The sequence below is a fragment of the Vanacampus margaritifer genome, chromosome 6 (assembly GCF_051991255.1).
Source record: "Vanacampus margaritifer isolate UIUO_Vmar chromosome 6, RoL_Vmar_1.0, whole genome shotgun sequence".
NCBI classification, from domain to species: Eukaryota; Metazoa; Chordata; class Actinopteri; order Syngnathiformes; family Syngnathidae; genus Vanacampus; species Vanacampus margaritifer.
In genome coordinates this window covers 2,099,471-2,171,559 of record NC_135437.1, presented here as the reverse complement: position 1 = coordinate 2,171,559, position 72,089 = coordinate 2,099,471, and the positions used below count along the sequence as shown (strand labels likewise).

Below are 72,089 nucleotides of genomic sequence, written 5' to 3'. Positions count from 1 at the left end.
CCAATGGCCACATCTCCTAAAAACACAAGCAATCACATCCATCTTTCAGTTCATGGGTTTTCTGGCCTTCTAATTTGTATTTTTCATGTTTTCATATGTTCATGTGGGATTGCTGTTTTTACAGCATTGTACTCCCACAATAAAAATATTCATGCATGATTGCGAGTGTGCATAGTTGGAAAAAGTTTATACCGCGATATGAATTTTGGGACAGACAAATCTAGACAAAGTGTTAATTTTAGGCTTCTTTTATGGCCTTTTTCAGATTATGCAACACCCACACTTGTAGTGGGAAAAAAAACGTATACTCTGTCAGAAGGTGAGACCATTTCACCATTGTACATGAGCCTACCTTCACTTTGTCTGCTTTATTATGAGATCAGTGCTGTAAATTGCTTGATTACATAGTTTATCAACCAGCTGTTAATTATGCTTCGTCATCCTTTACCCAGAGAAGTCACTGTTTTATACAGAAGTCTGCTTGGGGGATGGGAGGGGTAAGATGGCAGACTTGTGGCTTCAACGGCTTGCTTGGGCGTGTAGCTACCGGCTATCCAGTAATATATACAGGTCAGTGGATTTAACCTAATTTAGTGGCACTGCAAGTCAAATAAAAGGTGGCACATTTGTTGGCTTACTAGTTATCCACTCCTTTGTGCAACATGGACCACTTTCGTGTCATTACATATTTTGAATGACTGCCGTAGCCACAGTACAGTGATGCGAGGATAACTGTCCTTCTGGCAGCACTTGTACGACGCCTTCAGCCACATCTCCATGTAAATGCTTCCGTTTCCAGGGAGGTAGACAACTCAAGCTAGCTGTCTTAGCGGTTGTTCATAGAAAGCTATGCAAGTGTGAACTTAAAAAAAAAGGAAAAAAAAGTACGTTGGCTATCGGAAGCCATCGTTGTGGCAGTTGACTTGACTTTTTATTAAAGCTGGCTTGATACGTTCCTAGTGTGGAAAAGTTTAATGACAGATTTCACATGGACTACATTATTGTAATTTTGTTGCTCATGCGCTACTTATGCTACTTATCTGCACCCCTGCAAATATATAAAAAGCAAATCATGTTACGAATACAATACTCAAAAACAACATGTTTGAGTTGAGGTTTGTTTACAGCACCTTTTAGTTTAGCTTGAAATGGTTTGGCCCAATCTATATTGGGAGTCTTGTAAAAAGTGAGGATTCTGGCTTCCTGGTCCATCACGTCTTCTCCAATGTCTATTATTATTTTTTAGGTATGGCTCATCCTCTTTGGTTTGCAGACACTGCCTTCTGTACTGGTCAGCTGCTAATTCTGGATCCACTACGTTTTGCCATGCAGTAGTAACACACAAAAAATAGAAGAAAAAAACCTGTTTATTATAATTGAAGTTGTAATTTAAAAAGTAATTAATTGCACAACATTCACTACTCTACAAATTGTGCCTATAACCAATCTGTAGAATAAACAAAGACATATGCAAGTCTATGACAAACTCAATAATTGTAATTAGATTTTTGGTGGGATGGAATAAAAATTACAGCACTGTAATGAATATTGAAATTTAACATCTTTCAATGTGATTGTTTTTCTTAACTTTCACCAAACATGTCATTATTTATTCAATAAAAAAACTTTGGACAAATACTAACGCATTTCATCAGGTCTGGACTGTAAAAGGGTATTGTCTGTTGAGAGGGTCGCTGTTGATGTTGCTATATCAGGTGATGAGCAGACAACTGATGCACCAGTGCTGTTTTGAGTCATGTGGTCACTAGGCAAATATGATGCAGAAGTGGAGCTACCACATGGAAATCTTGACAAAGCTTGAATGAACACATGTTTTAGCACACATATTTAAAAAAAAAAACAAAAAAAAAACATTTTATACAGTTTGATTATCACACTTGCATCATCCAAAAAAGAAAACTCATACACAGTGGTCATGTGCCAAATTATGTACAATTTTATATCTTGAAAATGTACCTGACGATTTACATGAAGAAATTTATGCTTTAAATTTCAAACACCATTAAAAGTAATAAATTAATTTTAGTATTTTGTGCATATTCTCATGCAGTTTTGATATCTCTAAAATTATGTCTGTCATACCTGTCACCACATGAACTTGCATGGTATGCAACAATTTCCACAGGAAATATATTTCCACAAATTGGACAGTCCTAAAAGTACCAAGCATATAGAGACATGGTTTCATAAAGTAGAAGTAACATAACTGTTGAATACAGTATAGAACAAAGTATAGCAGATCATGACATTTGAATAAACACACTACTGTTACACAAATACACGGATTGCTTACCTCACCAATTACCTCTAAATCATGTTCTGCTGTCGGGACCGTTTCGTCTTCACAATCATCCTTCGTCTATGGAATCAAATGAATAGAATTTTCATAAGACAAACTTGACAGTTCCACCGAAAAAGCCAAATTTTCATAGACAGGCGCCTGTGACAGGAGTTTAAAAAAAGAAGTCATTTGACTAAAAAATTGCTACGCTTCAAATGACTTTGATCTGTTAACCCTGTGATTTCTAACAAGTGTGCGGTGAGAAATCATCAGGTTTTCTAGTGGAAAATAATCAAATGTCATTTACTAGTTAATTAAATAAAAAAAAGGTATATTTTTTTATTGATTTATATCAACCACCGCGTAGTAGCAGATATGGGCTACATGCCACGGACTTCCAACTTCTGTAACTCAGACACCGACGCTGTTTACGGTTACTGTTGCGACATATAGGTTGCGCCCCAATAATTGCACTTTCCACCCTTGTGCTCCTCAATTGAACGTTGTTGATAGGTGTGACTGTGTAGGCCAGGGTGTCTCAGTTCTCCAAAGCGCTTCGGAGAACTGAGACACCCTATACACGAAAACAGCATAGGTGTCTGACTTACTCAATGCTGACTGAAAAAGAAGTGGGTATACTCAGTATACACGCGTATACCCTGGACTACACCACTGGGTGTTATCAAGGGCTTAAAGTTAAAAAAAAAAATCCTGAGCCTGAACTTTTCCAGGGAGCGGTACCGGGTGGTGCAGTGTCCAACATGCCGATTCGTTGTTCGACCGGCATCAAGCCATTACTATTTGATTTGTCGCCGTGGATGGACTGGGCATTTGGGAAACTCATTAAATTCCCAATTGGCCAGTCCTCCCCAAGCGTCAGGTCATCTCTTTCATTATCCATTTATATTATGTATGGTACAGTATAGCATCCCCTCTAGTGCTGCAGCTATCAAATATTTAGGTATTCAAATATCCTATGGAAAATTCTATTGAATAATCAGGTATTTGGATTAAAAAGAAATATTTTCGCATGGTGAAAGAACAATTATGAATAAAGAAGACAATAAAAATATATTCCCACTTACTAATGATCGACCAACTTTCATTTCTAGATAATCAGCTTTTTTGTTTTACTTAAATTTAAATTGTGCTTAACAGCACATTATTTTCCTCTCTAGAAAGTTTGGGAGATTTTACAAAAATCTCTCCCCATGAATTGAACTTCCGTTAGATATTAGGACACTTTCCTCTCTACCCACTCTTAAAACACACTTACTTACCTACTTGTGTTATTTAATTGACTTATTCATTTACCCGCTTAAGATAATTATAGATTTTTTTGGTGTTATTTTTGTTTTACCTCTCTTTACACACTTTTATATCCGCTGTCGCACACACTTGTTTTTCCCACGGACTCTTAGAAACAACCCCCAAACACTTCCACCTTGCCAGCGCTTCTGCGAGCGTGAGAGCGTGCAAACGGCTGACGTCACGCTCAAGGAGAAACCTTATGTTTCCGTCCCGAAACCGTCAGCATTATTTGACAAAACAGGAAAATAGGGGCAACAGCCATTGTGCCACAGTAGTGCCTCCTGTCCTTTAACATTTTTCTTAAGCATGTGTGGGTGAAAAATATGGTTGTTTTAACACTCCAAAATTTGACATGCACCTTTAAGTTACGTGAACTTCCTGCCACGCATATTCAGCCAACATTCAGCCAGTCACGAATGTACGCATGTATGTAGGCCGTGTGCCTCACAATGAACTGAAATAATAAGTAGAGCCATTATCATTGGCCAGTAAAGGAGTAGTCAAATACAACAAAAATCAAACCAAGTGCAGAGTAGACTGCACTATATTAGAGCTGGGTACGAAAAGATAGCCCTTAGACTACAAAGATAAAGGGAAAAAATGCTACCACAGCTGAGCAAATGAAATAATTTGATTTTATCTATTAGGGAAACATTTGTCAAGACAACTTACATGAGCTCTACAGGACTCAATGTGTACCTGGATCAGGGGCAATGGAACCATCTGGCCACAGGTCATGCATCTATTTTTGGGCATTTTATTGCACTCAGCAGCATCATACGGCAGTGGGGTAGTATCTATTTCTTCTTGAAGAGGGACAATGTACAGCACATTTTTCCCATTGTTCGAAGCAGATTTGAGAGATTTGGCAGTGTATCCTTGTGAACCTTGAGTCACAGGATTTAATCTTCTTTGTCTACCGCCTCCTTAAAAAGTAAGAAAAACAAACAAAGAAACTATACAAATTTGAAGGGCTTTCATCAACAAACGAAATATACCACCATAACCTTTTCAGATATTCACAAAAAATATTTATATACTTCTGATATGCCGCAAAAAATGGGTAGTTTGCAATTCCACTGATCACAAACAGTAGTGTTGATTACTTGACTACTTGGATCATGTTCATCGCAGAATAATAACGCATCACCAACTTGCTGCAGTTAAATAACCATCATTACCTTACAGCTTCAATTCGTTAGTGTATGCACATATTAATAAAGACAATTACTATGATGGTTAAAGTTGCAGCTTGTAACAGCATTCCAGACATTAATAAATAAAATTTTACTACGCAAAGTTGCAATAATACTAGGAAACCATTCTGTGGCATTAGTAGGCATAATTTAGAAGTATTAAATTGATCAACAAAATAAAAAAAATGAGGTATGTACCTGAAAGGGGGGGATCCTTAAAGATTATGATAAAAATAATTGTTAGCACTGTTGCTTAGTTTTTTATAATGAATTTGGTTGTGCTTTAGTGTTATGTGTTTCCGCTGAGGCCTTGTGACAAATATGTCATGTTTTGTAACGTTCAGTGTTTTCATTGACAATTGTGATGCTACGTCAAAATGGCAGTCATATACTGCATATGGTTTGGAGTCAGATTTATCCCACTGGGAGTGACCCAGTTCTGGCCTAAAAGCGTTAGAGGCAAATGTAAACAGCAAAGATTGCTGATTACAGTAATTTATTTGTTCTGGTTAACACAGTCATTCCAAATCACGTTGTGTCACGTGAACATATTATATCATGTATTTACTGTGCATTTTCCTTGAACGCTTTGAGGTCAGAACTGACACAATCTAAGTGGGATAAATCCGATTTTCCACTTTCCTCGAGTGCAGAAATTATTTGTTGGTGAAATGAAGCTTTTCACTCGTTGAAAAGTATTAGACTTTGGATCGTCGTAATTTGATTTGTGAGGATTGTTTTGTTTTGAGAACATGAAAAACTATAACTATAACAATATGCCTGCTTTGTATGCTTGTCATGTTGTTGTCACGGTGTTGCATTGTGGAAATATAAGAGATGCCAGAACTTCGGAATTGTCAATTTGAGTTCGTAAACGGAGAAAGTTGTGAGCGAGCATGTGTGCTGTTCCTGTTTTGATGTTAACTACGGGCGTACAGTAGCTTTGTTTTAGCTGTTAAAAAACATGAGTTAACTGACTAATGTTTATATAACACGTGGCAGTGTGTTAGCGCACCAAACAGGACATCGTGTACCATTACATCAAACACACATGACAACCCTGTGTGCGCTCAGGCTATCTTACTGACACGAATGTACCAATGGATTCAGGCATCATCCGCAACGTGCTTTTCTTTTTATATATCACATTTGATAATGCAATTGTCCATGTAGTCATGATTAACCAATTTATCTTAATTTGCAACAACTGGCAGTGTTGAACCTGAACAAGTTAAACTAACAAAAGCCCATTAACACATGTGTACTGCTGCCCGATGCACACTTAAGTTAGTGTGGTTAATTTTGGCATCTGAGAATGGCAGTTCATTTTCATTATACACTGCCAGGTTTCACTAGACTTCAATGAGAAAAGCTGGCTAACCATACTGTAAACAAGGCTTCAGATGAAGGGGACCAAATGCCTTATTTGGCAACCACATCCTCTAAGTGTCACACTGTCGGATAATTTAGAGCTTGGTATAAAAAACAAAATTAAATCAAAGAAAAATTGAAGTATGTATCCAATGAAGAACCATACCTGTAGCTTTTTTAAGAAACCAGCCACACCTCTCATCTTGGGATATTCTTCTAGGAGCAGTCTGCTTATCTGAAAATAGTAAGCAAGTGCTGCTGACATAGTGTATTGTTATATGTATAAATTTTCATACAACCTAGTTAGCTGCAAATGAAAATTAACAGTTTTGCGATATGGTGGAAAATTCACATGACGGTATTGGGAGGGTAACCAAACAGACCGACACGTTGTCCATTTGACAGAGGGAGTTAATGCACACAAGGATCCGAATTAATTCATTTATTTGCAGTAATTGCAGAGCAGTTTTGTGTATCAGGACTTCATTTGAGGAGCAAATTTATTTTTTCCTCTCCTTTTTTTCTTTCTTTCTTTAAGGAGCGAATTAATAATTTTGTGGAGCAATTTCTTTTTTGTTTTTGTACCCGGTTAATTCCAGGGACCCTTAGCCTGGTGGAGGGTCAAGAAAAGCCTGGCGGCTCGCCGCTCTGTTAAAACGCTTTGGAAAACACTGGTTTCCATTTAGTCTTTTCACGATACCGAAATTTTGACTTTGATACTAAAACCTGCATAAAATACCTCGATGCCATTACTGAAACGCTAGACAAAATTCTAAAACATCAGCAAAAGCAGCAAAATTAAAACTGACAAAAGAACTTCAAATTATTTTTATTTATTATTAATTTGAAATATTGGGATGTATACATGTTAAATTTATGTACATACGGTATGTATTTATGTTTATACTGTATGTGCTTTCACATTGCATGCTGTATTCTTGAAGTGCTGTATTTGACTGCATTTGATGTCATCCGTTTTAAAAATTGGCAATAGTGGCACTCCAATAACTCAATGTAACGTTGCTTGATTGTTCGTGCATGTCTCTGCTGTTCTCCATTTCGCTCCCAATTAGTCGAATGAGTCATCAAATACTACAAACTGGGAACAAAATAATTCACATTCCACATATTTTTAAGGGAAGTGTCAAAAATTCGTCACAACCTGTGTCTGTTGCTGTCAGTCGTCTGAGCTTTTACTATGCATACTTGTGATTTCCTACTGTGTGCCTGTTCATTGAACGCACCCTAAGTCCACTGCAGGAATGATTGCTGCTTTTTCTTCTGCTTCTTCACGAAAAACATTTGCTCTTGTCACAAAACGTTTCTAAAACAGAAAATTGAAAACCACACGTGTTCTTCATGTGCTTATTGAAAACATGCGTAGGCAATGCCAATGCTGTTGCATAGCTTACGTGGACGTCCAGCGAGCACTACACTTAATAAGCTTAATTAGCGCTTCATGCTTCTCCACGAGGAGTGCACGTCCAGCGAGCGCTTCAGTGCGTGAAGCTATCTTCCTGCACCCTCTCGCACACACGCTGAAAGAGGTGTGTCACTTACTTAAGGCGTTTTCCACATATCGGTAGATATAAAACAGAGTTGGCTCGTATTTATTTTTTTTAAGTACCGGTACTAAGAAAAAATTATACTGAGGCGTTTTTGACACCAAAACATCAAGGTACGGTACTGGCACCGGTATCCCATGCAACACTATTTTCATTACACTTTTGCGAAATACTTGTATTTAGACGTAAATTTTTGGGGGCGATATTTGCATTTTTTGAAATTACAGTGTTTCCATTAACAGTTTGCTTTTGCGCAACTTGCATTTTGCGTAAATCTGAGGGTAATGGAAACACACATATACAGAAGGAAACAAAACATTAAAAAACAATACATTGGCAAGACTCAAGTGTAGAATTGTCTTTTAGGCTTACCTCTGCGTGATCGGCATTGTCACCCATATTTATGGTCCTCCTCCCAAGACCCGCTTCCAAGAGAAAAGTTTCCTCTTTTGGCGTTTTTTCCATGTTTGTTGATAGCAGACAGAACTGCAGTTCTATCTACTTACACACAGAAACATTAAGAGGATTTGCCAAACTTCTTTTGCGCTTCTGACCTCGAGAAGCAAACACTGGGAAACATCTATGAAGCACAAAAAGTTTTTAATTAGTGAACATTAAATTGTCAAGGATCTAATATCTGTCAGTGACTCAAAGACAAATATATATTCTAAATATATTATATTTAATGCATTTTTTTGATTCAATGGTACAAAGTTGTTTTTTAAAGCTACATACCACATGAGTACTCTCATTCTAAAATCTTAATATCGTTAACCAATGTAATATTGGCTTCCATTTTTCAAAAACAAGCTATCACATTGTAATGGTCACTTACCTCTGCATCTCTTGCTGCACTGTGCCTGGTCTGGCTAAGACACTGCTGGTAGGCCTCATAGCTGCTGGTTGAACAGTGTGCTGGGATGTAGGTTGAGCAACAGGTGTAGAACTTGTGGTGCTTCCAAGCTGATGACTTAAGCAGTCAAGCAGCACACGGACTGCTGATTCCACATTTTGTGTATTCTGAAAATATAGAGATATGTGAAGGCTACATATGTGGTGGACTTTAGGACCATGCCTCTCACCCAGCAGGCATACAGCAGGGGGCGTGTTGATTGAAATGTTTGTTGGCGCGATATTCGCCATTCTGTTGTTGGCAGTGTAAAATAAAGACGTGTTTACCAGTCAGTCGTGTATGCTCCTTACTACTGCCACATTGGTGACCCTGACGTGAGTAGATGTTTCGAGAAGTGAAGGAAGAGGTGTCCTCCTCGGCCATGTCGCCTCAACTCCCGCAATTTGCAGCCGTCGCCGCTACCGCGAGGCTGCCGGAGTTCTGGCAGAATGACCCGGCCTCGTGGTTTCAGCATGTTGAAGCGCTTTTCCACTTGCGAGGAATCATCGCTGATGAGCCAAGGTATTACATGGTCGGGGCGGCCCTCGACCAACTGACTACACGCCGTGCTATGCAGCTATTGCGCGCGCCTCCGCAGAGCGGGAAATACACCGCGCTCAAGCAACTTCTGCTTAGGAGGTTCAGTTTGTCGGACTCGGAGAGAGCAGACGGACTCCTTTCTCTGCCCGGGTTGGGCGATGGCACAGCAGTGGCCCTCATGGACAAGATGCTGTCGTTGTTGGGCTCGGATGAAGGCGGATTCATTTTCCCGCACATTTTCCTCCGACAGCTACCGCTTACGGTACGCGCGGTGTTGGCTAACTCCGCTTGCCTGGCGTCCCGCGATTATCGGGCCTTGGCCGAGGAAGCGGATCGAGTGTTGCTGGCTACGAGACGACTCGTCGTGCAAAGTGTGGCAGCCGATCACCTCCTGGAGGAGACGCCGGACGCGGGCCCGACGGTGGTGGCCGGAGTGGCGACACGGAAGCGGCGCGACAAGCCCCTCTGTTTCTTCCACCAGCGGTTTGGCGTGAAGGCTAGGCGTTGTGTTCCTCCCTGCACCTTCGAGGCTCCGGGAAACTCCAACGCCGGCGTTCCATAGCGGCTGTGGGCGCCGGTAATGAAAGTGAGCTGCTCTTTATCACGGACTCGTCATCAGGGAGACGTTTCCTGGTGGACTGCGGGTCGCAAGTTAGCCTGCTTACACTGACCGCCGCGGACAAGGCGGCCAGTGGCAGCGGACCGTCCCTGTGTGCAGCTAACGGCTCACCCATCATCAGTTTTGGTTCCAGGCTGGTGACTGTGTGCTTCCATGGACGTGAGTTTCAGTGGAACTTTATTGTTGCTTCGATCACGGTTCCAATTATTGGCGCGGATTTTCTGTGTGCGAATGGACTGCTTGTTGATGTTGCTAACCGCCGTTTGATTGACGCTGTTTCTTTCGCCACTTTCCCATGTGAGGCTGGGGGACTCGGACCATTAGCACACGCAAATTTTTTGGCATCGGGCGACGTTTATCAGCGTTTGCTGTCCGATTTTCCGTCGTTGACAACTCCCACCTTTTCCACCGCCGATACTAAGCACGGGGTGGAGCATTTCATCCCCACCGTTGGCCCGCCAGTTTTTGCCCGCGCGCGCCGACTTGACACGGCCAAATTGGCAATTGCGAGGGGGGAGTTTGCTACAATGGAGCGTTTGGGGATTGTCAGGCGTTCTAACAGCCCGTGGGCTTCGCCCTTACACATGGTGCCTAAAAGCGATGGTTCTTGGCGGCCTTGTGGTGATTTTCGTCGGCTAAACAGTAATACTACTCATGACCGTTACCCCATTCCACACATTCAGGATTTTTCTGCGCGTCTGGCTGGCACCACGATTTTTTTCTAAGGTGGATTTGATCCGTGGCTATCACCAAGTGCCTGTGCAGCCGTTAGACGTGCCCAAAACGGCAGTGATAACCCCGTTTGGGCTTTTCGAATTCCTGCGCATGCCTTTTGGCCTTAAAGGGGCAGCACAGACTTTCCAGAGATTGATGGACTGTGTTTTGCGCGAGCTCGACTTCGTGTTCGTCTATCTTGATGACATTTTAGTGGCCAGTCCTTCACCGGAGGTACATCTGTCGCACTTAACGCAAGTTTTCAAGCGCCTCGATTCGCATGGCCTAATCGTCAATCCGGCTAATTGTCAATTCGGTCTTACTGAGATTGATTTTTTGGGACACTGTATATCGGCGCAGGGTGCAGTTACCTTGCCTGCCAAGGTACAGGCAGTGATTGATTTCCCCCGCCCAGCCTCGGTTAAGGCGCTGCAGGAGTTCTTGTGCATGGTTAATTTTTATAACCGCTTTCTTCCGCGTGCAGCCGCGAAAGAGGCTGCAGGAGGTGTCCTGCAGCCTCTTTACAGGGCCTTGGGGAACAAGAAGGCTAAAGACCCCCTCGAGTGGTCTCCGCAACGAGCACAGGCGTTTCAGCAAGCGAAGGACGCCCTCGCGAGCGCGGTCCTCCTCGTCCATCCGATCTCCACTGCGCAGGTGGCCTTGACTACAGATGCGTCCGATATAGCTGTAGGGGGAGTGGTTGAGCAACTCGTGGCGAATGTGTGGCAGCCTCTTGCGTTTTTCAGTCGTAAGTTGCGGGATAACGAACGCAAGTATAGCGTTTTTGACAGGGAGTTGCTGGCGCTGTATCTCGCAACGCGACATTTTCGTTTCCTCCTTGAAGGGCGCCGTTTCACGGCTTATGTGGATCATAGACCGCTTACGTTTGCGATGTCAAAGGTTACTGAACCGTGGTCGGCCCGCCAGCAGCGCCACTTGGCGGCCATTTCCGAATTCACGACAGACGTTCGGCATGTGGCCGGTAAGTGTAACCCTGTGGCTGATTGTTTATCGCGTGCGATTGTGTGTCCGGTCCAGCTCGGGGTTAATTTTTCCGAGATGGCTGCGGAACAGTCCGACGACCCTGACATCCGCAACCTCAGGGAGGCAGGTACGGCTTAGACTGGAAGAGGTGGTGATGCGCGAAGGCGATCCCGCTCTTCTCTGCGATATGTCCACAGGCCACCCTCGGCCTGTGGTTCCTTTGGGATGGCGTCGGAAAATTTTTGACTCTATCCACTCCCTCTCACACCCTGGCGTCCGGGCGTCGGTCAAGCTGGTTGGTGCCAAGTTTGTCTGGCCTGGACTGCGTAGGGATGTCAGGGAGTGGGCGGCGGCGTGCGTGGCTTGTCAGCGTGCCAAAGTTCACCGGCACACCAGGGCGGACCTCGAACCTTTTCCGATTCCTGCTAGGCGTTTCAACCACGTGCACGTTGATCTGGTAGGCCCCCTCCCTCCGTCGCAGGGTTTTACGCATCTGCTCACTATGGTGGATCGGACCACAAGGTGGCCGGAAGCTGTTCCCCTGTCCTCCACAACTTCGGTGGACGTAGCCCGCGCATTCCTGTCGTCGTGGGTCGCGCGTTTTGGCACGCCGTCTGATATCACCTCGGATAGGGGGCCCCAGTTTGTGTCTGGACTTTGGTCTGCCTTAGCGGAGTCCTTGGGTGTGCGGGTACACCGCACTACTGCCTACCACCCACAGGCTAACGGGTTGTGTGAACGTTTTCACCGGTCGCTTAAAGCCGCGCTGCGGGCTGCGCTTTCCGACGGTAACTGGGTCGATCGTTTTCCTTGGGTTTTGCTCGGATTGCGTTCGGCTCCGAAAGAGGATCTTAACGCCGCACCGGCTGAGTTGGTGTTCGGTCAGCCTCTTCGCGTCCCGGGCGAATTTCTGCCCGAAGGTCCCAACGCGTGGCCCTTTCTATCGGGGATGCCCTTGACTCCTGCACCGGTTCACCACTGTGTTCCTAAGGTTTTTGTACCGTCGACACTCATGTCTGCCCGTTTTGTTTTTGTGCGCCACGATGCCCACCGGTCGCCCCTCATGCCACCGTATGACGGCCCGTTTCGGGTGCTTGAGCATGGGGTTAAATATTTTGTGCTTGATATGGGTGGGCGTAGGGAGTCGGTTTCGTTGGATAGGCTCAAACCAGCTCATTTGGTTGTAGGCGAGGTGCCGTTGCCAGCTCGGGTCCCTCGCCGTGGTCGTCCTCCGAAGCCCCCAGCCTCGTTTCCGCACGATGATATTGAGTGTTCTCCTGCTGCCTTTTCGACTGTCCCCCCTGCTCAACAGGTTTCACCTGCTCCGCTGGGAGATGGACTGCGTAGTCGATGTGGTAGGCTGGTGAAGCCCCCTGTGAGGTTTTCTGTTTGAGTGCTCTTCTGGGTGTTCGGGGGGGGGGGGGGGGGGTGGGCTGCATGGTGGACTTTAGGACCATGCCTCTCACCCAGCATGCATACAGCAGGGGGCGTGTTGATTGAAATGTTTGTTGGCGCGATATTCGCCATTCTGTTGTTGGCAGTGTAAAATAAAGACGTGTTTACCAGTCAGTCGTGTATGCTCCTTACTACTGCCACACATACAGCAATTAGAGACAGCTGGAACATGAGATTTTTGAGTGACTAAATGGATGTGTTGTCACATGTGAAGAACAGCTGAAAAATGAAAAGATACATTAATTAAATAATTGTTTAACGGATCAAATACAAGACATTCCCCCCAAAAAGGGGCAAACAACCAACTACAGCACTACAAATCACACAAAAGGGCTCATCTCGATTGTCTTAATTGAAACAGACAACTACGAGCTCCAAGTTGTCCCTCAAATCTTTGGAAGCAACTCAAAAGATGTTCTTATGCAGCCGTTTTAAGGAGGGAGTAAATTATTTTAAAGACACATCTTGGAACAAGGATGGACCACTGAAAAGATTTCATGGGTCAGCTTAAGTAACGGGTCCGCTGATACATTCTCTAAGGAAGTCATATAGCTTCTTGATGTTGAAGTTTGAAAACCAGCTGGACTGTAAATTATCATAAACTAATATTGCATTGTTTATCATATTGGATACTATATCATATTTCAGATTTAATATACAGTAAATATTTTGTTGGAGTATGTCTGTTCTTTTTTGTTAAGTGTTTGATACTAATATGACTTAATTATATGGGTGTTAAAAAAAAAGATTCAGCAATATATAACGAAATTACAGCGCACAGCACAATTCTTGAATTGATTTGATATGCGGCCGAATCAATTTTTAAACCTCAATTTTTTTTATGGAAATATTCAACCAAACGTCTTACTTTAGGGTTAGGGTTCATACGTTAAACATGGAAGAATGTTATATTAATGGGCATTAAGCCTTAATATTTTATTTCAATGCTGTTCAAACATCAAACAGATTTCAACAGATTGTTTGTTAAATACAGTGGCTCACAGTTATGAGCCTGAAGTTTAGTATTAGTAAATAAATAAATGTTCATACAAGTCTTACAGTGTACACGTACAAGTTTACTGATGAGTATTTTCTAAATTTGAGTTAAAAACAAACAAACACACGCAATAAACAACTTATAGATTCGTATCAGGATTAATTGGTATCGAATAGAATCGTGACCTATGAATCGTGATACGGATCAAATCGCCACGTACTAGGCAATTCACACCCCTACTTAATTACACTGGCTCATGATTACCACATCTAAGAAAGTGATACTACCTACGCCTGAGGTGTTTGTCAAATGACACAATCAAGGGATGACGTCTCATTTTCCTGAATTATTTACAAAAGGCCAGTTTTTTTTTTTTTAAAGGTTGGTTGGGTTATTCAAAATGCTCGACCTGTTGAGTGTAACAGTAGTAGTAGTACGGCATCATAACTGATAAATTAATATTAAAAATGGAAACTCCAATTAGTCCATTAGTTGTTATGTAACTATTGTATATATTGAAAGAGGCTAAAATATAATGTCCAAAAATTTGGAGACAGACTTCTTGTAAGAAAAAACACCTTGCAAGGATGATTTAATAAAACAGAGAATTCTCCCGTCACAGGAATACTGAACATCACGTATGAGGTGGAATTTCAGAGTGTCCGTGTGCCCCCTCCCTTGGGAGAGAGGGCTACTAAGAGTATCGAGCTTGGAAAGTGAAACGCCTTTTAAAACACGTTATACAACAGATTTGCAGCTGTGCCGATCTCCAGACAAAATACATTCCCAGGGCACCTTTTCCCAAAACAACATCTCATAAACAAATTGAATTAGATTTAGAGTGGCTGTGAGCGATGATGCCAACAGAGTGTGTGCGTGTGTGTGTGTGTGTGTGTTCGAGGCAGATTCTGTTCTCACGAACAGAATGTGTTTTCGCACACTGAGAAGGAATTTTAGACTAAACAAAGTGTATGGCTTAGGTTAAGGTCAAATTATACTTAGTTCAACACTATTTCACCTACTTTACACATCTATATAACATTTCAACATGGTTAATATATGAAATAAAGAATTAAAATGTTAATAATGTCTAACAGTCCCCCCTTTGGGCTCTTAATAGCCCAATAACTAAACATTTAAACATTTTTACCAAGGGATTCCAGCAGGATCTTCATCATCGCAATGGCAGGTGCAACAATAGAATAAGAGAAAAATAAAAACATATTTTTTTAGCAGGAGAGGAGGTCAGTCATATGTCAAAACAATGTGATTCATTAAAAGTTTTTTTCAGTAAAATAAGCATATCATATATATGAAGACGATGTGTTGTGATTATGTTCAAAAATTGTGGTGGGGGATCCCAGAAATAGAAGATTGGCATGACAGTCAGTATGAGAAAGAGTGTCATTATGTACGTAATTGAAGACGCATTTGAAGACGCGATTGAAGACTTGTTGTCGGAAGTTTTTGTTGAATGTGAAGGACGTTTGTCAGTTCCATTTTTGTTCTTGCGTTTGTTTTAGTTTTTTTTTTAAACAGAGTCCTTCAGCTCTGCGATTGGCTGGCAACCCGTCCAGGTTGCACCCCGCCTACTGCCCGAAGCCAGTTGGGATAGGCTCCAGTACCCTCACAATCCTTGTGAGGACAAGCAGTCAAGGAAATGGATGGATGGATGGGTGGATCCTTCAGCTCTTTTAGAACCCACATCAACTGCCAGAGATGCAGGGATTGATCACCGGGATTTGTTTTCCCAAGGTGTGACTCATTCTTTGTGGAATGCCCGGAAAAGGGACACGTTCCTCCTATCTCCATTGAGGGATGTCCTCATCTCGTCAGGTGGACACTGAAATCAGTTGAATGGTGTTCCATTTGGCTCGTCAGGTGGTTCCTGGAAGCAGCTGACTGGTTTCTCAATTGGTTCGTCAGGTGGCTCCTGTTGGTGGGGGTTGAGTAGAAGGCGGACCCGGCAGGTCTGATAGGCAAGATGTGGAACCAGGTGCCCTCCGTGAACTGGACCAGATTGACCTTTCCATCACCTCATCTGGGTGCAGAACATTTCCATTTAGTCACTAATAAACATACATTTTCACATCCCTTCTTTTTGAAAGAGCATCTGGTAGTTTTTATTAGTTTGGAGTTAGTAAATGTTAGTGAAGTTCTGTAAGCCCGTCCTGTGGGAAAATTCTGTTTGTTGTGACATTCAATTAGAATCCAGCCTTTGGCTGACTTTAATGACCTAAGCACATTCATTAATGCAACAATGAAAATCTTATAGCCAATTCAAATCTGACGAGGCCAATTTTGTTTACAGAATGTAATGATTATTGGAATGTTTTACCATAATATTTACTGTTATAGATATGGCATGAATGTGCTTCCAGCCATTAAATAAATGCAACTTTCGCCAACAAATAAACTCAAAAAATAACATCTGACCCCAGGGCCCCAGGGAGAGATAGAAATGGAACATATTCACCTTATTTTCGCCGTCTCTGCCAAAACTTACTCTTCTCCATGGTCAAAAGTCCAATCACCAATTGTCCTCCTGTAAATTTCATTCATTCTCACGGACTATCTATAATTATCATATTAAGACTAACTTTTAATTTTATATTTATTTAATTCAACATGGACTGTTTGTGTCCTTCGCGACGATATACCCAGACCGACCAATAATTCCCCCATCTGAAAAAGATCGACTTAGAAAATTTTTCAGACTGATAAAAGTAGAACTACAGCAATAAATAAATAAATAATAAATAAATGCTTTAAAAAGAGGGGAAAATTTTTAAATTTAACCAGTAAATTTGACAATGTGTCCCAAGCAAGTGTTAAAATTTCAAAAGAGAATTTGGGAAAATATTAGAAGACCAAATTTAACAGGCGTCAAATAACAGAAAATATAATAAATTTTATCCTATCCTTATTCATATAAATGAATTTTCAATTTCTGCAACCACACGAAATTTACCAGTATTATCTTTTGTACTATAGAAATAGAAATATTGTAGCAATTATTATTAATACATAAAGTTACTCTTAGTTTTAACATGTCATTATTAAGATTGCTAGTCCCCCTTGTTGATGTCGGTCCAAAAAGCTGACTGTTTTAAAATAGACAGAGATAAACAAATCAGTTCAAATCAGAATAAGCATCAAAAGTTTTTAAAATATAATAAATCTGTGTATATAGAGTGTTGCCAATCAGTTCGTTGTATTTACGTAATGTTTTACTGTAAATGTTATCACCTTATGTCTGTCCAAAAAAAATAAGAGTGCAGTGTAAACAGTCAGATATCACATCATATGGTCTGGTATCACTAACTCAAGGAAACATTGTTGGTGAGGGCGGAGTCATCAGCGTAGTGGAGTAGTTTTTTCAGAAGATGTTTTCCTATAGGATTCACAGGACAGTTCGGGACGCAGGAATACTTTAAGGAAGTTTGTGCGGAGCATTGTATGCATTGGAGCAGTTTTTTCATTTATCACATTTGTATAGTAAAGTACAGTCATTGTGGAAACTTTCCACCAGGTGGCGCCAGAAACCTCTGCTGTCCATCAGGGGGTGGCAGGCCCAGCAGGTGGCGGCAGGTAGTGCTGATCAGGGGATTTTTGTGATAATGGCCACATCACGCCCCCTCTGCTGGTGGTAGCAGCTGCGGTTTCTTTGTTGTCCGCAGGTTTTGTTTTGATGACATCTGTGTCCTGCTTGCATCGGTCCAGTTGACCTTATTTTGAAATAATGACCCCGACCAATGAACCTTACTCGACTGAAAAAAAAATCTGCCCCAACAGTATTAGGTAAGAACATGTCAGTAAATAGTCGGAAGAACAAAATCCTCCTTTATTTCAAAAAATTAAAAAAAAAAAAATCTTAAAAAATGTAAGAATAAAAATAAAATAAAAATAATTAATTAATTAAAAATAAAAAGTAATTAAAACAATAAAAGTTTACAATTAAATAATTGCTAATTATAATTCAGTATTGTTATGTTTCACAATATTTAATTTAATATGTTTTGCATACCTTCATAAATAGTCAATTGGCAAGTGTGTAGCTTTCAATTAATATTTCTCAAGAAATGAAGGCCGCAGCCCGCCTAGTCAGCTTTTGGTCAAACATCAAGGCAGAAATTATTTTTTAATTACATAGCACCTCAAATTATGTCAAAAATGTGATTCTCCCAGATGGCTCCCCCATGGAATCGTCTGTCCAGTCTTCCAGGACTCGCATGCAAAATAGCCGACTCCGAATTCTGAAATGGGACTTGAGGCAGAAATTTACAGGTTAAATATATACAGGAATAATAAAAAAATATTTTTCTACTTACAAGCATGGGAAAAGCTCCTCTTCAACTCTTTGACTGCCAGACGTTTTCAAAAACGGGTTGTCGCCAGTGCCAGCCGATTTAAGCATTTTGAGTGATCTTTCAAGGTCCACAGAAAATGTTGTGTTTGGACTATGGAAACACACGTACTACCAAATGAAAGATTGGACTCTCAGCTTTCATCAGAAAAAAAAAGTTTGTTTCTACCTTATTCCATTCTTCAGTAATCAACAATAGAAAATGGTTACTTTCACCGAAATTCTCTCTTTTGAAACAAAAAACGGAGAAAAAGAGCTTTTTGTGAAACGATGTTATTTCATGCACTCTAGTGAATTGTACACTTCTTTTTGTCCATGAATGATGCCACAAACACCTAAATAGTGCTTTACTTCTGTAAAACGCTTTCACCAACAATGAAAAAGTGTTTTTTGATTGCAAAATACGTTTATTTCCATTCAACAGTGTAACAATTTGACAAAACAATTTCGCAAACTATTTACAAATGTGTGCAACTGTGGTACTACTTACAATTATGTGGATGTTTCAAATACAGTTTTTCCTTTTGTAACGCTCTCCTGCGTGCAAGGAGACGCCAGGACTCGCACAACAGTTTACTTTCACTTTCACATTGGTCCGTTTTGCGTGCAAACGTTACACTTTCTTGACGGCCTTTTTTTCCGGGGAATAAAAAGCAAGTAGCAGACTGTACACACTTCCTCCGATGAATATGCATTGGACTCGGGGCACTCTCCGTCGTCCGATCGAACGTCCGCCTGTGCGTGCTCGGTTGCGCTCCGCGTTACGACACCGTCATAGCCGCCGCGTCAGCGGTTCCAATTTCGCTGTCAAGCTCGGATTCACCTTCATCATCATGGATATCAATGTACTATTTTAGCGTTGGTCGATGCCTTTCGTCTTATAAGTGTAGAGCTGCTTGCAAACGCTCGCCATTGCCCGTTCCCTCCTCCATCTAGCTCCATCTAACGTCTTCTACTGCCGCGTCAATGCTTTCCAACCACGGAGTCACCATCATCTTCATCATCGATGATGATGATCGTCATCAACAATGTGCTTTTTTAGCGATGCTTTTGGTCTTTGAAAAAAACGGCTCTGGCGTTAGCTCCTCGCGACCGGCCGCCATTTTTCCTTTGTTTTCCATTCTGATCTCCTGCTCAACGCTCTAGCTCCGCCTCTACTGACGCCCACCCAATCTTGTCAAAAGAGAGTCATCGCTGCTCTCTAGGGGCCAAAAATAGTCATTAGGCTCAAAAAACCTGCTTAAAACTTTCAGGAGAGCTCCGCAAGCCTTCCCAGCACCCGTTTCAAAAAAAAAATTTAAAAAAATGGGAGGACGTCTTTTAACGTCTTTGGCGCTCCTCCGTAGGTTTTTGCAGAACGTCATTTAACGTCTTTGGCAGTAAAAGAGTTAAATTGTAATTATCAAAGGGAGGCAAAGCCTTAAGGCTGCTGGCAATTTAATTTGGAAAAAGGGTGACATCTGGCGGTCAGCTAGAGTCATAGCAACTACAATTTTCAAACTGACTTGCGTCATTAATTTTTAAAAGGGTGACACCTGGCGGTCAGCTAGAGTCACAGCAATACATTCAGTTTTACAGTTATGTATGTTTAATAAGCGTGGGATATGCATCAAAATTTTACAATATTTCAACAGTGTACGTCTCCATGTTATGTGCGTGTTAAATATTCGTTCGTTTTGTATTAAATATAATTCATTTATGACGCATCATGCGCTGTAAAGCCAGATTAAGTATTCAACATTAGTCGTTAGGAGATTTAAATGAAGAGTTTAGCCCAATCAATTTATCTTGTTCAGCGTTTACTAAATGGTTTCATTTATTTTATTACGTAAATTTATATTATACAGCTGTTTTATTTGCAAAGCAACATTTCAGCATTAATCATCATTTAATACACTTTTCTTAAAGTTACGTCCGGGATTTTCCTCTATATAAAAATACATATATTTATAACACTTTTAACGAGCGATTGCCGTCTACGCACATCCAAAGTTAAACTGCCACCTTTAAAACTATCGAACAAATGACATATCTTATTAGAATAAACTAACCTTTTCCACAATAAATTCAAGTCCCGTCATTCAATATTAAATACATATTACTCTATTATTTGACGGTAGATTATCTAACCTGGAAGCTTTAGTTACGTCTAGCGGAAGTACTATCAGGTAAAATCATTTAGTCCTTCAGAATAAAAGCGCACCCGTAATTTATATTAAACATTATTACTTTATTAAAGTTATATAAATGGTTATAACTTCACAGAAATACCTAAGGCTAGCATTATAGCATTATTCATCATTTTATCCACGAATCCACGATTATGTCTCGCTTTTATTGCACTCGAAGAAATTACAGATATATCTTATATTTTCGTCCAACGCCTGACGGAGCAAGTTCAACGCTTTCATCAATAAGATTTAAATATACCGTATATTATAACGGCGCTAAAATACTTTTTCCACAGCAATTGTGCACCCATTTTTTATTAGTTCTTCAATTCACGGGTCTGTTTAGTGGGTAAAACTCCAATAGCAACTGCGCATGCGCTCGCAACTCCATGTCGTGTCATGACGCGGAGGCGCACCCGGCCCAAACAGAGCCTCCACAACCTCTATCAACTACCGACTCCCGCACTCTACAGCGCATTATATTATATTATATTATATTATATTGTAGTTAAGTCGTATTAATATTTATAAATGCAGTGACGTCTCACTTATAACAGAATTAGTCAACAAAATATCTCATCGCGGTCCCTTTAAAAATAATCGTGACGTCAGATTTTTGTACACACAGACATACAGACATGAAATGTCGCTTTTACGACATACAAAAACATATAAAAAATCCGGATAACTATTTTTCTTTCAGCTGAACAGTCTTGTCTAAGAATATTAATATCCAATTATTCAAAAGACCTATCGATCGATCTCAAAACGGCGTATTAAGTCCGTTCCTGTCAATCTGACTTCCATAAATTGAGCAAATATATCTTTTATTCAAGGCTCTTGTCACGATTACATAACAGCAGCCGTACTCTCTGCTGTGTAAATCCGTGACTTTTCTCTCTAATTCACCCAAGTGGCCGTGAGCGATGATGCCAACAGAGTGTGTGTGTGTGTGTGTGTGTGTTCGAGGCAGATTCTGTTCTCACGAACAGAATGTGTTTTCGCACACTGAGAAGGAATTTTAGACTAAACAAAGTGTATGGCTTAGGTTAAGGTCAAATTATACTGAGTTCAACACTATTTCACCTACTTTACACATCTATAAAACATTTCAACATGGTTAATATATGAAATAAAGAATTAAAATGTTAATAATGTCTAACAATATATATATGCTATACATATAAATTTGCTACCGGTAACTCCCCTAAATAAAACTACATCAGGCTCACAACTTTGCGTTTAGACTACTGCATAACTATTACGCCTGACAAGAACCGCACCAGACCCATGGTGTGCGTGCTGAATAATGTATGCAAAACAGACCTGAAAAGAACTCAGACGCTGAGTTAAAGCGACGAGAAGCTCAAGGAAGCGCTGGTGAACTATATGTCGACCACCCATTTAAAAAAACACACCATTGATGTCAAGACAGTAGCGATATTCCGCTCACCTGCTGCTGCAGCGAAGAGCTGTTGCTCTGATCGGTCATTTTTCTAGAAGGCAAAACAAGATAAAGTACACTATGGAGTTAAATGTGTACATACATAACATCGATTTGGTGCATCTTCCCCTCACTACCTGTCAATGGCGCATATGTCAGCTACATGAATTCATTAGCCAGCTAACTAATACAATAAAATAACAATTTTAACCAACACAGGGGAGCAGCGCACTGCACCATTCTTGCATATAATGAAGTAGTTTAGTTGTTCATTGTTGTCATATAGCCACAGTATTCCAATGCATGAGCTGCAATTAAGTCCGTTGCGCCAGAAATGATGATAACGACTAGACTGCTTTAGCATGAAATCAAATGCCAGCTAACAATTGAAGTAAATATTCAGTTTCAATTTAATTATAACTGTTTTGATTTAGTTATAACTATTTAGAATTGGACAAAATTGCTTTGATTTACTCAGTATAGTTTTGTGTGACAATTCTCTTCACATTAACTTCCTATTAGCATGAGATGGGGGAAGGTGAATGTGTTAATTAGACCCTTTGTTTATACTAAGGCTCCATTCAGTCTGCTTGTAGCTCTGAACGGCAACTCTTATCTTATACCTGTGTTTTTCCATCCTGGGACAGAGAGGGGAGGGGTATGGTTGACCAACTGTATTGAGACATCATTGTGACAAATGGGGGCGTAGTCATGTGACTGGGAGGTAACGTTGTAGGACAAAGAGAATGTTACCCACAGATGGGGGTGGGGGCTTCACAATTGAGAATCAAAGATGGCGCGGGTGGCTGCTATTCTTCTGTCCACGAATTTGTGAATAAATCTACAAGAAAATGCCTGAATTCACTGATCTCATTGTATGTTTTAGTAATCAACGGCATGAATACTGTTGGAATTTATTTCTAAATCAACATAAACTCAAGTTAGTAATCTGACTTCAATTTGTGACCTTACCCAACTGCCACTCATCCAAAAATATGCGCGCTCGTTCTGCAATAGAAAGGTATCAGGAAGCCGGCATTTTCACACACGAGTGGATTTATTCCTAACACACAGATCTAATACAAGCACCTGGGTCTCGGGTCCCTCTCTATACAGCTCTGTACGCCTCTGTTGCCAACAGCAGACGTACTCCACATCCGAGTTGCCCAGCAATGTGTTATACTACACAATATGCAAATGGCACAGCATCAAAGGCATCCTAGCATTATTCTATTGGCTATGTGTATACTGCAGTTAACTTTAGCTTGCTCTCATTGGTCTTTCTTCCCCTGCAGAATCATTTGCTTGCTCCTCCTGATTGTAGTTTCCTCACAGTATTTTCCCACCAGCTGCCTCTGTGTTATCACCTCTGGATCCTCTCCGCGACTGGCACCGTTTGTTTCTGAAACATTCCATTCTCGCACTCCCTTACCTCCCACTTCCTGCTTTGTTCCACCATTCACCCGCTCAGCACTCCACAGTATCACATTCTCATACACAGCATAAAATGAACTACTTTGAGCTCAAACTCTTATGTTCCTTTATTCCCTCTCATGACCTCAGACGACTGAGGTCATCACTCGAATACCTTGTTTTATTGTTAAACACGAGCTAAAAATCAATAGCCATAAGCTAAAGATCAGTAAACAATTAAAAATTAGTAGAAAATTAAAAATCAGTAAAAAATTTCATTCTAGTAGAAAATCAGTAGAAAATTTCATTCCCTCCTCATGGCCTCAGGTCCCTGAAGCCACCTTCACATGCTCACATCCCGGACTCCCGGAGGGCCACAGCTGTCTCCGCCTCCTGGGGGTCCTTCTGAGGGATCATCATGTACTGGCCACCCGGAGGGGAGTGGCCCCAACGTGCGTTCAATTGTCTTAACAGTCAATGATCTGATACATGGAATACAGCACATCCGCATAATACCATAATAGCGGCAAACACAGCAATAGAAATCAGTACTGATGGAATCAAGCTTTTGTATTTGCCAAAGACGTTTAACCAGTCAGAGTACCAACTGGTGTCCACACCTGAGTGTTCCTTCATTTTGTTACTTAGCGTGCGCAGACCCTCCAATGCCTTAGTAAGGCGACCGTCAGGAGACGTATTGTTGGGAATCAGAGTACAGCACTGATCCCCAAAAATACCACACACTCCTCCTCTTTCAGCTAACACCATATCTAAACCCATTCTATTTTGGAATGCCATAAGAGACGTGGCTGCTAATTGCTCATGCACTGCCTGGAGTGCCGAGGTGGTGAAGTTCGCCAATCGTTGGACATTGTAGTGGACATAATTAATCCGGTCCACATTTTTGTTCACTGTAATGAACAGGAAAATACTCTCCCATCCTGCCGCCACTTGATCCACCAATTTGTATTCATCAGGGACCCCTCTCGGAACTCCAATTGCATCTATGTACGTGGGGTCTCCTGCATTCAACCATTCTTGCATGTCCCTTTTCTTCCTCACAAGGAAGGGGAGTCTTCCCCACCGTCCAACACCTTCCCAATTTATTCTGGCCATGTCTAATGCTGTCACACTAATTGGCATGATCAGCGTTACTAGGGCGCACTTACCTGAGGCATTGGTGGGAAGCCTATCGTACAACACTTTTGCTCCACACCACAGCCAAACATCAGCACGAGCGAGAGGGATTCCTGCTGGCAAAGACACATTTTCATTTCACCATGACTCCTGGATATTTCCAATCCCAGGGCCAGTCCCATTTAACTTAAGGCAGGTGAAATTTTGGTGTGCAACATGGGTGTCAAAAATGGGCTTTTGCTTTTCCATATTTGTCAGTGGAAAGGCCGAGTCCAATTGGCTGCACTCTCCTTGGAGAATCTTGTTATACAGGAAACCAAAGAGACAGGTTTTGGATACAGCAGTTGCTGCCATGATTTTCAGAACTGGTCTTGCACCTAAACATACCAAACAATTCTCGTTAGTATTGTTAGCGGCTTGTTCAGCCATCAGGAGCCAATTATTAGTGACCATAGAAATACCTGTGTGACTCGTAAACCAGTCATCCACTGTTGTCATTGTTTTGGCCGTGGTACCCGTTTGACAGGTATAATTATTTAACACTGGTGCTTCCCCTTTTGTCATAGTCCCATCTTCACAAATGATAATTGGAAAATATGGATCTTTTCCAGACGAATATGCCCACAACTTAAACCCCCAACATGATGTGTTTAGCACTAACACTTCTTGGTGTGGTGGCGCAATTGACTTATTACCCATTGCAATTGTCAATTTCAATATCTCCCCTTCTTTTCTTAGGAGAATCTTCTTATGAAAATACTTAGCAATATTATTCTTTGACGGTGTCCAATAATCACCCGCCTGTGTGGTAACCAGGGAATCCCATCCCCACATTGTCACATGTCCTGTTATATACCACCAATAACCCGGGAACATGTCTCCAGTTACGAATGACATGTCTGCCACCACTGATGTATACCACGCTTCCCGAAACCCTCTCAGTGCCTTTATTGGTATATTTACTTGGGTAGTTGTATTAGGGGCCACTGTTACTCTCACCGAATTATTGTATGCCCAGCCTATTATCCAAGGCTGGTAGCCCTTTTTCTCCCACTCATTTTCTGACTTTACATCTCTTCTCCTTCTAGGTTCCTGTGGGCGTACCAAGGGCCAGTCTTGGTACCGTGGTTGATAATTGTCCAATTTATCTAACAAATCAAGCCATTGTTGAGTCCAGTTGAAAAGTGTCACCCAAGCGTTCACCTGTGTCGGTTGTTTACACTTCAGATTTAGCAGTAGTTGTTGTGTCTGTGTCAGCGTCTTACCACCATCTTGCTCTGCTTCATACCATACCGTTCCATTACAGGAATGATACACCATCACTCGTTCTCCTTTCGCTCCATCACTTCTGTCATCCCGCACCATATGTTCAAACACAAACAAGCCAGCAAGCAAAATAGTCAATAAAGTTAAACATTTGCATCGTCGTCGTCTTTGTTCAGACACTTTCGAGTCCGACTTTGATCCAATTCTCGCCATCGTCACATTCCCTCTCTTGACCTGCCCGTCCGGGCGGTCAACCTTTAAGCTCACCATTGGCAGGCACAAAGTCTGGGGCCGGGCGCAACTGTGAGTAATGGTACCACTTTTGTCCTTTAGTTTCAATTCTCATAATCGCTTGCACCTCATTTGGGAGGCCGTTCAGCATCGCCGTCCTGAACATCATCTCAGCTTCAGGGTAGCTGCCTGGGTGTTTACCTGTGGTCTCAATCCACAGCTCCAATGCCTGAGCATAATGTTGCTCTTTGTCGTACATCAAATTTCTGTATTTTTAACGCTGGTTTCTTATTATAGCAGTGTAAATCATTTAAAAACAACATCATCTTAACTCAGAACTATTCATGTCTGGCCGGGCCATGAACAGTCTGAGAAGAGATTTATACTTATACCTTAAATAAACACCACAGTTCATTTTTAACAACTTGTCTCATGAAAAAATGTCACCTAGGTGTGTCAATGTTCCTTCCACACCTAAATGGCATATTCCATGGGCTCTAGAAATTATACTTTTCAATCGTTTCTGAGATGGAACATACTTACCGTATTTCTGCTATAAGGGTCGTCTTTTGTCATCTTTGTAGAACTTACTTTTCCTCCCATGGTCAAAATCCTCTCCATTCTCTGCCTGTAAATTCCTCACACCAAACTTCATTCTCACATCAGACTTCCTTTTCAACAAACTCAGACAGACCAATCATTCCCCCATCTGATAAAGATCAATTTTGATCATTTCAGACCTGAATGTGAAAACTGCAGCCTCTTCCAAATTGCTGCTTCAAAGAGGAAAAAACAGACACCTTGTGTCCTGTAGATTAAAAACAACCAAATTGTGACAATTTGGCCAACACCAGAACTATAAAAAGATCCCCAGCTGAGCTAGCCATGAGCCATCAAAACAAAAGCCTTTGAGGCAAGAGTTTGTAATGTAAATTTGAATCCTGTTCAGGTAACTTAAAGTGAGAAAAACAAACAACCTAAGCAGATGTACAATAAGATACTGCAGCGGAGGACTTTTAGGGTCAGGAAGAGAAGAAAAAAAGATTTAAAACAGCCCCATTCATCTATTGCAGGTCACAAATCTTCCAAATATCTGCCATCTCAACTAATAAGAGAAACGAGTTATAATCAGAAAAACAAAACAAAATCCCTACTTTAAACCAACCAAAAAGTATTCTTAAAATGCTAACTAACCTCACCTCTTCTACACAGTAGTGGGGGCTTGTAAAACACAGCAGGGAACTTTGCCTTTGTGCATTCCCCGTGGGATCCAAAGATCACAGTGCTGTTGAGCTTAATCAAAATTAAAAATTTAACCAGCAAATTTGCCGTAAGTGTTCCACATCTGAGTCCGATCTAGAAGCTAAAGTTATAAAAGAGAAATGGGACAAAAAATTAGAAGGCCAAATTCAACAAGCATCAAACAACGGAAAATATAGAATTAAAGATTAGAATAAATTTTATACTACCCTAATTCACATAAGCCGTTCTCAATTTCCGAAACTGCGTTGCTATAGATCACATCTCCTTTTCCGACACAGTACAGAGTGCAAACTGTACCCAAAACAGACCAAAATATGACTCAAAGGCCGATCTCAGATGACTCGAACTTTGAGTCCACACTGGAGTTCATATTCCTTCCTGTCCTTGTTGATAGCAGTTTATGCAGGGCAAAGTTCAAAGCAGGCCTTAGCTGTCACTGGAGACCCCTGACAGTTTCATCAGGACGGCTGTGATGAGAGTTTGAGATGTCTGCTCAAAGAGTTGATGGACATTTTGCTCAGATAATTCATAAGAGTCATTGAACAGTCTCATGGCGAGCGGATTTGCAGTATACCATCCTTTTCGCAGTCCGTGTGATCACTTCCCCCCCCGAAAGTGACCATTTTTCAGTTCGCCGTCCACTCTGTGCCCAACAGCCAGGCCATTCCAGCACGTTGGAGACACCCAAGAACACCACCTCTCGTCAAAGATTGAACCTGCCTGAAACACTTATACACTCGGAACAGACAGAGGGAGATGAGATCACAGCAAGAGATTTATATGCTTGTTATAATCAAAAATAATAATTTTCTCAAAAAATATGTATTTTGTAGTTTTATTTAAATATGTTCACTACACTATAGCAAGTAGTATTACTATATTTACGCATATGTCTACCATAGACTCCTTCTTCATTACATGTTACCTTAAATTATGCTTCCACATGGAGGGAAGTCTCAAATTCCAGGACTTCTCAGACTTCTAGAATGGGACTCAGATAAGGACAAAGGCTAAATCATTTTCACACCTACGAATAAGTTATCAGAGATGCAGGGGAAATCAAAAAATCAAAAATGAAAAGTCTATTTCAATTAAAATTTGGTTTTATTACTTATTCAACTATATTAAAATTTGGTTTTATTACTCATTCAACTATAAAAAACACAGATCTGATTTTAAAATAATATGGATAGTGGCCTGTAGTTATCATCTAGACCTCTATATCTTTCCTTTTAACAGGAACAACTTGATTAGCATTAGAAGACCCCTGCTATTCACACACAACAGACTACAAGTCTCCCAAATGGAGACAATGGGAGAGAGGACTAAACTTATCACACCCCCCTCTCCTTTTTATCTAGTTTAATTTAATTTTAACAGACAACAGTACAAATCACCACCTTCTTAAAACAGCAGCTCATCCAAAGCCCATCCTTTCAAAATATGCAGATTTCTTGCTACCATTCTTTTTCACCCTTTTTTTTTTTTTAGGACAAAGAAACTGGAGAGAGAGGAAATTTTTCCACCTCTTTTCCATTGAAATCTACTCTTTTCCTCTTCCTACAAAACACCATTCATATACATCCTATCTTATCTCGCTCATTTTTGGAGACACAAAATACCTGCCTTCCAACAAACTCAGTCCTCCTTTCACTTAACTTCAGTTCCTCTCCATTGTCATAAAGGCATTGAGGAGAAAAAACACAAAACCAAGAAGAAATCAAATCCCCCCTTTAAACTCACAATTCACACATGCTTCACATATTCACAGTTTCAACTCACCAAACTAGACCCAGAACACACAACACAAACTCCTCTTTTATCGCTGCCAGCGCAGTAGCAATAGTTGCCGATTGGTGAATGCCTCGTCTATCTTTCTCCACTTCCTTCACTTCCTTCTCAAGTTTATTACGCTGTCGCCATCCGACTTGGCTCTGTTCCTCCTTCATATCTCGAATATTTGCCAACATTCTGCTTTCCTTTTTCTGTAACTGCCATGTCCCATGTTCCAGGTTCTCCGCGAAACAATTCAGCCTTCTTTTATTTCAGAAACAACTTCTGACACCGTTCTTTTTCCTTCTTAATTTTCTTACTTTCTATTCCACTAATCAACTGTGATTCCAGCTTAGCGTAATGACCATTAATCTCCGACCAGACTTCAGTCCGTTCGTCTGAAGTGCCACACCCGAGACCACTATCACACTTCCTCTTATTCGCCATCTTGAAATCCACCCGTGCGTGTCCCAACCACTTTTTACGCAGAACAATTTTAGTTTTCACACTCACACCGCTTCCACACTGATACGTAAATCCCAGATTTTAAACCGTATCGTAACCACGAATAGTTCCAAACTATTCTAGTAGGTAAATCCCAGATATACCCTACTAAATTCCACACTATTACACTTTTACGCCGTTACTCCTTCCTCTTATAATTTAGCGTTGCCAATGTGCAGAATTTGAAAAGGAATCTGCTCACCTTGTTTCACTGTGGGCCCAAGAGGAAAGACAGTCGGACGTGTGGCTCCTTTATCAGGTCGTCACCTGGTGTGGACGTGGGTCCCTGACCCGAGTCCCAGACTCTTGTGGTTTTCCTCGAAGTCTTCTTTTACCTCTCTTGCATCACGTCGGGGTCACCATAAATTGTTGGAATTTATTTCTAAATCAACATAAACTCAAGTTAGTAATCTGACTTCAATTTGTGACCTTACCCAACTGCCACTCATCCAACAATATGCGTGCTCGTTCTGCAATAGAAAGGTATCAGGAAGCCGGCATTTTCACACACGAGTGGATTTATTCCTAACACACAGATCTAATACAAGCACCTGGGTCTCGGGTCCCTCTCTATACAGCTCTGTACGCCTCTGTTGCCAACAGCAGACGTACTCCACATCCGAGTTGCCCAGCAATGTGTTATACTACACAATATGCAAATGGCACAGCATCAAAGGCATCCTAGCATTATTCTATTGGCTATGTGTATACTGCAGTTAACTTTAGCTTGCTCTCATTGGTCTTTCTTCCCCTGCAGAATCGTTTGCTTGCTCCTCCTGATTGTAGTTTCCTCACAGTATTTTCCCACCAGCTGCCTCTGTGTTATCACCTCTGGATCCTCTCCGCGACTGGCACCGTTTGTTTCTGAAACATTCCATTCTGGCACTCCCTTACCTCCCACTTCCTGCTTTGTTCCACCATTTACCCGCACAGCACTCCACAGTATCACATTCTCATACACAGGATGAAATGAACTACTTTGAGCTCAAACTCTTATGTTCCTTTAATACGCAAATGGTAGAATATTCATTCCTTCACTAGAAAGCTAAATATGTGATGCTAATCATAAAAACAGATTGGATGACCAGAGTTTAAACAACAATATTTGAAAGAATGATGAAGTAACATAATACTTACCTTGTAATACCAAAAACCAAAAGAGACTGAAGTCTTCTTAATACGTATGTGGTTGGCGACGATGTGTCCTGCTTGTACCCTTCCGCGAGTCCCGCCACCGTCGTTCGCTAAACCAATGAGGCTGCGCTTCAGTCCGCTCAAATCCTTCTCACTTGATTGGTCAAAACACCCCTGCTTGCACCAGAGCCCGCCCCCTTCTTTACGAGTACAAATCACGGCGCTCTACAAGTACGAATCAGTTTTGCTTCATTTTTAGCGAGATAAATGGTGCAAAACTCGCGTCACTGGACAGCAGCAGAAAAAACACTTGTGACTCCTAGTGGCGACTTCCTTGACTATAAGTTGTCATTTCTACAGGTACAAATCACAACTTTTACAGATACAAATTTACACTTTTTGTACAGGTACCAATTTTTTTTGTACAGGTACAGATCATGACTTTTACAGGTACACATTTTTTTTTTACAGGTACAAATCATGACTTTTATAGAAACAAATTTAGACTTTTTTCTACAGGTACAAAAAATTTTCACAAGTTAGTTTTGCACCATATTTACCTCCATAGAATATGGCTGGGCGGTCATTGTTGTTGTGCGGTTCTTAGTAATTTTTCCATTGAGTGAAATGCATCAAGTCAAAAACGTGTACACAACCTTGCTAACACATTCATGGTGCAATGGGGACAAATTTAAAGTACGGATGCCATACGTAAACCGCTTGAAAATTGGGTGTACCTTTCATTTAATTCGTTTCTCTGCAACACTGAACTAAAACAGAAGTAGTTTTGAGCGATTCGGCGGGAGAAAGGACCACATTTTATTATCAGGAAAGGGTTAGCCTAACCCTGGTTAGGTTTTTGGGAGAGTTATCAACAAAGAAAGAAGAAGGCGCCTCGAGGTCGAAAATCCGTGTGGGTGGAGTCAAACATTTAGGCCCACCCGAGGTTGCGGCATGCCTCGAACTGCGCTCTGCATCCAGGGCTTACTCACAAAAATAAGGCACATTAACTACAGGAACAGGAACTACAGACTCCGCTAGATGGCAGCAAAGACACACGAATAACATGAAAACAAATACTAGTGGATACTAGGGGTGAGACAAAAAACGATTCGACCAGATATAGTTCGTCATGGAGCGTCATAAGGACTGTATCGGTAGCAGACTCCTCAATCGATAAAACCGCCGGGAATCCTTAGATACATTGCTTGTAAAGCTGTGGACCGGATATTGCGTGGCTATGAATCGGTTGCGTGTGTGAGGCTTGATGGTTTTCACCTTTTATAACATGAGCAAGAGCTCTGCGCCGTGCTCTACTTGTTTTGTTTACATTTCAGTAGCGCCACTATTCAAGCTACTTTCGTGTTTACTGAGAGCCAGCAAAGTAGCGCTCATAGACGCTTCATTCCCCGGATGTTGTAAACATAATGCAAAGGCACATTATGCACCTTTTTGGGGGGCCCACTGTCAACGCCGGGCATGTACACAGTGTGAGCGCGGCCGCACATCACGAGTAACAACATACATTTTTTAAATGTATTTAAAAAAAATAAAATGAGCTGAACAGTTTATAATTTTAACGATTGGAATCGGTCAAGAAATGTGGAAGTTAACCATAATCAGCATAAACTAAAAGTATCTTACTGTCGCTTTAAGAAACATGCACATTCACGCATACACATTGGACTTTAACATGTTGGAGACATCACGCACACACATTCAACTGAAATGTATGAGAAACGCTTACCTCGAACAAAAGCCTCTCATGACTTAACGGTTGAAGATGCAGATTCCAGAAATGGCGTGGCTTGGAAAAAGCTGCTTGATTTTTGGACTTTTGTTCCCCTTTCCCATTCATTCAATGGGACTTTTTTGGGGAATTGCGTCGCCATGGTAACTCGGAATTCCAAGAAAAGTGATGCCGCAGCGAGTCAGATCGAGCTGCATCGTTTGATACCTCATTTGTGCCGGTACGGTACGAGACGCATTTTTGCGGAAAAATCTGTGGAAGATAATATAATAAAAAAGTATCAGAAATAATAAACCCAATTTTCTTAGGATAGTAATATGTGCCTGCTTTGCTTCGCAAGCAGTAGCTTTGCTACTGCTTTGCTACGCAGCAGTCCCATAATAAACCAATACTGCGGCCCTCCGTCTCCCGGTGGCTCCTTTTGTTCGACCATTGGGTCGAAACTTTGGCGACATGCAATGGGAGTTGTCCATGAAGGTGACTCTAAATTTTTTAGTTTGTTAAATACCTACGAACTGCAGACTAGTTAAAATCGCGTCTAGGACGCTTATTGCATACTAGCTTGACTTCCAGGCTCCTGTGATGCACCTGAGCGCCCTCCGCAGTCAGATCAACAGTTATCTGATGAAACCCACTGAAGTATTATTTGGAGAGTTTATTGCAGATTTCCCCACTCCTGGTCCTCAATGGCAGGAGTCTTGCACTTTTTGAATGTGTCCGTACTCCAACACAACTGATTCATATAATCAGCTCATCAGCAAGCTCTGCAGAAGCCTGTTAATGATCCTAATCTTTAGAATCAGGTGTGTTGGAGGATGTAAAAATCTAAAACCTGCAGTACCCCGGCCCTCAAGGACCTTGAATGGGGAAGCCTGGTTTATTACATAGACAGTCGGTAGCAGTATGACAGTAGGCTAGTATGCAAGACAGTAAATTCACCTCAATCTCAATAACTGCCTTGTTCGGAAGTTCCAGCATTTGTCTGCGCTTTTTAGCCTCCTCTTCTTTATCCACTGTGATCTATACACAAACCACAGTATTGCAGTCAGTTATTTGAAATAGATAATTACAAAAGACATTTAAACCTTTGATTTTGTATATTTTATATGATTCTAAACATTACACACCCAAATAAAAATAAGCCATATTTACAGGAAGATGGAAGCGATCCTGACAATGGGGCCATGTTGCCACCACATAGCAAAACATTGCATACACATCCTTTCCCTGATGATACATATATACATTTTCATTTAACTCTTTCACTGCCACTGACGTTAAAAGACATCAAGTAAAAACCTACGGAGGGCCGCCAATGACGTTAAAAGACGTCATACAATTATTATTTTTTTTTTTTTGAAACGGGTGGAGGAAAGCCTTCCCCAGCTGTGTTGAAAGTTTCAAGCAGGTCTAGTGAGCCTAATGACTATTTGTGGCCCCTAGATGGCAGCAATGACTCTCTTTTGACAAGATTGGGTAGGCGTCAGCAGAAGACGTGAGGCGGGGCTAGAGTGTTGAGGGGACATTGGCTGAAGAAGCCATAATGGCGACCGGTTTGCAAGCAGCTCACGGTCGAGCCGTTTTTTTCAAAGACGAAAAGCATCGACCAACGCTATAAAGAGCACATTGATGACGACGATGATCATCATCGATGATGATGATGGTAACTCCGAGGTTGACGGCGAAGTTGGAAGCGTTGGAAGCGTTGACGCGGCAGCTATGATGACGTCATAAAAGGTTCACGGGCAAGCGATGCCAACACCGGAAAACGCGGAGCACAACCGAGCACGCTCAGCGCGACGTTCAATCGGACGACGAAGAGTGCCCTGAGTCCAATGCATATTCATCGGAGGAGTGTGTACAGTCTGCTACTTGCTATTCCCCGGAAAAAAAGGCCGTCTGCACGCGAAACGGACAATGGAAAGTGAAAGTAATCTGTTGTGCAAACCCTGCTCCCTCTCCTTGCACGCAGGAGAGCGTTACAAAAAGAAAAAACTGTATTTGAAACATCCACATAATTGTAAATAGTACCACAGTTGCACACATTTGTAAATAGTTTGCGAAATTGTTTTGTCAAATTGTTACACTGTTGAATGGAAATAAACGTATTTTGCAAACTAAAAACACTTTTTCATTGTTGGTGGTGGTGTATTACAGAAGTAAAGCACTATTTAGGTGTTTGTGGCATCATTCATGGACAAAAAGAAGTGTACAATTGACTAGAGTGCATGAAATAACATTGTTTCACAAAAAGCTCTTTTTCTCCGTTTTTTGTTTCAAAACAGAGCATTTCAGTGAAACTAACCATTTTCTATTGTTGATTACTGAAGAACGGAATAAGGTAGAAACAAACTTTTCTGATGAAAGATGAGAGTTCAATCTTTCATTTGGTAGTATGTGTGTTTCCATAGTCCAAAGACAACATTTTCTGTGGACCTTGAAAGATTAGTCAAAATGCTTAAATCGGCTGGCACTGGCGACATCCCGTTTCTGAAAACGTCTGGCAGTGAAAGAGTTAAAGATCGTCACTCTACTAATAATATTGGGAGACTATTTAACCTTATTAGCATGTCACAGCGGCATGATAAAAAGGCAGTTATTATATCATTGGATGCAGAAAAAGCTTTCGACAAAGTTAACTGGTCCTTCCTCTTTGCTGTTTTAAATAAATTTGGCTTTGAGAAGTCATTTATTCACTGGGTGTCAGTATTATATGATTCTCCTAAAGCTACAGTTACTACTAATGGGATTATATCTCAAGAGTTTTACTCTACAGAGAGGCACAAGACAGGGATGCCCACTGTCCCCTTTATTATTTGCAATATTTACTAAGCCGCTTGCATTAGCCTTACGCCAGGAAAGAAGGATTCAAGGAATTCACTCTGGGGTAACAGAACATAAAATTAATCTATATGCCGATGATATTTTAATTTATTTAGAAAAGCCTGTTATTTCGAATAAGGGGAAGTATTTAACTTAATTAATTTCTCACAGTTATCAGAATATTCTATTAACTGGACAAAATCAACACTTCCACCTATTACAGAAAATTCATGGAAGCCTGCAAACCAGGACCAACACTACTCATTTCCTGTAGGTAATTTAAAATACTTAGGCATAAAAATTTCACCTAAATTAACTGATTTACTTCATTTAAACTTTTCTCCACTTCTGGATAACATTTATAGTGACTTGGAGCGCTGGAATAATCTTCCTATTTCTCTAATAGGACAAACAGCCACCATTAAAATGAAAGTTTTACCCAAAATAAACTATTTTTTCCTCAATGATTCCATTTAAACCTACGGCTAACTGGTTCCAGTTGTTGGACTCAGCCATTACAAAATTTCACTGGAATAAAAAAAAAAAGCAAAGATTAGTCTATCTACTCTTTAGAAAAGTAAATCCAAAGGTGGTCTAGAGGCACCAAACTTTATGTACTACTATATAGCAAACCAGCTACAATATATCATTTTATGGGCACAACCCAACATAGATACTAACTGTTGGCTGGAACTAGAACAGAAGGATTGTAATAACCTCAGACTTCTAGATTTACTCTTTATTACATCGATTAAGCGACATAATTGTTTTAAAAACCCAATGATTTCCGCCACCCTGACTGCCTGGTGGAAGGCACTAGAAATTGCAAAAGCCCAAGTGGAGCCCTGTGGGCTCTCTCCCCTATGGCATAACCCCGACTTTCAACTTAACAAGCAATCGTTTTATTTAGGTGTGTGGGAGCAGAAAGGAATTACACACCTCCACCATCTCTTCTCAGATAATATGTTTATATCATATACATCCTTGCTCCAAAAAGTTAAAAAATATGATAAAGAAACAAATTCCAACACTTAGGGGTACGCTCCAACCACCTGTTTTAGCTAAAGATATTACAAAGCTTTTACCGACAACAACAAAAATATATGTTACTCCGACAACAACAACAAAAACTTTCAAAAATATATAAGTTACTTTCATATACTGATAAAATGTCTTTACCCATCTCAAAATGGGAGACAGACTTGTCTATAGCTCCGGAATCTGACTTTTGGATTCAAGTTTGTGAAAACGCATTTAAAATGACAAAACACACAAATTTACAACTTATCCAATATAAAATTATTCATAGAACATACATTACTCAATGAAGAAAATGGGACTCTCAGACTCCGACATTTGTCTCCAGTGTTTACAAAACACTACAGACACTTATTTTCATGCTTTATGGTTATGTACTCCGGTTATGTTTTTCTGGACTAAAATCTTAGAAAAACTTTCCGCTATCTTGGACTGTAGGATACCTTTATCTCCAAACTTGTGTTTGCTAGGCGACCTAACAACAACTGACTTACCACATAAACAATTTCAATCTACACTTGTAGCCCTTACTATCGCAAAAAAAAACAATCCTTGTTAACTGGAAAAATAAACTAACTCTGAATATCGACCAATGGTCTAACCTCCTCATAAATCACATTTTAATGGAAAAAATATCTGCCTCAAATAAAAACCAAATATCAAAATGTATAGAAACATGGTCTACGTATATAGAATATTTTAACCTAATTCTGGTTCCTTAATTCTGCCTGTTAGCGAGAGCCACCACATCGTGATAACTTACATTGATGTTTCTGTATTTTGCAATTTGTAACTGATGGTTGTGTTTTTATAGTCAGGAAACCAGTTGCTGCCAACAGGATCGAGCAGATTCACCTCCAATGGGCACTAAGGGTTAATATTCGGATTCACTGCATGCCAGGGGGGTTGCTGGGGGTGGGAGGGTGTCTGGGGGTTTGGGGGCCTGGGGGCGGCTGGGGTTGGGTTGGGGTGGATGGCGGGGGTAGATGGGGGGCGGGGGGAGCGGGGGCTGTGGGCCGGTGGGGTTCCTGGCGGGCCTGCAGTGCCCCGTCCTACTGCGTTGGGTTGGGGGCGCGGGCCGCGTTGGGGTGGGGGGTGCTCCTGCTCCTGGGTTTGCTCTCCGGCTGGTGGCCCCTGCGGGGCCCGGGGGTCGTCCTTTGGCGCTGCCGCGGCCTGGGGGGCCCTGAGGTGTTGCGCTTGCTCTGTCCTGGCGGGGGTCGACGGCTCCCCTCTTTGGTGGAGATTTTCATGCACGCCAGATCCACCACACCAGCATCTATCGAAACTCAGACACAATCTTCCTCAGGTCATTGACTCGGTGGAGGCTGGTGTCTGTGGATCTCAATCCGCTTCGTCTGTCCTTCCTTCCTCTTTCCTTCCTCAGTCTCTCCTTTGGTCTTTTGAGGTCTCCCTGATTTGTTGAAATTTAGATGTCTCTGGGGTTGGTGAAGGACTCTGGTTGGTGGCCTGCTGGGTGGTGTCTGGTCGGTGCTGGATTTCACTTTCCTTTCTTTTCTTTGGTCCTTTCTCGGGTTTCCTGACGGCCTCACGACTCTGACTGGAAGTGTTCGGTTTAGGGAAACTGTATGGGATTTTTTATTTTTTTTATAGGTTTTAGGTGAACTAATGAATGCACGCACGCACGCACTTACACATATTCACCCACATACAAAAATAAATAAATAAAAAATAATAATAAAAATAAATAATATATATATATATATATATATATATATATATATACATATAAATAAAGGAGAGCAATGATGATGACATGTCAAATCGGTAAAATTACCGAATGAACAATACTGAGCTCTCCAGAAAAAGAAAAAAAAATTAAAAAATTAAAAAAAATAAAGAAAGAAAGAAAAATCCATATTAAATTATTCATCTTATTTTAAAATGCAAAACCAGTAATCATACTTACTTCCAAAATCGTCTCGGATGTGTTGCTGGTAAGTAAAATAAGCGGGCTGCAGGACTTCCACATTGAAGCACACCGCTTCAAACGCCAAGTGATGGGTGATACACTGGATCTGCTGCTGGGACTCCGACAACTTGGGCTTGACCTTCTGCTGTTCGTGACAGCAAATGCTCTCCATCACTGTTGCCATTGCTACACAGTTATCACAGGAACACCTGAAAAGCACAGTCAACTTTTTTTTTTGCCATTTATAACATTTACAAATAATTTGTTCATTATTTGATAAATACTTGCATTATCTATTACAAACATTTCAGGAGAAAAAAATGTGTCATGCAACTGATGGGTATGAAGTCATTTAATTTTTTTTAAATCCATGTTGTATGCTTTATCCATTAATTAATGTAATTCGAGTCTCACAGAGCATGTTGCAATGTAAAAGGGGCAACGGTGGCTTCACTTTTTACAAAGGTGAGTAAGCAGCATTTAGTCCATGGTTTCCATTTTAAAATGGAGAATAAGTTCTATTTTGCTACTACCAATATAAATGAGCTTTTAACTGTAACAAGTAAAGCATGAATAACAATCATGTATAAATAATCATTTGAGTGTACCGGATGTGAGGATAATCGGTTAAGAAAATGGATGGATGGCCTAAACCAGACATGGGCAAAACCCGGCCCGCAGGCCAAATACGGCCCGTTATGCGTTTCAATCCGGCCCGCCGAACTTATCTAATAAGGCTAGAATTTTTTATTTTTTTTTGTTCAGCTCAGTGACCGAGTGGTTAGTGTCCGCCCTGAGACTGGGAGGTCCTGGGTTCAATTCCCGGCCGGGTCATACCAAAGACTATACTAGACTATATAACTTCTACACACCCGGAAAATATGATCACTGGGTCGGGGTCTCACTGATAAGCTCGTTTACGCACAGAAAGGGGACAGAAAGATACGCAGGGTACATTCATAACAACGTTTGCAATTTATTAAAATAAACGGGAGAATGGCAGTAAGCTTAACTCAAGATAACTGATTCAAAAAATATAATTCTTCCTGGATTTGGACATTTACAGCAGGAGACGGCACGGTTTTGTGTTGAACACAGCAATAATGTCCTGATAGTCTAGAGAATCGGTCAATTCTTTTTTGAAAGAAAGCAGGGACAAAGAGTTCAGTCTATCAGTCAACATTGTGGCACTGTTGCGTGTTTTGATCCTTTTGACAGCTGAAGATAGTCTTTCTACATGTTGTCATGGGTGAGGTGAGGAGCACTGTTGATATTGGTGAATACATCTCCGGGGCGTGCGTCGAGCACTTCTATGAGCATTTCCTCGGTGGCTTTTGGATTCTTTTTGAGCTGCTGCACAAACACCGTGTGCTATGCGTCCCCCACGGCGATGGAAAAGTGGTCAGAGACGGATTGGATGTACGTGCTTTGTCCTCAGCGCGTGACAGGCAGCAGCGGCTATCATGCAGCCGCATGTGTCACACGTACTGTGGGCCCGGGTTAAAAAAGGGTGGGCCAATGGAAAAAAATTCTTTAACTTTACGCCTTGAATTGAAATCTATTAATAATAGATGCAGTCACCAGGTTTGACAGATCACAGTGTATGTGCTATTATAATCTATTTATATTTCCCCTCCCACTTTGCCAAATAGTGTGTAAATGCCGCATCTTGCATATTCATTGAGGCAAACGTACTACCTGGATTAGGGCTATTTTATAATAATGATAATAATACATTTCATTTAAAAACAGCACCTTTCAGAACACCCAAGGTCACTTTACAAAGCATAAAAACACAGCAAAAGTTGAGCTAAAACAATAAAAATGAAGCTATTGGAAAAGCTGTTTTAAATATGTGGATTTTGCACATTTGAAAAATGCAGTCCTAAGTGCACACTATAAGTAAATTGGGTTGTACATTTATCTGTGTGTTTTTACTGTGCCATGAGGTCCAAATGCTCCTGGTCCGGCCCATCTGTCAAAATTTCAAACGCAAGTCAAAAAGTTTGCCCACCCCTGGCCTAAACCATCTACATTTTGGCCACAAAGCATTTGCTATTTCACCCGTAGGAAAATATAAACACCATTGTTCGTCCATACTTTCCATTTTAAAATAAAGAGCAAGATTTACCATTCTGTGTTCTTGAGTCTGCCAAAGTTGTCCTCTCCCTCGGCAGAGGTCACGGCCACCTTCAGAGTCCGAAGTCACACCAGCACCTTCATCTAGATACGGCTCAAACCGATACAGGTGGATACATTCCAGGACTGAAATGTCTTCGTCTGAAGACTGCTCGTCGTCGGCATTGTCAAATTTCTACTCTACACTTGATGTCGAGTCAGAAAGCACCTCACTATCTGTGTCGTACTCCGCCATGTCCACGTGTTGTTTTTGCCAACTATACCTGCCCATGTGTGGCCCGCTGACATCACGCGTGTCCAGGCTCAGAAAAAGGGGGCGTCGCCAGTGAGCCGCCATGTTTTGGAAATTCACGAAAATATCTAATTTTTACAAGCCCTTGTCATCGTGTTTTTACCAAAGTAATCATTGAAATCACATTATTTGTACTTGTACTCTTTAAAAAATGCTTTTAGGGTGACTTTTTCTCATGTCTCATTCACTTTAAAAGGCCCTCAAAGTGCTTTACTTTTTGACTACTCATTCACCTACTGATGATGCAGCATCAAGTAGCAAGGTACTGGGGTCTCAGTATCTTGGCTTTAGGATACTTTTACAGTTGCTCCTGATGCTGTGTCATCAGTAGGTGAATGAGTAGCCAAATGTAAAGCACTTTGAGGGCCTTGTAATGTAGAAAAGCGCTATAGAAATGAAGTATAGGCCTGGGATCTAACACACAACCTCAGTGTTACAAGACAACCACTCTTACCACTGAGCCATGCCACCCCCGCAGAAAGAAAATATTATATGATGACTCAGAAGTGCAAGGCCAGGGGCCCCCATCATTTTATCTGGTCTAACTAAGCAAATTATATGCATCAACTTAATATTTCTTATGAAAAATAACAAAATCGCAAATTGTCTTCACTTTTAACAACTTTGAGAAACTGCAAGCATTTTTTTGTCAAAACACCTCCTTTTAAAATAAGTACGTTTTTACTGGCCTCTGATTTCAAAACTACTGTGGTTATTCATCAATTTGTTGTGTTTATGTAATGAGGCGATCATACATTTATTTGGGTTCACAGTTATAATAGTCGTCTGAATGAAACCATAACTATGATGTGGCCACCGCGACAAAAGTGAGTTTGACACCCTTGATCTAACGCGTACGGGACATCTCTGTAACAATAGTACTTCCTTTTTTTTTCTGGAGAGCTCAGTATTGTTCATTCGATTTGACATGTCATCATTGCTCTCCTTTATTTTTATTTATTTTATATATATATATATATATATATATATAATTTTTTTTTTGTATGTGGGTGAGTATGTGTACGTGCGTGTGTGTGCGTGCAAGTGTGTGTGTAATCATTAGTTCACCTAAAACATATTAAAAAAAATCCCATACTAATAATATAATATAATAATAAATTGCCAAATGCAGAAACATCAATGTAAGTTACCACGATGTGGTGGCTCTCGCTAACAGGCAGAATTAAGTAACCAGAATTAGGTTAAAAAAATTTATATACGTAGAATCCTATATACAGTAGTACTTCCAATAGTGGCACCTTGCAAAACAGTTGCAGTTAGCCGCCAGTGGGATGCAGCAGTGAGAAAGAATTTAAAACACCACTCAATATCGTACTTCTCAAGCCAGAGTGTGTCCTTCACACACATATTTTATTAAGAAACTAATAGTTCATGGATAATAAAATACAGGAGGACACCTGTTCCTCACACTGTACTACTCCCTAAAGTCACTAAACAAATATAACTATACATTATAGAACACATAAGAAAGAGAAATGCTGATATTTACAGCTTGAACATAGTGAAATGCATTGTGGGAGTACTCAAATTTACATTCCCAATCGAGAGAGTGACATCATCGTTTTCAGTGCATTGACAACTCCCATGCCCATAAACAGCAAGGGAGAAAATAGGGAGATTTGTGTTTTCAAACTGGAAATACAGTCACTATTTGGCGCTTTGCACGAGCTTGACAGAGGCTGCAGTTACGCTTTAGGCCAGAGGTGGCAGTCACAAGTAAAAAATGTCAAACTCCACAATGCACCTTTGAATGACACAATTGAAGATGTACTTCTAATTAAGTGGAAAAAACAAGTGTCATTGTTATGCTAAGCAAGGTTGTCGGTATCTGTTCAATGTAACTATTAAAGTAACTTGTATTTTAACTTAGTTTTAAAATTAAGTAATCAGTAGAGTAACTAAGTTACTTTTTCAAGGTGTGAGGGAGCTGTCCACCCCTCGCTGAAAAAGTGTAAGCCGTCCTACTACTTACCCCTCTTATTTATCATTTATGTAAAGAGTGTTTGTTTTGTTTTCATTCATTCACAAGGTAACTTACAACACTGATCATATTTGTTTTTATTTTATGTTATGGTGTATTTTGCCTTCGGAGGATACTCTTTAGAAATTTTGGGAATAGATATCCTTTAAAATGAACGGGAAGGGGGGAGAATTTTGCAGATATAAGTCATTATTCAGCCCGTACTGTGAAGCAAGAGCTGTGCTTGCTCCCTACGTATTAATTTCATTAATTTGAGAAATTGCACATATTATCAGAGCTGGTGAGGTTTTCCAATAGCTATGGGTACAGTGGTTAAGACTTGATTCTGGAAAACAAACTTCTGGATACGTTCAAAGACCCATAGAAAGATCAGGAGAACACTGACATACTGGATCCAGGCAAACTTGATGGTTTCCCAGAAGCCAGGATAATAGGTGAAGGCAAACAGTCAAAGAAAAAAATATGTACAAGTCCGGACAGAATAAGCCAAACATTTATTATCAATGAATTCTACATATACAGTATAGTGCAGTGAAAAAGTATTTGCTCCTTTCCTATTTATTTTGCATATTTGTCACAGTTAAATGCAAGGCAGTTTTAATAGTGCTTAATGACAGGCCAAGAAAATACAAAACGCAGTTCCTAAATCTTCTTCTTGTTTTCCTTTCGGTTTTTCCTTTCAGGGGTCGCCCCAGCAAATCAGTTGCCTCCATCTAACCCTGTCTTCAGTATCTTCAGCTCTCACACCAACTACCTTCATGTCCTCCTTAACTAAACCTCCTCTTTGTTCTTCCTCTAGACTAGACCTGGCTGGAAACTCAGCATTGTTCTGCGAATATACTCACTATCTTTCCTCTGGACATGTCCAAACCATCTCAATGTGGCCTCTAACATGTGCTGTCCCCTCTGATGTACTCATTCATGATGCAGCTCCTTCTGACCTTCTCTGTACTTTTCTATCAACATCCTCAAAGCAAATACTGCATCTGTAGTACTCTTTTTTTTTTGGCATGAAACCATACTGCTGCTCACAAATTTTCACCTCTGCCCTCAGTCTAGCGCAGGGGTGGGCAAACTTTTTGACTTGCGGGCCACAATGGGTTTGAAATTTTGACAGATGGGCCAGACCAGGAGCATTTGGACCTCATGGCACAGTAAAAACACACAGATAAATGTACAACCCAATTTACTTATAGTGTGCACTTAGGACTGCGTTTTTCAAATGTGCAAAATCCACATATTTAAAACAGCTTTTCCAATAGCTTCATTTTTATTGTTTTAGCTCAACTTTTTCTGTGTTTTTATGCTTTGTAAAGTGACCTTGGGTGTTCTGAAAGGTGCTGTTTTTAAATGAAATGTATTATTATTATTATGATTATTATAAAATAGCCCTAATCCAGGTAGTACGTTTGCCTCAATGAATATGCAAGATGCGGCATTTACACACTATTTGGCAAAGTGGGAGGAGAAATGTAAATAGATTATAATAGCACATACACTGTGATCTGTCAAACCTGGTGACTGCATCTATTATTAATAGATTTCAATTCAAGGCGTAAAGTTAAAGAATTTTTTTCCATTGGCCCACCCTTTTTTAACCCGGGCCCACAGTACGTGTGACACATGCGGCTGCATGATAGCCGCTGCTGCCTGTCACGCGCTGAGGACAAAGCGCGTACATCCAATCCGTCTCTGACCACTTTTCCATCGCCGTGGGGGACGCATAGCACACGGTGTTTGTGCAGCAGCTCAAAAAGAAGCCAAAAGCCACCGAGGAAATGCTCATAGAAGTGCTCGACGCACGCCCCGGAGATGTATTCACCAATATCAACAGTCTCCTGCATGCGCGCTCCTCACCTCACCCATGACAACATGTAGAAAGACTATCTTCAGCTGTCAAAAGGATCAAAACACGCAACAGTGCCACAATGTTGACTGATAGACTGAACTCTTTGTCCCTGCTTTCTTTCAAAAAAGAATTGACCGATTCTCTGGACTATCAGGACAATATTGCTGTGTTCAACACAAAACCGTGCCGTCTCCTGCTGTAAATGTCCAAATCCAGGAAGAATTATATTTTTTGAATCAGTTATCTTGAGTTAAGCTTACTGCCATTCTCCCGTTTATTTTAATAAATTGCAAACGTTGTTATGAATGTACCCTGCGTATCTTTCTGTCCCCTTTCTGTGCGTAAAAGAGCTTATCAGTGAGACCCCAACCCAGTGATCATATTTTCCGGGTGTGTAGAAGTTACACAGCAGTGACTCTGGTGTAAAACATAATCTGCACAGGAGTCTGAGGGAAGTGGATCCCAACACCAGTCATCCACTGCTCGTACTGCTGCAGCTGGAGAGCGCGTTCTCCAGCTGCACCCGTCACTCACAGCAGTCCTTTACTTTACGTGAGACCGCGGCAGCGATTTTATTTTCTGCGCCCTCGTAATTAAAGAAGCGAAATAAACGCAATAAAAAGTGTGTGTTAAGAGCGGCAACTTAATCACTGTCCTTGGTACCCGCGGTAAAGCACTATTATGGACGTGAAGGCCCGCGGTAAAGCACTATTAGGACGTGAAGGGATTTTTTTTTTTTGCATATTTTCTCTGGCCCACCCATTTTTCCTCAGGCCCACCCACAATAAAAATTTGGGCGCCGCGACTGGTGCCACCTATTGGTGAAACGCGAGCATTGCAGGGACAAAATAAAATTAATAAGATAAGATAAGATAAGAGCCACTGATTGTCACACCCATCTAAGTGGGGCGAAATTTGTTCTCCGCAATTGACCCATCCCCTGAGGGAGCGGTGAGCAGCAGCAGCGCCGCGCTCGGGAATCATGTGGTGATCTAACCTCCCAATTCCAACCCTTAATGCTGAGTGTCAAGCAGAGCGGCAATGGGTCCCATTTTTATAGTCTTTGGTATGACCCGGAGCGGGAATTGAACCCACGACCTCCCAGTCTCAGGGCGGACACCCTAACCACTCGGTCACTGAGCTGAACAAAAAAAAAATTATTATTTTTTTTTTTCTAGCCTTATTGGATAAGTTCGGCGGGCCGGATTAAAACGCATAACGGGCCGTATTTGGCCCGCGGGCCGCGGTTTGCCCATGTCTGGTCTAGCGTCAACTACTCTTTCCCATAGCTTTGTTGTGTGGCTCATCAGCTTAATTCCTCTGTCGTTGCCACAACTCTGCACGTCTCCCTTTTTCTTAAAAAATGGGCACCAGTACACTTCTCCTCCATTCCTCAGGCATCTTCTCACTATCTAAGATTCTGTTGAACCACCCAGCCAGAAATTCTACGGCAACCTCTCAGACACTTCCATACCTCCACAGGTATATCATCAGGACCGAGTGCCTTTCCACACTTCATCCTCTGCAATGCCATTCTCACTTCATCCCTACTAATCTTTGCTACTTCCTGGTCCACAACAGTCACCTCTTCTACTCTTCATTCTCTCTCATTTTCCTCCATTCATCAACTCTTCAAAGTACTCTTTCCATCTTCCTATCACACTACTGGCATCTGTCAACACACTTCCATCCCTATCTTTTATTACCCTAACATGCTGCACGTCCTTCCCATCTCTGTCTCTTTACCTTGCCTACCTGTATAGATCAGTCTCTCCCTCCTTACTGTCCAACCTAGTATACAAGTCATCGTAAGCCCTTTGTTTGTGCTTCATACAAACTAGACGTAACGGACAGCGTGTTCGTTAAAGTCACCCTATGTTCCTGCCTCTTCTGGAAGAAAGTATTCACGACAGCCATTTCCATTCTTTTTGCAAAGTCAACCACCATCTGTCCTTCTGCGTTCCTCTCCTAGATACCAAACTTGTCCATCACCTCCTCATCACCTCTATTTCCTGCACGAACATGTCCATTGAAGTCTGCACCAATGACAACACTCTCACTTGGGGCAGATTCTCCAGAGAGGATTGGTGAAAATAACACCTGAACAACTGCAGGGATATTCTGCATCATTTCATCAAGGTCCAACCAAAAGTTCTCCTTCTCCTCCAGCTCACATCCTACCTGTTGCGCATACCCACTAACATTGATCATCACACCTTTGATTCCTAGCTGCAGGCTCATCACTATCTGACACTCTTTTTACCTCCAAGACATTCCTAACAAACTCCTCCTTCACGATAACTCCTACTCCATTTCTCTTCCTATCTACACCATTATAGAACAATTTGAACCCTGCTCCTAAACTTCTAGCTTTGCTCCCTTTCCTCCTGAACACACAGTATGCCCACCTTCCTCCTCTGCATCATGTCAACCAACTCTCTACTTTTTCCTGTCATAGTTCCAACATTCAAAGTCCCTACTCTCAGTCCTAGACATTTGGTGTTCCTCTTCTCTTTCTTCCTATGAACACACCTTCGTCCTCTCCTCCTTCGACCAACAGAAGTCCAGTTTCTACCGGCACCCTGTAGGTCAACGGGCACCAATGGCGGTTGTTAACCCGGCCCTCGAAAAAAAAACTTAATGGAGATTTTCACAGTGGAAATAATACATTTTATATTTATTTATTTTAAAATGCTAAAAATGGCATAATTAGTTGTGTGTATAGATCATCAAGTTCATTAATAGCAAATATTGAAGTCAAAATGTATTTACAATTCTCTGCTAATTACCCAATTACTTACACTGATTTCTGGACAAGTCAATTAGGGCCGTTTCACAACATAAAAAGTGGCAAATAAACATTTAATCGTTAACCAAACTAATTTTATTTGTGTCACAAATATCTATTTAATGATATTGCTGTGTTTTGATATAAAGGTGGTTTGATTTTTTTTGTAACATATCTACATCATATAACCTGTTATGATCTCAGGTTTTGAGCAGATGTGATACTGGTTTAGCTGCCGTCTGCATGTTTGATGTCGTTCACCGTTGTCCAAGGAATATTCAGGGAGTTTCTGAATGCACCCTTGGCTGCAATAACTGAAAACAAGAGTTTTGTTATGATAATGATTCTTTCACATTGTTGAGGTGTTATTTTCACCAACTCCTCTCTGCAGAATTGTTTTAGCCCAGTCATATTGAGTATGGTATAATGTAGCTTAGATTGTTTTTCTATCATTATAGTGCCCGTTTAAGGTCATAACACACCATCTCAATTGGATTTAAGTTGGGACTTTGACTTCCCCACTCTAAACACGATCTGAAAAATATAAAAGTTCAATAAATGTACAAAAATAATCAGAAACTGAAAAGGGTAGAACACTTGTTCCACTGCACTCTTGTAAAAAATTATAAATTTTTTTAATCAGTGGTAAACATACAACAGAAATCCAACTCAATATTTGAATGAACCGTATTTCATTTAAACCTATTGCTTAAAGAACCATTCAAAATGTAGATCAAGTGAATTTATAAAAAGGATATCTAATGAGCTCCATAGGGTAGTGAATTTCTGCAATAAGCTGGAAAGGAGAACCAGCAGCTCGTCCAGTAGTCCACACCGGCATGGAACAGGAAAGTACTGTGGTCACTGAAATAAAAAGTTAAATTACAAGCAAAAGAACGACCTTTAAGAAACAGTTTAAATTTTCAATTCATATAATGCATATACAGTGGAAATAAGAAGTCTAAACACCTATTTAAATAACATGTTTGTATTAAAAATAATAATAATAATACATTTAATTTGTAATGCACTTTTTACATTTCAAAAGAAATCTCAAAGTGCTATAGGGAAAAGTTAAAACAAATTACAATAAAATAAAACTGTTAAAAAACATAAAATCTACCCCCAAAAAAATGTATTAGGTTTAGGGCCCCAATTTAATTGGCGGAAATAAGCTCTTTTAAAATCTGATAATTATTGGGTGATTTTTTTTTCGTTCTGCAAAAACCTACGGAGGAGCGCCAAAGACGTTAAAAGACGTCCACCCATTTTTTTTTTTTTGAAACGGGTGGAGTAAAGCCTTGCCCAGCTGTGGTGAAAGTTTCAAGCAGGTCCAGTGAGCCTAATGACTATTTGCGATGACTCTCTTTTGACAAGATCGGGTGGGCGTCAGTAGTATAAAAGGCAAGGCGGAGCTAGAGCATCGAGGAGGAGATGAGAATGGAAGAGAAAGGAAAAATGGCGACCGGTGGTAAGAAGCAGCTCACGCTTGATCGTTTTTTTCTAAAAGGAGAAGCATCAATCAGTGCTAAATTGCACGTTTATGACAACGGTGATGATGATGGTGACAACGAGGTTGACGCCGAAGCTGCAGCGTTGACGCGGCGGCAGCTTTGATCACGTCCTAAGGCCTCAGAGGCTAGCGGTGCTAGCGCCGGAAAACGTGGTGCACGACCGAGCACTTCTGCACGCGAGGACGTTAAATCGGACGAAGGTGATGATGATGGTGACAACGAGGTTGATGCCGAAGTTGCAGCGTTGACGCGGCGGCAGCTTCGACCACGTTTTCAGGCCTCAGAGGCTAGCGGTGCTAGCGCCGGAAAACGTCGTGCACGACCGAGCACTTCTCCACATGAGGACGTTGAATCGGACGACGACGAAGAGTACCCTGAGTCCGATAGATATTCTTCGGAGGAGTGGGTACAATCTGACCACAGAGAAAGTGATTCGGACAGTATTTCATCCGCAGAAGACTGCGAAGGTAAGCACAAACTTGCTATGAGACACTTTTCCAGCACGCTGCTAGCACCTCGTGTAACGTGAATGTGCAATTTATAGATCGTGGATCGTGCTCACAGCGACGTCCCACTGAAAAGACGACAAAGAGAGGTATAAAAAAAAAAGTGTTTTCAATACACCGCAACAACAAAAGAAAACGGTCTTTCGATATTATTGTAATTGTATATATTTCTTTCAGCTGCAGCTCAGAGTGACGCTCCTCAGAGTGAGCAAAATAAAGGTCCATCAACCAGTGGATCCCAGAAAAAAGGTAAACATATATATTTATATATATATATACTGTATATATATTGCATCACATTGATCTAAAATGAATATTATATGATATTGAAATGTATATTTGCAGATCCCAAAAATTCTGTCTGGCATGAAGCAGGCTGGCAGCCAAACACATTCCCCTTTACTGCGGAGCCAGGACCGAGAGGTGCCGCAGCAGAGCTGAATTCGACCCGGCCAGTTGACTTCCTGCAGCTCTTCATCACAGACGAACTTCTGCAGCACATTGCTGATCAGACAAACTTACATGCACGTCAGTCTATGCAAAAACGGGCTAAAAGTCTGCCACACTGCAGGAGTCGTGCTTGGAAGCCAGTGTCTGTGTCCGAAATGAAAACTTTTTTGGCACTGCAATTTCTTACTGGGTATATAAACAAGCCCAGTATAGAAATGCATTGGACTCAGGACGAAATAGAGACGACACCATTTTTCAGTCGCGCGATGCCTCGAAACCGCTTCCAGCTCATCTGGAGTTTCCTACACTTCAACAACAACGAGACACACAGTTCAGACGACAAACTATTTAAAATTCGTCCTGTGTTCAATCACGTTGTCAGCAAGTTCAAGGAACTGTTTCAACCGGGGAGGAATGTATGTATTGTTGAGGGAATGATGAGTTTCCAGGGACGTCTTTCATTCAAGTTATACAACCCCCAAAAGCCGATCAAATATGGGATCAAGTCGTACATTTTGTGTGACTCCCAAACCGGGTATTGTTTCAATATGCAACCCTATGTCGGTATTAGTTGTTCTCTCCCTGATACAGTGTTCCACTTACTAGATCGTCTGCCAGGAAATGGGTACACACTATTTATGGACAATTTTTATAATTCCATTGCTCTGTGTGAACGTCTCCTGGCAGCACGTACCAATATTTGTGGAACGCTGAGGAAAAACGGGTGAACCCAGTGAGATCAGGTGCCTAACCAACACTGGCCTTGGGGTGGGGGGGGAAACTGGTAAGGCACAACACAAATGTTTTGATTGTAAGGCACAACACAAATGTTTTGATTGTGGCATGGCAGGACAAACATTTGTTGAGGATGGTGACAACTTTTCATAAAGATGAAATGCGGACAGTGGAGGTGTGGCAGAATGCACAAAAAAAAGTGCCTTTCCAAAAACCCATGTGTGTTCTGGACTACAATTCCACGATGAATGGAGTGGACAAGATGGATCAAAACATCTCGTACCACCCATTCACGCAGAAAACTTTGAAATGGCACAAAAAGTTTGTTGCATATCTGTTCCAGATATGCATGTTCAATGCATACATATTGCACAAAGCAAAAAATCCTGGGAAGTGTCAACACTTTTTGGAGTTCATCCAGCAGGTGGTGAGAGGGTGGCTGTTGCCACAAGACCAGGAGGAAGTTGGGATGGAAGAACATGAGGAAGCCAGACAAAACACCAGGTCACCGCATAATGATCCTGAAAGCCGACTTGATGGCAACATGGTCAAACACACGCAGCAACACATTCCTGCTACTCCAAGAAAAAAAAAGCCAGCAAGAAAGTGTAGGGTCTGCACGCGAAAGGGTATTCACAGTGAAACAAACCTGTGGTGCAAATCCTGTTGCGTCCCCTTGCACCCAGGGGAGTGTTACACTGTATACCACACAAAAAGAAAAATTGTGTAGTTCAAACTCCACACAATTGTAAATAGTCACACATGCACACCTTTGTAAATAGTCACACATGCACACCTTTGTAAATAGTTTGTCAAATTGTTACGCTGTTCTGTAAATAAACTGTTATTTTGCTATCAAAAGAGACTTTTTCATTGTTGGTGGTGGTGTATTACAGAAGTAAAGCACTATTTAGGTGTTTGTGGCATCATTCATGGACAAAAAGAAGCGTAGAATTCACTAGAGTGCATGAAATAACATCGTTTCACAAAAAGCTCTTTTTCTCCGTTTTTTGTTTCAAAACAGAGCATTTTGGTGAAACTAACCTATTTTCTATTGTTGATTGCTGAAGAACAGAATAAGATAGAAACAAACTTTTTTTTCTGATGAAAGATGAGAGTCCAATCTTTCATTTTGTAGTATGTGTGTTTCCATAGTCCAAACACAACATTTTCTGTGGACCTTGAAAGATCAGTCAAAATGCTTAAATCGGCTAGCACTGGCGACATCCCGTTTTTGAAAACGTCTGGCAGTCAAAGAGTTAAACACATTAACACATTAATTACAACATAAGACAAAGACAATCATAAATTCCCCTCCCCCCCAAAAAAATACAAATAAAAAATAAACTGCCAATTTTTGCCGATTTTTCTCTCTGTAGGAAAATTAAACAAATACTAATGGTCAAACAGTATAATGTTCTGCCTGTAATTTATCTTTCTTCTAAGCTAAGACAACAACAACAACAACAAATATTTGTTTATTAATTCCATTCCACTCTGTTTTTTTTTTTTAATTAATTGGCCGATTAATCAGTTACATGAATTATATTCAGCCAAATCGGCATCAGCGTAAAAAAATAATCAGATCCACCAGACCTTACTTTTTATGATACAAAAAAAATGAATACCAAGATAATCGTTTCAAATCTTTGTCCACTTTAATTTTACTCGCAACTGCCACCTCTGGCCTAAAGCATGGCACCACTAAGTTTCATATTTCAGTTGGTCGCATTGCACAGGATTTGGTCGCACCATTTTTGGGGAGGTGCAGCATGGCCATATTTGCTGGTGTACTATCGTCTCAATTTGCATTCCGTAGGTTCATATGACGTAAAGATTGACAGTGACTCAAGATATATGTATTTAAGATATATTTATTTAAAATATTTTACTGTACCAAGAACTGTCTGCAACAAGCAGTGGCTGGCAAAACAAGTCAATTATTTTATATAACTTTAAAAAAAAACATTGTGGGGGTCCAGCTCTTATAGTGAGGCATTCCAACCATTTTCTCCTTGGGAAATCCACACATTTGACATTGAAGCTCAGATAACTGGTGAAAATAAAACTGCTATACTATGACTCTGAATATTATTCTTGTTCAGTGTTTGTCTGCTGTTGAAAGTGGACTAAAAGTCAAGTCAAGTAAAGTCACTCCAGTTTTTGATGGCAAATGTTATAAGAATTATATACATAAGAAAGGAAGGTTTTATTTTTTATTTTTTATTCATTTACATACCAACCACTAGAATGGGGAATGGAAGCCTAGTTATTAGGCTATGTATTATAAACATGAGTGACTAGCTGTACCATTATTTGTAATTGGGTAAAATAGCAAAGTGATTTCACCCCCATCTTTCCTCTTGATATATGTCAACTTTTATAGATTAATAGAAAGCCTACATTGTTTACATATTTGCAATTTGTAACGTTTAATGCATTGATGGACTGCTTTCTGTGTGAGCATGAAATGTCAGCATTTGAATGCATCGCACGTCTCGCAAGAGACATCCATATTTACATTCCAGGAATGAAACGATAACGGCAATATTGTGATATCACGATATTAAAACTGCCACAATATATCGTCGTTGACATGTCACGATATTAAAAGCAGCCTATCTGTTAAAAAAGTCAGGTTGATTTCCATTTGTGTAGTTCTAGCACCCTGTGGTGGCTACTTTTTTAGTGCAGTTTAATTTTCACAAGGCATGTTTTGGCCCTAAAATGTTTAAAATATACGCTAATGGTCAGCTGCCGGGGAACGTAATATGCTTGTGAACCGAGTCAATATGTGGAGGAACTCAATGTGTTGTGCTTGCCTTATTAGCAAGTAAGTACCTCAATAATAAGTGTTATTAAAGATTGTAGGTTGTTTATATGCATAGCTGTAATGTACAAATGCACAATACTTGTATGTGTGTTTTTTTTAGTATGAGCTCTTTTTTTTTTTACAATATTGTGACTTTTTTTGTATCGCCAACCTCCCCACAATATCGGGATAATTATCGTATTGTGACCTTCATATCGTGATAATATCGTATCATAGGGCTGGCCAATATGACCTCAAATCAATATCACGATAAATTGAGCAGTTTTACCTTGATAACGATAAATGCGTGATAATGGCACATGGCATGATACGTCGATGTATTAGTTGGTAGCCATTTATTTTATTTTATTTTATTTTTATTTTTTTCTGGAGAGCTCAGTATTGTTCATTCTATTTGACATGTCATCATTGCTCTCCTTTTTTTTATTTTTTATATATATATTATATATATCTATATATATATTTTTTTTTTGTATGTGGGCGAGTATGTGTATGTGCATGTGCGTGTGTGTGTGTGTGTGTGTGTGCGTGCGTGCGTGCGAGTGCGTGTGTGTGTGTGTATTCATTAGTTCACCTAAAACCTATTAAAAAAAATCCCATATTAATAATATAATAATAAATTGCCAAATGCAGAAACATCAATGTAAGTTATCACGATGTGGTGGCTCTCGCTAACAGGCAGAATTAAGTAACCAGAATTAGGTTAAAAAATTCTATATACGTAGACTATGTTTCTATAAATTTTGATATATATATTTTTTTTTTAGGCAGATATTTTTTCCATTAAAATGTGATCTATGAGGAGGTTAGACCATTGGTCGATATTCAGAGTTTGTTTATTTTTCCAGTTAACAAGAATTGTTTTTTTTTGCGATAGTAAGGGCTACAAGTGTAGATTGAAATTGTTTATGTGGTAAGTCAGTTGTTGTTAGGTCGCCTAGCAAACACAAGTTTGGAGATAAAGGTATCCTACAGTCCAAAATAGCGGAAAGTTTTTCTAAGACTTTAGTCCAGAAATACATAACCGGAGTACACAACCATAAAGCATGAACATAAGTGTCTGTAGTGTTTTGTAAACATTGGAGACAAATGTCGGAGTCTGAGAGTCCCATTTTCTTCATCATATATTGAGTAATGTATGTTCTGTGAATAATTTTATATTGGATAAGTTGTAAATTTGTGTGTTTTGTCATTTTAAATGCGTTTTCACAAACTTGAATCCAAAAGTCAGATTCCGGTGCTATAGACAAGTCTGTCTCCCATTTCGAGATGGGTAAAGACATTTTATCAGTATATGAAAGTAACATATATTTTTGAAAGTTTTTTTGTTGTTGTCAGAAAAAGCTTGTTAATATCTTTAGCTAAAACAGGCGTTTGGAGCATACCCCGAAGTGTTGGAATTTTTTTCTTTATCATATTTTTAACTTGTAGATAATGTAAAAAATTTCCGTTTTTTATTTTGTAATTTTGGAGCAAGGATGTATATGATATAAACATATTATCTGAGAAGAGATGGTGGAGATGTGTAATTCCTTTCTGCTCCCACACACCTAAATAAAACGGTTGGTTGTTAAGTTGAAAGTCGGGGTTATGCCCTAGGGGAGAAAGCCCACAGGGCTCCACTTGGGCTTTTGTAATTTCTAGTGCCTTCCACCAGGCAGTCAGGGTGGCGGAAATCATTGGGTTTTTAAAACAATTATGTCGCTTAATCGATGTTGTAATAAAGAGTAAATCTAGAAGTCTGAGGTTATTACAATCCTTTTAAGGTTTAAATGGAATCATTGAGAAAAAATATTTTATTTTGGGTAAAACTTTCATTTTAATGGTGGCTATTTGTCCTATTAGAGAAATAGGAAGATTATTCCAGCTCTCCAAGTCACTATAAATGTTATCCAGAAGTGGAGAAAAGTTTAAATGAATTAAATCTGTTAATTTAGGTGAGATTTTTATGCCTAAGTATTTTGAATTACCTATAGGAAATGAGTAGTGTGGGTCCTGGCTTGCAGGGTTCCATGAATTTTCTGTAATAGGTAGAAGTGTTGATTTTGTCCAGTTAATATAATAATCTGATAATTGTGAGAATTTAGTTATTAAGTTAAATACTTCACCTAACGAAGTAGCCGGCTTTTCTAAATAAAGTAACATACCATCGGCATATAGATTAATTTTATGTTCTGTTACTCCAGAGTAAATTCCTTGAATCCTTCTTTCCAGGCGTATGGCTAATGCAAGTGGCTCAATAAATATTGCAAATAATAAAGGGGACAGTGGGCATCCCTGTCTTGTGCCTCTCTGTAAAGTAAAGCTCTGAGATATAATCCCATTAGTAGTAACTGTAGCTTTAGGAGAATCATATAATACTGATACCCAGTGGATAAATGATTTCCCAAAGCCAAATTTATTTAAAACAGCAAAGAGGAAGGACCAGTTAACTTTGTCGAAAGCTTTTTCTGCATCCAATGATATAATAACTGCCTTTTTATCATGCCGCTGTGACATGCTAATAAGGTTAAAGAGTCTTCTAATATTATTAGTAGAGTGACGATCTTTAATAAAGCCTGTTTGATCGCTATGAATGATTGTCGAGATTACTGTTTCTAGCCTAGATGTGAAAACCTTAGTGATAATTTTAATATCAGTGTTAATTAGTGAAATCGGACGGTAACTTGATGGAAGGGTGGGGTCTTTTTTTGGCTTTAATAAAAGTTTAATTGTTGCTGTATTCATGTGTGGGCGTATGTAACCATTAGTTTTGATTTCTGTTACTACTCTTAAGAATAGTGGAGCAAGCATTAACCAGAAGTGCTTAAAAAATATAGCCGGATAACCATACGCGCCTGGTGCTTTGCCATTAGGCATACTATCTAGAGCACTGTACAACTCGTTTATAGTAAGTGGCGCATCTAACATGTCTTTATATTCAGTAGTTAACTGAGGTATATTTAAGCTACTGAGGAATGCCTCAATATGCTCAGGGTTAGGCTTGTTAATTTCTGAGTATAGGTTGCGATAATAGTTATAAAAAATTTGATTAATTTCTTCTGGTGATTGTGTGCATTCACCAGTTGTCCCTTTAATAGCCGTTATAAGAGATTTTTCCCGATTGCGTTGAAGTTGGTTTGCAAGAAATTTACCTGATTTGTTATTATATTCAAAGTTGTTGTATCTCAATTGTTGCATTATAAATTCTGTCTTTTTAGTTAGCATATTGTCTAACTGTATTTTTGTATTTTGTAAATCAGTCCATATTTGGTTATTTGGGTTTATTGCGTACTCATCCGTCAGTTGTTTAATTTTATCTTCCATGTCTTTTTCTAATTTTTGATCCTGTTTCTTTTTATAAGATGAATATGATATAATTTTACCTCTAATTACTGCTTTCCCAGCTTCCCAGAGAAGAGATGGCGATAGGTCTGGAGAGTCATTTATTTTCAAAAAGTCTGCCCACTCCTTTCTTATAATTTTGTCAAACTCTGCGTCGTTTAGCAGTGAGATGTTAAAACGTCACGTTGGTGGTGGTTTAAAGGTATAATCAACTTGTAGGGAAAGGGAGACTGGTGCATGGTCGCTAATAATAATAGGATGTATTTTTGTAACAGTTTTATCAGCAATAGAGTTATTTGTAAGAAAATAATCAATTCTTGAAAAAGACCTGTGTACAGCGGAAAAGAAGGTAAATTCCTTCTTATTTGGGTTTTTAAGTCTCCAGCTGTCGACGAGGCCAAAATCATCCATATATTCCCCTATTACTTTAGTAGATTGTAATCACCTTATACATGTTGTATTATTAGAACGGTCTATTAATGGATTTAAGACTGTGTTAAAGTCTCCTCCAATAATAATAGTAGAGTTCGCTGCTAAATCAAACAGCTGAGAGAAAAATTCATGGAACAAGGCCGGATCATCATTATTAGGGGCATATAAATTACCAAGTGTATATATTTTATTAAATATAGTCACCTGAATAATAATGTATCGGCCCTCTAGGTCTGTTATTGTATTATTTAGAGTAAAGAGTAAATTCTTATGTATGAGTATACAGACTCCTCTTTGTCTACTGTTGGCCGCGCATAGTGGCTATCTTAATTCGTCCTCGCACTTGATCCGAACGTGTTATGGCTCAAAGATCCGTTGCACTATTAATTAAAATGTGCACTTGCACCCCAGCAAACGGAACTGATGATTTTATTTTATTTATTTTTTTAACCAGCAAACACTGTAAAGTTGACACATTTGTGATATATTTGTCGCAGTATCGGGCCCTGCTGTCTGGTCGTCTTTTTCGTCATCCGTCCTTCGTGGCTGCTTACCTCTCCAGGACCCAACTGCTTTAATTGGAAATTTGAAGGAGCGGCGGCTAAGAATGGCATAGAACGAATGAACGATGAATGAATAGAACGGAATCGCTGCAATTGGATTATAAATGCATGGACCAATGCGCACTCTTGGAACGCATACTGATGACCTGAAATGTTTTATGAATGGAATAACGTATGGTCCAAGTGCAAGCCCACAGTGGGGCAATAATGTGGAAACTACACAAGACTGAAAAACACGACTTTAACTGCAATGTCTAATACATTGCCTGTTCTGGTGGGAGCATCAAAATGTATGCACTAGCATAATCCGCAACCAGATGAAATTGTTCCTCATACACGCTAAAAAAAAGTTTGGTCGCAGTCTCAAGCCCTGCATTTTGGTGGGGTTTTATATACTGTATATACTATATTTTCATAAACGTGATAAATTGCTCAGCTGAAGAAGATGAGGATTTTGATGGATTTGTGGATGATTGATTAAAAACAATAACGTGAGTACATCAAATAGTTGAATAAAGTACAATCAAACTGAATTTCCTCCCGTTGCCTTTTTAAAACATTTGGTAGCATGCATGTGCCCTATGTATGGGTCAAATACAGAAATAGCACCGGTAATTGAGATTGTGCCTTTTAATCCGGTGTCAATTTCTCCATCAAACCAAGTTCCCCCTTGTCATTATTGGAGTTAGACTAGTCGCCGTGTGGCTCTTCAGCAATCGGCTTACGCAAAAGCTCGAATAACAGTGCAAGCAGACACGTTAGTCCAGGCATCCACAATCTATTCACATATGGTGACGTAACTCGCCCGGCGCTGCCTCCTAGTTTTGGTGTGTTTGTCGTCTCTCATCCGGCGCTCCCACACCGCTCACAACTTCACTTGGAACGCCCTGTTTACACCAAGTTCCTTTGTTAATCCTCCTGGAATGATGACAACCTCCGAGTTCATTTGCTGTTTCATTTCATTTGCATGGAGTTCTTGGCGAAGTTCATTTTCCTGCTTCCTCCACTTCCGAACCATTAGGGATGTAATGATATCCAAACAACACGATACGATAAATATCATGATATGAACCTCACAATACGATAATTATCACGATATAGTGGGGATGTTGGCGATATTAGAAAATAAATAAAAAAGCTCAAGAGACTGTGTAAAAATTCACAATATTGCAAAATTAAATTAAATTAGATTTTTAAAAAGCTCATATGGGGGGGAAGCACAATATTGTGTTTTTGTACATAATAACAGCAGTAATGGAGAAGTAGGCTTGGCCATGTCATTGTCATGTGCGCCTATTGGCTTAGCGGTATAAAGTATCATGGTCTATGTAATTCACAATGTTGTGTTCGGCTGAAGCAGGCAAAACTTTTTTTTACGGAGATGTTGAAAATATTTCCTCGTATGACTGAATTATATTAGTGATAACATAAACATTCCTAATCCCAATTAAACTGCATTAATAAACTAACCGCCAGAGGGTGCTAGGACTGCACAAATAGAATACAACATCACCTTTTTAACAAATGTGATGTGTTTAATTTCGCGATATGACGACGACGATATTGTGGCAATTTTAATACCACGATATTGCCGTTATTGTTACATCCCTACGAAGTACGAGCCATGTGGAATTCTCTCGTGGCTGCTCTATTCCCATGTACAATCGTGTAACTGACAGCTTGTAGTTTAAATTGTGCCTTGTGTGCATTGTAAGTCTCTTCTTCGCTGATGCCCTTTTTGGGATCCTTCGCTAAACCAATGTTGTTTTGTACAATGCACAATAACACAATGGCATCCGCATTGCCGTCCTCTTTCACACCCACCCTTGCCTCTTTAGCGTTCGCATGCCGACCTCACTCACGGCCACATTTCCTGTATATAAGCAATATATCAACAGAAAATGTTACAACAGTCAAGAGGAGCACTTACCAAAGTCGCACAACAAAACTTACAGATTTTGGAACTCACTGCACACAAAAGGTGCACTGTCAATTTTTGAAAAAATGTAAGACTTTTAAGTGCGCCTTATAGTTGTGAAAATACAGTATTTATGTATATCTAAATTCAGTCTCTGCCAATTGGAGAGCTTGAAGTTTAATTTCAGCCCATCCACTTACTGTATTCTGTCAGCATTTGTAAACTCCAAGATTAATATTTTGTACAAAACAGCAATAATGTGAAGCAATATTAATAATAATAATAGTAATATATTTTGTAACTTACAGTTGCGTTCTTGGTAGCGCCTCACTATGTCATCAAGATCATAAGCACTTGCAAAAGGACTGGAGCCGTCAATCACAGACACCTTAAGAAGAAGAAAAAGAAGGCAAATGGAAAACAAAATCAGAGTGGAATGAATTATCTTTATCTCTATTAGATTACATAATAGGCCCCAGTGAAGAGGCCTAAGTGTTTGACCTTAAAGCGACATGATGACTCTGAATTCTTTATCTGCCATTCTATGAGGCAGTGTCTACGAATATTAACAGTCTCAACTCTCTGAAATGCTTCGGACAACTAAGACACACTACACACTCGCAGCCGTCGACTGGAACGTGCAACCGAGGGGCACAAAGGCGGAAGCGCAATTACTGGGACGCGGCCGACACGTGGCAAACAAGAAACGTTAACAAAGCTGATGTGTAAAAACCCGGAAGTCTCGCCTCCTCCGTGGCATATATCCCATATCAATTAGGGGTGTGCCAAAAAATCGGTGCGTACCGAAACCCAGGCGAAACTTGTGATTCAAAACGCGTTCCAAAGTCTGTCTCAGAATCACGATGTCACATGATTGTTGCCTTTCGCGTTCCATTACGCCTCCAAACGTCACATTGTTTCAGCAAGTGAACATGTTATCCTTTTCTAAGATTTAAATAAAATCCTACCTTTGCACTATATAAAAATGTCTTAAATTTAAAATGTATCCAACCTAAGTATACTTCGTATGTAAAATAATTTGCCCTGGCTGCTGATTCATCACCCTACATGATAAAATGACAAAAGAGTTTTCAGGGTGGTGGTTGCTTCATTAGTAACGCACCTGCACAATGTATAGATGTTAGTCCATTATGCAGGCGACCCCTCGGTTCAATTCCCAGTCCGAGCAGTATATTTCTGCAGGTCATTCTTTTTCCTCTCTAATGCTTTCTGTCGAAACTTAAGATGCACTGTTGCAATAATAAATAAATAAAAAACAGCCTTTGAAACGTACAAGTTTTCAATTACATGTAATAGTAATGTGGGTCTTATCAAAGCATTTAAGTCATTAAGTTATGTTGAGAAATGACGATCTATTTCTAAGGCAAAATGAAAAACAAACCAAGAATCAGAAGCTCATTTGTGCTTCTAGACATATTTTTGAAGGGGTGGGGTTTATTCACTTTTTCTTTTCCATGATAACATTATTTCCATGATAACATTATTTCTCTCTCTTATGGCGTCCATTACAATTACAGTATATGCCGATTGCCAGTTGTGTAATGACAGACAGCCATAGTAAATTTCCATACTGGGAAGTTGGCAAAAAGGTATATGCCATGGAGGAGGCGGGACTTCCGACTTCCTGGTTTTCACACATAAGCTTTGTTTCCGTTTCCTATTTGCGACGTGTGGGCCGCATCCCAGTTCGTGCGCTTCTGCCTTTGTGCCCCTCGGTTGCGCGTTCCCGTTGACGGATGCAAGTGTGTCGTGTGTCTCAGTTGTCCAAAACATTTTAAAGAGTTGAGACAGTTCGGTGGACAGGGGTGGGGATGCGAGTGTTGGAACGCGGCCATCAGTGACCGAAAACGACGCTGATGTGTGAAACCAAGAAGTCGGAAGTCCGTGGCATTTACCCCATTCGCACTTTAAATATTCGTAGACACCTCCTCACAGAATAGCAGATAAGGAATTCTGAGTCATTTGTGGCTTTAAGGTCAAACACTTAGGCCTCTTCACAGTGGGCTATTACTACTATACTACTACTACAGCTCTACTGTTTGAATGTCAATTACAATTACAATTACAATTGGCCAGCAGATGTCACTGTGGGGACATGTTTATGACGTTCCAAAAGATCGATTATTTTTCTGGATCAATTGTTCCAAATGATTGGATCGTTTCAATGTTCCATTTCTGCCATCCCTACAGTACGCTGCCATATTGAGCATTTTTGTCCAGTCCACATCATTACTGTGACGCGTTGCATGCGGTAAGACAGCACTGTTAATTTGGGACGTGTTTCCTGGTCTATTGTGCAATAAAAATGCCGTATGATGTCGTCAAGACAGTATTGCCATAATTGATATGGCACTCCTAACCATCTCAGGTTTCATATTCTTCCTTTGAGGGGAAAAATAAGTCATAATCTGAAAATATTAGAACAAAATTATATATATATGAACATATACATATATATATATATATATATATATATATATATATATATATATATATATATATATATAAACGTTGTGACTCGTAAGCATTAATATGTGGCAACACTTACAAGGTTAGCGTAAGTAATTCCAAATACATTATTACAAGTCTTGTTATAATATTTTCAGACTATGATTATCATGTCTACTCCAAGCTTATGTCGTGAATAGAATACAAAAATCAGTAAATACTCTCACATTGTAAATGTTGAACAGGCCACAGTGAGGCAAGGGTGTTCTCTGCTGTAGCCTCAGGTCTCCATTGATGAACAGCTTTGCTCCAGGGACAGAGGCAGAATGTTGTACGTAGGCCAGGCTTTGCATCACCACTGTTGACTTTGTCTAACAAACGCACATCCAACATGATTGATTTGCATCATACCTTTACAGTCGCTACCGAAAAGTTGCCAAATATGTAAGATCAAGTTACATAATAGGGTACATAGAAGGACAGAATCAAGAGTTAATCTAGTGTAATAATTAAACAAACGTTTTGGCAACTTAATGATTAAAAGTGAAATCAACAATTGTGGTTGGTTCAATGCCTTCATATGGTCAAATAGGTTACTGTTTGTTGTTGTCATGTAATACATACAAAGAGCTGGTAGCTGAATGTCAGTAGCAGCTGGACACTGTACACATTTTCGTCATCATTCAGGGGTAACTGCAGTTGGAAAATCAGATGGTCGAATTTCCCATCCAGGTTTTGGTCTTCTTCCCTCACCTGAAGATTATGTTAGTGAAAAAAATATGAGAACTTTTTTTTTTAATTGTACATTTGCTAAGGATGTTGAAAACAATATCGTACAGAGAGAGCAGGGATTCTCAGGTTCTTTCCAAGCATGTTGTTCAGATGCGGAAAGGTGCTCCACGCCACATAATCACCATTTGTGCGGGTTGCAGCCACCAGCAGTGTCTCATACTGGAAACGAACTACTGCTTGTTCTTCATACGTGCTCCTTTTAAGCCAGAAACCTAAAGTATGGCATAACCCACTCGGTTTAAACCGACGAGTATTTGTATTTTCACTTCAACACTAAGACTATATATCAATTTAATTGACGTACCTTGGCTCCTGTAAGCCACCAGCAGCGGCGAGATGTAAGTGAGGCATACAACCACAATGAGAAACACAGTGGCGCTCGTGCAAACACCTGTTTTGTAACGAATCAAAGCGGGATGAGAGTAAACTTCATAAAAAGCCATACTTTACTATATTTTAGCGTTCGTTGACTTCTGTGGGAAATGCTCCTGTTGTGTACAATCAACAAGCTAAGGGATAGCTGGTTGACTCAAGCAAACAAAGTAGCTAAGTGCATACAACCGAAGAACAAGATCATAATAACACGCTTATTGACGCCATTCAAACGCACGCTAACCCTTGTTCGACCTCTGCAGGGAAATAAAGAAACTTTTGATACAACGCTCATTGTGTGCGTCACGCCATCTAAAGTAAACTGAAATTCTGCCCTGTTTTTTTAAATCCTGCACTGTTCGAAAGGAAGTGGAGGGATACACTTCAAAATAAGACTGCGGTAAGGCTAGCCGCATCTTCTTTTTATGGAGTCAAGCCAGCCGCTCTTCATTTCATGTTCGCTCTTTCTATTTGCGTAAAGGGACGCTGGCGCGGAGAACGACATCCGGTTTTCAAAATAAAAGTTTGATTTTCAAAACAAATGTTACTGACGGGCAGTTTAAAATATTATTATTATATATAAAAAAAGGAAAACAGTTTATTCAGTACAATACATCACTAATTCACGTTTTATTGGGTATGCACTATCCATCCATCCATTTTCTTAACCGCTTTTCCTCACAAGGGTCACGGGGGGCGCTGGAGCCTATCCCAGCAGGCTTCGGGCAGGAGGCGGGGTACACCCTGAACTGGTTGCCAGCCAATCGCAGGGCACACAGAGCTAGAACATTGGTATGTACAGTATTAAGTTCACTAAAAATGAGAGAAATGTTGAAATTGAGGGGGGAAAAGAGGTGTGCATTATCTAGCCGACATGCCACTATGATGCAGCATTGATTTGGGGTCAAAGGGGCACATGACCTGGACGCTATTTAGCAAAAATGCAATTTTTTGCAGAAAAAAAATCATGAAAAAAAGTGGAGGTCTAAAATGAAAAAAATAAGAGGTGTCCAACATCCAGCAGACATGCCACTACGATGCAGCACTGATTTGGGGTCAATAGGTCACATGAACTGGAAGCTATTGAGCAAAAATGCTAATTTTTGCAGGAAAAAAATCATAAAAAACAAGTGGAGATCTAATATTAAAAATTAAAAGGTGTGCATCATCCAGCAAACATATCACTACCATGCAGCAAAGATTTGAAGTCAATAGGTCACATGACCTGGAAGCTATTGAGCAAAAATGCTATTTTTTGTTGAAAAAAAATCATTAAAAATAGTAGAAATCTAAAATGAAAAAATAAGGTGTGCAACATCCGGCAGATATGCCACTACGATGCAGCACTGAATTTGGGGTCAATAGGTCAAATGACCTGGAAGCTATTAATCAAAAATGCTAATTTTTGCAGGGAAAAAAATCATTAAAAAATAAGTGGAGATTTAAAATAAAAAAGTAAGAGGTGTGCAACATCCAGCAGACATGCCACTACCATGCAGCACTGATTTGGGGTCAATAGGTCACATAACTTGGAAGCTATTGAGCAAAAATGCAAATTTTTGCAGGAAAGAAATTCATTCAAAAGTAAGTGGAGACCTACAGTAATATTAAAGAATAAGAGGTGTGCATCATCCAGAAGACATGCCACTACGATGCAATACTGACTTGGGGTCAATAGGTCACATGACCTGGAAACTATTGAGCAAAAATGTTATTTTTTGTTGAATAAATTCATAAAAAATAAGTAGAAATCTAAAATGAAAAAATAAGAGGTGTGCAACATCTAGCAGACATACCACATAAGCAGCAGTGTGGAGTGCGAAGAGAGTGGCTTGAATGAGGTGAAGATGGTCTTCTGCCCAGATTTAGTCATAACTGTTTTAATTTCCTTGTTTCCTCAGTAGAGCTTTGTTCTGCGGATGTATCTTTGTGAGTGTTATTGCAATTTCTGCCAGGTGCCGTCATGACTGAAAAACCTCCTCTATTCCTGTGAGAGAGAACAGTTTAAAAAAAAGGGAGTGGATGAGAAGTGTTGCGAGAATGGATGGTTTCCTTCTTCAACTGAGTGTTTGGTGACATATATGAGAGAAACGCTTGTCTTGGAGGAGCGGCGGCTCTAGAGTTGGAAGTGAAAAAAAAAAAGATTAACAGGGTTGTCTCCAAAAGGAGGGTGAGAGAGAATGATAAGAAAGTTGTGGAAATGGCGCTGCGGAACACGCAGCTACAGGCCCTTCGAATGAGGAAGTGAAAAACAGGTTGTACATTGCTCAGTTACAGAATCAAGTAGCAGAATTAAAGTGTCATGTCTAGAATCTTTCAGATGCCCACCCGAACCAGAGGAATCTTCCAAAGGTCCAGCTTTTCCTCCTCATCGGCCTGTGACTCATTCCCAAATCTTGCAGGCACCCATGTTAGCTAAAGTTGACCCATTCACTGTAACTCTGCTATGTTTTACAAACCTTTCTCTCCCACTGATGTGGGTGTGTTGATGCAGAAACTTCCGCCTATGCAATCTGGTGGTGCCAATTGGCTTCAAGCAGTGCAGAGAGTGGTTATGGGACAAATGTTAACTCTTTGACTGCCAGACGTTTTCAGAAAAGGGATGCCGTGGGGTGCCAGCCGATTTAAGCATTTTGACTGATCTTTCAAGGTCCACAGAAAATTTTGTGTTTGGACTATGGAAACACACATACTACCAAATAAAAGATTGGACCCTCATCTTTCATCAGAAAAAAAAGTTAGTTTTTACCTCATTCCGTTTTTCAGTAATCAACAATAGAAAATGGTTAGTTTCACCCAAATGCTCTGTTTTGAAACAAAAAAACGGAGAAATCAAGCTTTTTGTGAAATGATATTATTTCATGCACTCTAGTGAATTTGACACCTTTTTTTCCCATGAATGATGCCACAAACACCTAAACAGTGCTTTACTTCTGTAAAACACTACCACCAACAATGAAAAAGTGTTTTTGATAGCAAAATACATTTATTTACATTCAACAGTGTAACAATTTGACAAAACAATTTGGCAAACTATTTACAAATGTGTGCAACCGTGGTACTATTTACAATTGTGTGGATGTTTCAAATACAGTTTTTCTTTTTGTAACACTCCCTTGCGTGCAAGGCGACGCAGCAGGATTTGCACAACAGATTAGTTTCACTGCGATTGCAGACGCTACACTTTTTTGCTGGCTTTTTTTCTCCGGGGAATAGCAAGTATATACTGCAGTGTGTGTTTGGCCATGTTGCCATCAAGTCTACTCTCAGGATCATGATACGGTGACGTTACGGTGGTGTTACGTCTGGTTTCCTCATGTCCTTCAGTTCCTATACCGGGTTGTAAGAGATGTTCTGATCCATCGTATCCACTCCATTCATGGTGGCATCGTAGTCCAGAACCAGTGTCTTCTCCGTGATCAGACTGTACCCACTCCTCCGATGAATATGCATTGGACTCGTCGTCCGATTGAACGTCCGCCTGAGCGTGCTCGGTTGTGCTCCGCGTTTTCCGGCGTTAGCATCGCTAGCCGGTGAGGCTTTATAACGTGATCATAGCCGCCGCGTCAACGCTTCCAACTTCGGCGTCAACCTCGGAGTGACCATCATCATCATCGTCGTCATCAATGTGCTCTTTAGCATTGGTCGATGCTTTTCGTCTTTGAAAAAATGCTCAAGCGTGAGCTGCTTGCAACTGGTCGCCATTATGGCTTCCTCAGCCATTGTCCCCTCAACACTCTAGCTCCGCCTCACGTCTTCTACTGACGCCTACCCAATCTTGTCCAAAGAGAGTCATCGCTGCCATCTAAGGGCCAAAAATAGGCATTATACTAACTAGATCTGCTTGATACTTTCAGCACAGCTGGCCAAGGCTTTCCTTCACCCGTTTCCCAAAAAATAAAAAATAAAACTTGGTGAACGTCTTTTAACGTCTTTGGCGCTCCTCCGTAGGATTTTACTGAACGTTATTTAACGTTTTTGGCAGTCAAAGAGTTAATAGCAGGAAATTATTCGGCAGACAAAGCGGCAAAGGAAGCGGCAGGCTACAGCCCAACATTACAATTGATGGTGAGCGAAAGTGAATTAGGAGAAGGACAAGAAGTAACCACAGAAACAGTTAAGTTGTGGCAGGAAAAAGCAAGTCCAGAAGAAAAGAGTGTGTGGATGTCCAAAGGGGGACAAAAAGATGAAGCAGGTATATGGCAGAAAGAAGGTAAATGTATTCCATCTCAAAAAATTTTTGAAAAATCGAATTTCTGAAGCCCATGGAACATGTCATGTTGGTGTAAAAGAAACACTGAGACAAATTGTTAAAAGTGAACTGCAGGACTGCAGTGTTTGCAGGCAGGTATAACAGTATGCCTACATCTAAACCTCCCCAGGGCACTCACGATCCGGACGTGACTGCTCCTGGTCAGGTGGTTTCGATGGATTTCACTGACATGATAAAACCAGTGTCAGGATACAGATATTTGCTGGTAATAGTGGATTCCTTTTCAGGATGGCCAGAGGCATATCCCTGCAAATCTGAAACAGCAAATATCGTGGTAAAACATCTGATTAATCATTACATATCATCACATGGGTTTCCTAGAAAAATTAGATCAGACAATGGAACCCATTTCAAAAACAAACATCTACAAGCAGTAGAAAAAGCATTGGGCCTAAAACACACATTTGGTTCAGTGTATCATCCCCAATCCCAAGGACAGGTTGAGCGAATGAATAGAAATATTAAAGAAAAATTGGCTAAAGCACTGGCCTCATCAAATTTGAATTGGCTACAAGCTCTTCCTGTTGCATTAATGAATGTGCGAATGACACTCAACTCAACTAAGGGTTGGACTCCGTTTGAATGTCACACCAACAGACCATTTCCGGCTCCAACAGCTCCATTGGAAGAGACACACGTTCCAGGACCTCCAGAACTTGAACAACTAACATTTACTTTCTCCCAGCTAACAAAAAAACAACCAGATGCTCCTTCAGAAATAAATGACTGTGAATATGTATGGGTGAAAGTCATTAAACGAAAATGGTCTGAGCCCAGGTGGACAGGACCCCACAAGGTGACGGAGAGGACATCTTCTGCAGTTCGCCTGCACAGAAAAGGTGATACGTGTACCAGCAGCAACCCAAGAACATCATCTCGAAATGGCTTTTAAGTGGGAACGCATCTCCATCTGCTGCTTCGTCATGACACTCTTTCTCATATTGACTTTTATGCCAATCTGGTATCTCTGGAAGTCCCTCAGTAAGAGGACGAAGATCCCACTGAGATTTTTCTCTGAAATGTTTATCTGCTTGTGTCGGACTATTTTGAGTCCGAAAGAGGGATTGAAGAGGGTCTTCTGCCCAGATTTAGTCATAACTGTTTTAATTTCCTTATTTCCTCAGTAGAGCTTTGTTCTGCGGATGTATCTTTGTGAGTGTTATTGCAATTTCTGCCAGGTGCCGTCATGACTGAAAAACCTCCTCTATTCCTCAAATGGGCCATTGTCTGTGTTTGAATGATGTCTTTGAAATCAATGTGTGTGAATGATGTATTTGAAGTCAATGTGTTTGAATTATGTCTTTGAAGTTTTTCTCATGTCCGGTGAACTCCGGGTGGGCTGTTTGCTGGAGGCTGTGTGGTACCACCCTTCAAGATAGTATAAGAATGTTGTAAGTCCTCTGTAATCTTCGCACTTGTGAGAAGCTACAGTCATTGCCTGTAACTCACTTGTGCCCGGAATATTCTGTAGAAATAAAAGCTTTGAAGTAACTGTTCATCGATCTGCAGCCTGTATTCGGATAACCAACATTCTCACTACCCGAAAGAAAACAAACACGCGGACGAAAAGATCTGCCTCCACAACAGAGGTGAGACGCAAACAGTACAACAGCACAAAGAAGAGTTATGATAAAGCAGTCAGAAGCCACAGTAGTCACATGGACAGAAATGTGGAGACGAGAAAGATAACTGTGCACGGTGCAATAGGAACCACAGCAAAGGTGAGCACTGTCCTACTTATATTAAGAGGTGCAACAATTGTCGCAAAATTGGACATTTGTGCAGTAGTGTGCCGAAGTAAAACAATAAAAGAGGTCAGAACTGAGAGTGTAGAAGATGAAGTGGACACAGAAGAGAATTTATTTTTCATTGGAGGAGTTTTCCTGGGTGAAATGAATGAGGCAAAACCTACAATAATAGATGAGCCAGTTTCAGACAGTGATTAGGAGGTGGTGCTACAGGTCTATGGCAGCCGAGTCGATTTTAAAATCGATACAGGTGCTGACACCACCGTGATCGCAGAGAAAACGTTTCGTAGAATGCAGAAAAAGCAAAAATGTATCCGTTGTAGGCCAACTGTAATACAGTCCAGGAGGAAAAGTCACATGTGTTGGGAAATTCCTTGCAACTCTAATGTACAAAAATCAGAAATTCAAGTATTGGATAACTGTCATAAAGAGTCACAAGACTCAATGAAATAAATGACCCCAAAAAAATGTGTTTGGGAAAATAGGTCTGCTGGATTGTGAGCCTGTAAAGATAGAGCTAACAAGTGATGCAGTGCCTTACAGCGTTAGTACACCCAGACGAGTCCCTTTTCCCCTCCTGCCGATGGTAGAAAAGGAGCTAAAGCGCATGCTAAACCTTGGAATAATTGAAGAGGTCACAGAACATACAGACTGGTGCGCCCCGATGGTCCCAGTTCCAAAACCCAACAAAGATGAAGTCAGAGTATGCATGGACTTAAAACGTTTGAACAAAGGGGTCAAACGAGAGCGTTACATCCTACCAACATTGGATGACATAACACCTAAGATAGCTGGAGCTAAGGTTTTCCCTACGTTAGATGCCTCGAGCGAGTTTTGGCAAATCCCGCTAGACCTAAGATCCTGGAAATTAACCACGTTCATCACTCCAATGGGACGGTTTTGTTTCAAGCGTCTACCATTTGGGATAACGTCAGCGCCAGAGATCTTTCAGCGATTAATGAGCACTCTACTGAAAGACCTGGATGGAGTAGTTGTTGTCATGGACGATATTTTCGTCTTTGGATCGAGTATGGAAGAGCACAACTGACGCCTGGATGCAGTGCTACGGACTATAAAAGCATTAGGTCTGAAGCTCAATCAAGCAAAGTGCCACTTAAGAAAGACTGAGTTGCAGTTCTTCGGTCACATCATTAGAGTGGATGGTATGAAGCCAGACAAAAGTAAGGTGGAGGCCATAACCAAAATGCCAAGTCCCACAAACGAAGAACAGCTTCGACAAATGCTAGGATTGATAAATTATGTTGGCAAATTCCTACCAGGCTTGTCCATGACTGTGCACCCAGTTACCAGCTTGCTCAAAAAGGAGAGTGCATGGATCTGGGAGGAACCTCAACAGCACGCATTCAACAAAGTTAAAGCGATGCTCGTGGAAGCACCTGCCCTAAGCTACTATGATGCAAGACGGCCGGCGGTGGTCAGTGCGGATGCTAGTTTCGGCCTGGGCGCCGCGTTACTACAGGAACATGAAGGGGAGCTACAGCTGATTGCTTTCTGTTCCCGTACCCTCAATGAGGCGGAGAAAAGTTACACATAAATTGAGAAGGAGTGCTTGCCAGCCGTTTGGGCCCATGAACATTTTGCTAGGTACATACAGGGCATGGGTTGTGTTAGGTTGCACACAGACCACAAGTCATTAGTTCCACTGATAAACACGTCCGACCTCGACAAAGCGCCATTACGGTGTCAAAAACTGTTGATGCGCCTCATGAGGTTTAACGTCATTGCCGAACATATTCCTGGTAAACAGCTGGCAATAGCGGACGGGCTGTCAAGTCACCCAATGAAAGGACACGATGACTCAGACATGGATAGCCAGGTTAAAACCCATGTAAAACTGTGGTGAAGAGCAAGCCCATCAAATCGGCTAAACTTGAGGAAATTCATAGTGCTACTCAGAATGACACTGAACTGCAAAAAGTGATCACACACATAAGAAATGGATGGCCAAATAGAATGGCAGAGTCCTCACCCCTGCAGGGATTCCACGCAGTTAGAGCACATCTGTCAGAACTTGATGGTCTAGTTTTGTACCAAGATCGCCTTCCAACTAATTCCAACGAGACTCAGAATCGAATGTTCTAGACCAGCTACACGAGGGGCACCAGGGCCTGACTAAGTGTAGGGAGCGAGCTAGAGAGACAGTTTGGTGGCCAGGTATAGGAGCTCAAATCACTAAGTGACCTCATGTAGCTTCTGTAACGAGCACAAACCAACACAGAAAAGAGAGCCACTGATGACAACTCCCTTGCCTGCAGGTCCCTGGCAATAGATTGCAGCCGACTTGCTCGAGCTCGATGGGAAAAACATTCTTGTTGTAGTAGACTATTATTCGAAAGACATTGAAATCGCTCCTCTTACTTCGATAACAAGCAGACAGGTTATAGGCAAGATGAAAAACATGTTTGTGAGATGGGGAGTTCCACTTAAACTGGTTAATGATAATGCAACACAGTTTACATCAGCTGAGTTTTAAGATTTCAAGCAGAAGTATGAGTTCTCCCATATCACTTCCGGTCCCCATTACCCACAAGCCAACGGGGCTCCCGAGAGAGCAGTTCAACCAGCTAAACACATTCTAAAATAGCCTGACCCTTGGCTAGCCTTTATGTCTTATTGTGCTACACCAATTGCTGTAACTGGTGCCAGCCCAGCCCAACTTATAATAGGACGACAAATCCGCACCACAGTTCCGGTGCTGGAAGAGACGTTGTTGCCACGTCCAGTCGACCCGCACGAGGTCAGCGCTTAAGATGCCACTGCAAAGGAGAAGTATCGGTTCTTCGACAACCGGCGACACTCATCTCGCCCGCTCCCAGAACTTCTCCCTGGTCAGGACGTCAGGGTCAAGATCGATGGGGAGAAAGGGTGGAAGACGCCGGC

At 40.7% G+C, this 72,089-nt stretch overlaps 1 protein-coding gene and 1 long non-coding RNA gene across 7 annotated transcripts; both read right to left on the bottom strand.

Moving 5' to 3' along the window:
* Nucleotides 1-2,317: 2,317 nt before the first annotated feature.
* LOC144053591 (uncharacterized) lies at nt 2,318-8,162 on the bottom strand. The gene is made up of 3 exons (XR_013294479.1): nt 8,118-8,162; nt 6,347-6,415; nt 2,318-2,380 (listed from the first exon to the last, which is right to left on the bottom strand). It is a non-coding gene; the product is annotated as an uncharacterized LOC144053591 (long non-coding RNA).
* A 6,359-nt stretch (nt 8,163-14,521) lies between these two features.
* tmem231 (transmembrane protein 231) lies at nt 14,522-64,912 on the bottom strand. 6 transcript variants are annotated; one of them, XR_013294505.1, is made up of 12 exons: nt 63,100-64,906; nt 62,841-63,007; nt 62,628-62,756; nt 62,231-62,374; nt 59,841-59,922; nt 47,742-48,123; nt 47,449-47,573; nt 38,187-38,398; nt 33,338-33,418; nt 29,717-32,650; nt 21,937-21,979; nt 14,522-18,406 (listed from the first exon to the last, which is right to left on the bottom strand). XR_013294505.1 is itself a non-coding variant. In XM_077568564.1 (7 exons), the coding sequence occupies exons 1-7, from the start codon at nt 63,236-63,238 to the stop codon at nt 42,894-42,896; spliced, it is 930 nt and encodes a 309-aa protein (XP_077424690.1). In that variant the 5' UTR covers nt 63,239-64,908; the 3' UTR covers nt 41,954-42,893. The 6 variants fall into 6 exon arrangements, 2 of the variants coding, with proteins under 2 accessions (XP_077424690.1, XP_077424692.1); XR_013294506.1 differs by having other exon boundaries at nt 14,522-18,213; XR_013294508.1 differs by lacking the exons at nt 14,522-18,406; nt 21,937-21,979; nt 47,742-48,123 and having other exon boundaries at nt 22,966-32,650; nt 63,100-64,911.
* Nucleotides 64,913-72,089: the final 7,177 nt, after the last annotated feature.

Excerpts from the sequence above, each read along its gene's own strand:
- tmem231 (XM_077568564.1), bottom strand. The coding sequence starts at position 63,238 with ATGGCTTTTTATGAAGTTTACTCTCATCCCGCTTTGATTCGTTACAAA. Across the intron at positions 63,008-63,099 it reads GGTGGCTTACAGGAGCCAAG|GTTTCTGGCTTAAAAGGAGC; the intron begins GTACGTCAATTA and ends GCCATACTTTAG. Across the intron at positions 62,757-62,840 it reads TGAGAATCCCTGCTCTCTCT|GTGAGGGAAGAAGACCAAAA; the intron begins GTACGATATTGT and ends CATAATCTTCAG.